The sequence below is a fragment of the Dendrobates tinctorius genome, unplaced genomic scaffold (genome assembly GCF_039654945.1).
Source record: "Dendrobates tinctorius isolate UK_male_01 unplaced genomic scaffold, ASM3965494v1 ptg000029l, whole genome shotgun sequence".
NCBI lineage: Eukaryota > Metazoa > Chordata > Amphibia > Anura > Dendrobatidae > Dendrobates > Dendrobates tinctorius.
This window is the reverse complement of record NW_027361697.1, coordinates 6,485,623-6,557,711: the sequence shown is the minus strand read 5'-3', so window position 1 is coordinate 6,557,711 and position 72,089 is coordinate 6,485,623. Positions and strand designations below refer to the sequence as shown.

Sequence of the window (72,089 nt, the reverse complement as noted above, 5' to 3'; positions counted from 1 at the left end):
GAGGCTGGCCAAGGAGGACGTTTGGAGCCGTTGGAAGTGGTCTGACCCAGGAACATGCAATGTGACAGGGAGAGGAGTCCAGGGAAAGATGAAGTAACATGAAACATAGAAGCTGTTGAAAATGTTGTAGGATCTGGATGTGGTGCGAAGTCATGAAAGTAAACTTTCCGCATTGAGTTGCACCTGGACTGTGTCTCTCTTTTTTCAGAAGCAGGCAGAGGTGACCATAAAGAATGGAGAACAAACCCTGATGACGCAGGGGACAGAGAGGCAAGTAAGCTGACAGTGGAGTGTGATTTTTATGTATTGGAAGGCTAGGGCACGCAAGGCCTGATGAACTCAGCCACGACTACGGCCCTCGCTGACCTCTACATTGTCATAGCAATTATCAACGTATTACTTCAGGATTATACCAGCAGTGGATATTTTGCTATGGCAGCAGAACATTATAAATGATGAATCTATATTCTTAGTTTCATATTAATGTGCTGATCAATAGAACTTCCAGGCCCATTCTTCACAAGGAATGTCTTTCCACTGATTCTTGAATGAAATATCTTCTGTGTAAAATAGGGAAATCTCTTAGAAGGGAAGGCATATATTCTCTTTGCAGACAATGCTGTGGCTAGATTATCATCTTTAGTCCACATTCACACGTTCAGTATTTGGTCAGTATTTTACATCAGTATTTGTAAGGCAAAACCATCAGTGGAACAATCAGTGGAAAAGTATAATAGAAACACGTCACCACTTCTGTATTTATCACCCACTCCTGGTTTTGACTTACAAATAGTGATATAAAATACTGACCAAATACTGAACGTGTGAACATGGGCTGGCTCATGCACAAGACCAATTATATCGGACGAGCGCTATCTGTGCTTTCACGGATAGCACTCATACCCATGATATTCTATGAGGATGTGGTCAAAATCTAAGGGTAGATGCACATGACCATATTCTCTCTATGGCTGGCGTCACACTAGACAGGAATACGGACGAGTGAGAGGCGTTAAAAAAAAAGCATTGCACACGGACCAAAGATTCTCTACGGGGTAGCTCCCATCAGCCGTATTTTTGTCGCGTATTTTATACGGTCCGTGCCAATCGCAGCATGCTGCGATTGTCAGCGTATTACGACCGTAGTACGCCAATGCAAGTCTATGGGTGCACAAAAAATGCGCATTACACACGGAACACACGTGTGACTTGCGAGAAATACGCAGGACTTCTCCTGGTGACAAGAAATGGGCCAATCCATCATCAGGAAGCTTAGACATGCTAATTAGCTCAAAAAGCGCTCCAGACATCCAGGACGTACGCCTCCACGGAGTACAGCATTATGGCACCCTACCTGAATCTGAATGTGGAGATGCTAATTGTTCTTGTGCAGGATCGCCCAGAATTATGGGACCAACGGGATGCACATTATGCCGACCAGACAAGAAAGGAGGCTGCACGGAGGCGCATATGTCGCCAAATGTTCTCTGATTTTGGTGATCGGCCACGTGAGGAGCAGCAGAATATAAGTTAGTGCCCATAAATTATGTATGTCAAATTACCTGCCATCAAAAAATTATTTTACAAGTAGGCCCCCCACATCCTGTGCTTCTGATATTGGGCTCTTGTGGCTTGTATATTATTTTGGGACCCACTGTTTGACCCTGAGAGGATTTTGCCCTGTCCCCAAGCTCCTCATAATGCCTAGCAAAAACAGTTTAAAGAGTTGCTACTTGCCACATGAGCTACTGTGACCCTGTGCATCTGGCCTGGTTGCACCAATGCTATTTGCCACTCTGGGTAGAACTCACACCCTAGTAGGCCACATGACTTTGATACTAGTTCAAAAACAAGTTTTAGGCAAATTGTTATTTTTCATTCTTTTATGTCACATTGCAGTCGAAGATGTGATGAGACGCTGGCGCAGCATCCGTGACCAGTATCGCCGTGAGCGCCAGCAGCGGGCAAGAAGTGGTTCTGCGGCCCCCGCAAAGCGGAAATATATTTATTTCGACCACCTCTCGTTCCTCGCTCCAATTATGGATCTCAGCTCCTAAGTATACCAAAAACACCACATGACACAAATGCTTTATAGGACTCGATCCAAATTTTCCTTTTTCTACATTTTATATTTAATCACAGAACTCAGTCTAACCTCACTGAAAGGGAGACAGGGTCTGATTTAGAGGCCATCCTTGATCCTGTAGGTGGAGGGGTTGAGGTGTCTGGCCCATCTTGTGACCTTCCAAGGAGCCAGGCCCAAGTGACTTCTCCTGCTCGACCTTATCCTGCCCTAGAACCTGGCCTGCCACCAGAAACACCACCACCAGGAACAGAGCCACTACAAGGACTGTCAGCTGCAGCCCCACCCAACATCCAGGATGAACAGGGCAACAGCAGCAACCCAATTGTTGGGCTAGAGGGCTCCCCCCAGCCTGCTGTGCCATACCGTCGAGGTAGACGAAGGCGCCATATACCTGCCACTGATACCAGGACCAATCTGGTTGGGGACGATATGGCCATTTTGGTGGTTTAGACTCACGGCCCTACCAGACCCAACAGGAGAGTCGTCTCCAATATTATAGTGCCCAGTATCTACCTCAAGCCCATGAGCCGGCCCACTACCTCCATCATGGGCAAGAGTATGCCCCCACACATGCCGAGGGACAAGTTGGCCAAACTAGCCATCAGGCAAAACAGGCTGAGCTGCTGCCTTCTCCCCCCCCTACATACTACAATTTATAAGTTTGTGTGGTTTTTTTTTGTTAATGCTGTATTGTTACATTTTACCTTTTTTTTTGTTCTAAGGCCAATTATGGCCATTTTGCTAAATACCATATCTCTCGAATATGGTTTCACAATGCCTTGAAAAAAAGGATACATAAAAAATTTTAACTTTCAATTGTTGTTGTCTTTGTCAATGATGCACTTACATCACGACATGCTGCCATATGCTTACACAGTTATTTAGAAACAGAGAAAAGACATAAGGGGTTGTAATATATATAGTTTCCCAAAGGCCAAAAAGAAAAATTTACAACATAGACACAGCATGCTCTTGCCAAGAAGTTTCCCCCTCAGATGACAAAGTAATTTGTGAAAATATCACGCACTTTGAGCCCAGAGAGCGGTCTACGTTGAGGGTTGATAGGTGGTCTCACCCTACGTACCCACGCACAACACCAGCAGAAGAGTAACAATCATGTATCCTGGTGAAGTTATGAAGAACGACACATGCTTTAATTACTTCATTTACATTTTGTTCACTCAGCTGAATGGCAGACTGTAGGACCCGCCATTTGGCCCAAAGAATGCCAAAGGAACACTCCACCAGTCGAAGAGCACGTGATAGGCGCAAGTTAAAATTTCTGCGCTGGTGGTCCAGGTTGCGCTGGGGATATGGCCTCATGACATTGCGCGTTAACTGAAATGCCTCATCTGCCACAAGGACATAAGGGACTGATTCTTGAGTGGAGCCTGGTAGCTGGCGTGGTGGTGGTAGATACAACAGGTTGGTGCGTGGCCGCCGACCCACAATGGAAGTATTGAAGACTCTAGAGTCTCCCGTCCTTCCATAGGCCCCAATGTCAACAATTATAAACTTGTATTGAGGGTCGGCCAGAGCCAACAATACAACAGAAAAGTATTGTTTATAATTGAAGAATTGGGAGCCAGAGTTCGGCAGCTTACGCACGCGGATATGTCTGCCATCAAGGGCCCCAATACAAATAGGAAACTGGCATTCCTCCTCAAAGTCCCTTGATATCCTCAACCAGTCTTACATCCTGGGCAGGGGCATGACGAATTGATGTAGTCTTGACCATATTTGACTACATGTCGACCTGACTATGCCAGAAATGGTAGTGTGGCGCCCCTGAGGGTTCAGTCGCCACAGAGGTACTGCACCTCCTCCTGACGTGTGGTGCCCCACCATCCAGGTAAGGTGGAGACACCTGACCACGCTCCAACACCTGCATCCCACACAACATAGCAGTGTAGCAAAGCACCCTTTGGTGGCTCCCTGCTTGGAACATGAAGCATGCTGGGAGGTGGGTGGAGTTTAGTTTTGCACCAAAAGAGCGGGAAGAGTTTAGGATTCAGTCAGTTTGTCACAGGAGTCTGACGAGGTCAGTCTGTGAGAGGAGATCCCCTGAGTGGGATGGATGAAGGGAGTGCTGCAGCCGACCACAGTAAACTGGGTACGCTGGCACAGGAAAGGAACTTTGATAGAAAGCCTGACTCTCCATAAGAAGGAAAGGATTAGTAAGGAACATGAGGAGAAGAAGAGAACTAAGGATTAGAGTTAGAGGAGAACCCTTCCCAAGTTCTAAGCGCAAGGCCGGGGTCCGGTCCCCGAGGTTGTTTGGATACTAATGGTCCTGCGACAGACACCGGAGGAATAGAAGTTGTCGTCACTTTATTCCCACACAAGACTTGGGGGCACAACAGCAACGATAGTGAGCCGGGACTTGGTAGCAAGGAGTCCCCGAAGCAGGCTACAGCTGTCTGCCGTAAAAGTAGAGTTCATAGGAACATCTAAAGGTGCTAAGAGGAAGACGTTCAGAAAAGGCACATATGTTGGCGGAGTGTTGGAAAGGAGTACTTCATCTTGCCTGGAAGTTGGCTGAGCTCCTGACCCGGAGGACACGGCATGGATGCGGGCTCTTGTGCCACAACAGACTGTGAGTAAAGCTTTGGAACTACATGCCCTGGTGTCCTCCACTTATTCCTGCGTCAACCTGCCCGGCACTGCTACCTCCCCTGCGCCCGACACTACACCATCTATGTGTCACTTCATCTCACTGCCCTGGGACTACAGCCTTGCCTGTGGAGGGCTACACCATCATTGCTGCACCACACCATCTGTCCCAGAGGATCTGTCTGCAGCGTCGGCTTAACATCTTCATTGCCGAATACCACAAGTGGCGTCACGACTCATTCATTCTAATCATTATAAGCACACTGAACATATCCCCCCCTTTTACAATGGGCGCCCAGGGCCACGGGCCGGGTCCCAGCTGCTGTGACATCTCCCATTGAGGCTCATAGGGCCCGGTACTGAGTACCCCACAGCCCTGGGAGGGCGACCCAGTAGATCTTCCAATGAGAAGCTCATGGTGGAGGGCGGCATAAGACAGGCCAGTGGACAGGAAGCTGAAGAACAACAGAAATGGAACATTTTATAATGCACAGATTAACAAAACACCAGGTACATACATACCAAACTTGTTAGTGATTTATATCTACTAACACACATATATTTGGTCGCACAATCACTACGTGATATTCAGTACATATTACACATAACATTCTGGTCTGTAAGTTTATATATAAAGTATCTGGAATAAGATGAGGGCATTAAACTTAGTAAAAAAAAAAACGTGGCGCCCCCAGGAGTATGGCCGCCAGAGTGGTTTTGCCTTCCTCCAGGGAGGGTAATGCTAGGCTTGGAAGCAGTGAAGGGTATCTCTCGCAGTTAACCTATACATGCAACACAGTTCCACTCCAGGCCAGCAGGGGAGACTTTGAACCGGAATTGAAGGGAGGAGTGCTCTCTGAGGGCCAAGAGGAAGGAGTGGTCAGTTAGCGTGAGGAGGGTGAAGTGTGCGGACGTGAGGAAGAAGCACGGAGATTGAGCGGGGAGGAAAGGCTCATCTCCATTGAGAGCGCATGAACAGGAGCCTGGTCTCCACGGTTGTATGGATACTAATGGTCCTGCAACAGACACCAGAGGAGTAGGAGGCTGTAAATGCCCTACCCCCATCTAAGGCTAGTTTCACATTTGCGCTTTATAGCTTCAGCGATGGCCTGCGCACAGCCGTCGCTAAGCCCTGCCCCCTCCCGGCTCCCTGCCCGCCCCATCCGATCATCACCTCCTACTAGCGCACACGGACGCTTGCAATCTGCGCAACCCTATCTTTAGCATAGGGTGCGCAGATCGTGTGCTGGCCGTGCGCTAGCAGGATTTTGCCGTGCGCTGCGCACTTTTGAAGGAGCGCTGTGCGAGCCGAAATGCAACATGCTGCGTTCGGCGCACACGGGCACACCTTCAAAAGTTCAAAAGGTTCTTCGGGGGCCGCGGCAGGGGTGGACGCGCCGCGCAGCCTGCCTCAGCGAGCGTTTCGGCCGCCGGCAGAGTGGCAGCCTGCCAGGTGGCAGGGCCGGGTCACGTCGAGTCCCTCAGCGGTGGGGGGGATCGGGTTGGAGCGGGGGGGTGCCCCCGCAGTGGCGCTTGCTTCTGACCCCTCGAGGATGTGTCACAGCCCTATGGCTGCAGCGGGACCGGAGTGCAGCCCGGCTGAGTCGGAGCCGGCTGCCAGAAGATTGGAGCGGAGGACACTGTCGGGCTCCCAGTTGCCGTGGGGGGCCCTGAGCGACCAGGTGCCTCACGATGGCTTGGCTGAAATGACTCTCGGCGGGGGGGCAGGGCCCTTCATATGTGGGGGTGCCGCTGCCCAGGTCCATCAGGGGGTTCAGGCCTCCCACCCCGGCTCAGGCTGCAGGGGTGTTCGGGCCGCAACAACGAGGCGGTGAGTTCGCCGCCGGGAGGCGTGAGGTCCACGAGGCGTCAGGGGATCCAGGATTTCCAGCTGGAGGGCACACAGCCCCCTCGCAGCCTGGTGAGTATGCGTCTATGTCCCCTGTTTGTCACCCGCTTTTGTCTTCGTCAGTGGTGGTAGGGGGCTCCTTAGCAGTGTCCAGGGGCGGTGGGGTTGAGGCTGGGTTGAGCAGTTCAGGGTTGGCCGGGGGAGTATGTGATATGTTGGCGGATGTGCGTAGCTTGCTTTTACGTTTGGAGCAGGGTTTTGTGGGGTCGTCACCGGTAGCAGCATGGGTTGGGCCACAGGGTGGCCGGTTGGCGGGTCAGGGCACGGCTGCGTCGGGCCCTTGTGTTGGCGAGCCGGTGTCAGTGTCGGTGCAAACCGACAGAGAAAAGGAGTGTCGTGTGCATCTGGATGATCGGGCGCATGGCGAGGTGTATGTGTGTTTCGAAGGTTCGTTGGGGGCCCATTTGAAAAAGGAGGTGAAAGAGCGGATTTGGAAGGACGAATATGTGGAAATATTTTCGCTATTGCCTCTTGAGAAGTTTAATTTGGATAAGAGTAAGAAGGAGGATAGCAAAAAGGAAGAGGAAGAAAAGCAGAGGTGGCGCTTGATTCCTCAGACATTTGTAAATTGGCAGCAGGCTTTTGCCATTTTGGCGAGTGTTATTGGGGAACAGGCCCCTGATAATTGCCCTGCGTTTTTTTGTTATTTGGATGGTATTGGGGAGGCTTATAGAGTATATGGCGGTCAGGCGTGGCTGCGGTATGATGAGCAATTTCGTCAGAGGAAAGCTGTGCGTCCGGCTATCCGCTGGGACCAAAAAGACATTGGTTTGTGGATGCGTGTGATAGCGCAAAATAAGTCTGGGAGTTCCTTTCATGGGGGGGCTGGAAGCACCAGCCAAAATAGCGGCACTTCCGGCTCTACGAGTGGCGGGGGCCAAGGGCAGTCGGGAACGCACAAGGCGGGGTGTGCTGGCAGTTTAATGACGGCCAGTGTAAGTTTGGGGCCAACTGTAAATTTAAACACCTCTGCTCAAACTGCAATGGTGCCTCACACGGGGCATCAAAGTGTTTCAAGAAAGGGAAGTCCAAATCGGGTGGGGGTAATTCGCAAGGGGGAGACTCCAGTGAATCTGGAAAGGATGGTCCCCTATCTAAATAGATACCCTGATAGGGTAAGAGCGGGGCTGTTGTATTCAGGTTTTAAGGAGGGTTTTCGCATTCCGTTTCCTCCGTTTGAAATCCCGTTTGTTTTAAAAAATTTGCGCTCTGCTTTGGAGCATTCGTCAGCTGTTTCGGAGAAGATCCGGAAAGAAGTTTCGTTGGGTCGCGTGGCGGGCCCTTTCGTATCCCCTCCGTTTCCGAATTTGGTCGTCTCCCCGTTGGGGGTGGTTCCGAAGAAGGAGCCCAATAAGTTTCGGCTTATTCAGCATTTGTCTTACCCACGTGGGAGGTCGGTTAACGACGGTATTGATCCGGAGATTTGTTCAGTGGTATACTCTTCATTTGATGAAACGGCAAGTTGGGTCCGAAAATGTGGTCGCGGTGCCCTTATGGCTAAGACTGATATTGAATCCGCTTTTCGTTTACTTCCGGTCCACCCAGAAAGCATGAGGTTGTTGGGCTGTTTTTGGGAAGGCAGGTTTTTTGTAGATAGGTGTTTACCTATGGGTTGTTCATTGTCTTGTGCGTATTTCGAGGCTTTTAGTTCTTTTCTTGAGTGGGTCGTGTGCGACGTCTCTGGTTGTGATTCGGTGGTTCATTATTTGGACGATTTCTTGTGCATTGGCCCGGCGGATTCTTCACGTTGTCTCAGGATTTTGAAAGCGATTGAGTGGGTGGCGGATCGGTTCGGGGTTCCGCTGGCGCCCGAAAAAACTGAGGGCCCCAGTACGTGTTTGCGTTTTCTGGGGATCGTCATCGATACTGTTGAATGGGAATTTCGGTTGCCGGAGGACAAGCTAGAAGACTTGAGGTCTGAGGTGGTTCGTGCACGTTGGTTGCGTAAAATATCGTTGCGGGACCTTCAGTCGCTGTTGGGAAAGCTTAACTTCGCTTGTCGGGTGATGCCGATGGGTCGAGTTTTTTCACGTAGGCTGGCTAGCGCTACTTCGGGGGTTCGGGCTCCTCATCATTTTGTGAGATTGTCGGCGGAGCTCAGGGCCGATTTGGTGGTCTGGGAGTCCTTTTTGGAGGAGTACAACGGTCGTTAGTTGGTAATGGCTGATGTGGTTTGTAATGATGCTTTGGATTTGTTTACGGATGCGGCAGGTGGATTCGGTTTTGGTGCCTATTTTGGAGGGCAATGGTGCGCCGCTCAATGGCCCGCTGCTTGGGTTTCGGCGGGGTTGGTGCGTAACATCACGTTGTTGGAGATTTTTCCGATTCTGGTGGCCGTACATTTGTGGGGTCAGGATTTTCGGAATCGGCGCGTTCGTTTCAATTGCGACAACATGGGGGTTGTGAGCGCGATTAATGGTCTTACTGCATTGTCCCCTCCAGTGGTCAGAGTTTTGCAGAAGTTGGTGCTATCATGTTTGTCTTTGATTGCGCATGTGACGGCGACGCATGTGCTGGGAGTGAAGAACGAGATAGCTCACTCTCTTTCTCGCTTGCAGTGGGATCGTTTTCGTTCCTTGGCCCCGGAGGCAGAGTTCGAGGGTCTGATTTGTCCGGAGGAATTGTGGAGGGTGGCTTACGAGCCGCGGAGTCACTGATCGTATCGTCTTTGGCACCAAAAACCTGGGAGGCCTACCGGAATGTGTGGTGTATGTGGGAAGAAGTCCTTATGGCTGGCCCCACCAGTGGGGTCAGGCTTGAGCAAGAGGGTCTGTTGTTGTCATGGTTGGGGCAGGGCGCAAGCGAAGGTTGGTCTCGTGCAAAGGTGACACGTTTGTTGGCTGGATTGTCCTTCGGTTTTCGGTTGCGCGGGTACAGGGATTTGACAAAAGCGTTTTTGGTTAGACAGGCGGTGAAAGGTTTTCACCGTTTCCGAGGGGGGGTGATTTAAGGCGGCCCGTGTCGTTTAATATGCTTGAGCAATTGGGACTGGTTCTGGGATCAGTATGCGCAGATGGTTATGAGGTTGCGTTGTTTCGTCTGGCTTTTTCCTTTGCATTTTTTGGGGCACTGCGGATTGGGGAACTTGTGTCTCACAATAAAGAGTCTGTGGGTGGGTTGTTAGCCAGGGATGTGGCTTTGACTTCTCAGGGCGTCGAGTTTTGGCTACGTAGGTCAAAAACGGACCAGTCTGGAAAAGGCCGTCGAGTTGTGTTGGGTGTTGTGTCTGGTTCCGGAATGTGCCCGGTTCAGTGTTTGCGTAGATTTTGGGACCTTCGTCCCAGTCTGGGCGGATCTTTGTTGTGTCACGCAGACGGTGGAAGTCTGTCTCGGTATCAGTTTGGCGCAGTGTTTAAGAAGTCAATTCGGTGTTTGGGGTTGGATGATTCTAGGTTTGCCTCTCATTCTTTTCGGATTGGTGCGGCGACTGAGGCAGCTGAGCGTGGTTTGGGTCCCTCTTTCATACAGCGCATCAGCGGGTGGAGGTCTAATCGTTATCGTAGTTATGTTCGACCTTCAGGTGTGCAGGAGGTGGGCCTGGTTGGTGGGGTTCATGGGGTTGATTAAATGTTTACAAAAGTTGGAGCGTTATCTTTTGCGATATGCTTTCTGTGAGTGTTATTTTGTGTTTTAGGTACGGAACCGCTGCTGGTCTGGATATTTGGTCACTCCTTTGTTTACTGGGGAGCGGTGAGAGCCGATGTCAGAAACGACGGCAGACAGTTGGGAATTTCCAGAACGGCGGCGGTGGTGCGGTGGATCGGTTTTAGGGGCCTGGTGTGGCGTCGGGTGTTGCCGGAAATTCATGAGTGTGTCCGGTTGGACCGGGCACCGGATGTTCTCGTTATTCATGCTGGGGGTAACGATCTGGCTGTTCTTCCCTTCCGGGAATTGATCAAGGACATTAAGCAAGATTGCTTGCGGTTGTGGGTAACCTATCGTGAAATCACGATTGTGTGGTCGGAAATTGTGCCACGGAGGCGTTGGCGGTCCATGAGATCGTTGGAAAAGGTCAACCAGGCCAGGATCAAGGTCAACAGAGCGGTGTCCGCTTTTATAGTTAAAAACCGGGAGTTGCCGTGCGACACTTTGATTTGGAAAAGGGTGAGGGCGATTACTGGTTGGCGGACGGGATTCACTTGAATGCAGTGGGTTCTGATATTTGGGCTCTTGCCCTTCAGGAGGGTATAGAGAAGGCTGTCGCTTAGCGGGTTGTGGGGGTCTCGGGTCATTGAGGCGTTCAAAGGCCCCTCGTTGTGGTGATTTTGGGGGAGGGGGAGTCCTTGAAGTCGGTGAAAATTGGTTTTGGAGACTCTTTGTATGGTAGGGTCTCCTTCATTTAAAGGTATGCTGGTCGTGATCTGGTGAAAGGTGGATGGGGAGTTTTCCGTCAGAAGAGGGCGGATCTCCAAGGAGTTTGTGGACAACATCTATTGGTGTGCTGGTGCTCCCGAGCCTGTGGGGTAATGGCTGGGAGCAAATGGTCGGGGATTGTTCACAATATTTTGGACTATTTCACCATGATTTTGTGGCTTCAAGGACTTCTCCTTCCAGGGTTAAATTCATTGTACTCATGTTATTTATGATACAGTGTTTATTGTTTGTTTATTGTTATAATAAAAGGCTGCTGTGGCCATAAAATTCCAAAAAGAAATACCGGTGTCTGTGTATTAGTTGGCGCCGAGGTGGGGGTGGTCATTTTATGGTCACGGTGGGGTTTTTGGGGGGTAAGGCAAGATGCTTGTTACCCCTGTACGAGGTAAATGCTTGACAATACCAACGTCAAGAAATGGCCGGAGTGAGCCTCCTGACCCCTGGAGGAGGCGTGGGCGGAGGCCATCATGACGGGGGGGTTGGAAGTTAGTGAGGAAAGGGGAAGGGTTAAAGGGGAGGGGGAGCTAAGGGGTATTTAAGACAGGATCTGGGGGTGCCCGCCCTCTGTTCCTGTTTTTCCCAGCTCCAGAACAGTCTCACCCTCCCTCCCTTTTTTCTTTTGGGGCTGTAGTGCGTGATTCTATTTTGGGTCATGGCGGTTTTGGGGGAGGGGGGAGTCTTGAAGATGCTTGTTACCCCTGTATGAGGTAAATGCTTGACAATACCAACATCATGGGAAACGCTCAAAATTCTCTGCAACATGTGAATATCCACTTATTGGTGCGAATTGGTGTGAATCGTTTTGCATGTCCCAGTGGTCGGTGACCACTGAACAGGAGCTGGAGAGCCACCTCTTACCTGATATCATCCACAGTTCTTCTTTCGATTTACTGGCACAATATCAACTTTGCAGCGTGATACACAAGCTACGCGCATGGTCAAAATTGTTGAATTACAGAAAAACACACAGTGGTCACAGAAATAACTTAAATCTAACAAAAATAATAATAAATCAAAAATCTAATTAGCATCACAGGTGTCTACAATCGTGGAATCAGTGCGTGGCCTGTATAGAGGGCTACAGATACTCACTGTGCTGTTTGGTGACATGGTGTGTATCACACTCAACATGGACCAGAGGAAGCGAAGGAAAGAGTTGTCTCAGGAGATTAGAAAGAAAATTATAGACAAACACGTTAAAGGTAAAAGTTATTGTAAGGGAGGGATGGGTTCCCATGGGTGTCTGTGTGATGTTATTCTGTTTAGATGACACAGGAACCCCAGATGTAGCGCACTAGCAAGGAAGGATTCATTCAATTTTATCAAAATAAAGTAAACTTTACTGATAGAACTCGTAAAACATATATAAAGTAGGTAGCAGGTACAAAACTTGGTTTTCACATCTACTGTTAAACACAGAATCACAGGCAGAGCAATCACATGTCGTGGAACAGCATTTGTTAGGCTGGTTTCACATTTGCGTTTTTTAGCGCTGGAAAAAAACGCATACCTGCGCATGCGTTTTTTCCCCTATATTTAACATGGGTGCGCATACCTGCGTGCTGGTAAGCGCACGTATGCGATTTTCATGCGCTGCGTTTTTTTGGGGTGTGCGTTTGTATTTTCCAGACGCAGTATGTTGCATTTTTTGGCCCTGCAAAAAAGCGCATGCGCACGTATGCGCACGTTTTGCGCTAAAATTGGCCATTATAGCCTATGGATGCGCATATGTGCGCACTGGCATGCTCATGTATGCGTTTTTTTGCACATGCGTTTTTTTTTTACCATTAGTTTAGACAATGGAATTTAGGGGTTTGGGTAAAGTTAGGGTTAGTTAAGGGGGTTTAGGGTTAGGGTCAGGGTTAGGGTTAGGGTCAGGGTTAGGGTTAAGTATGGTTTGGTTAAGGGTTAGGGTCAGGGTTAGGGTCAGGGTTAGGGTTAAGTATGGTTTGGTTAAGGGTTAGGGTTAGGGTTAGGGTCAGGGTTAGGGTTAGGGTCAGGGTTAGGGTTAGGGTTAGGGTTAGGGTTAGGGTCAGGGTTAGGGTTAAGTATGGTTTGGTTAAGGGTTAGGGTCAGGGTTAGGGTCAGGGTTAGGGTTAAGTATGGTTTGGTTAAGGGTTAGGGTTAGGGTTAGGGTCAGGGTTAGGGTTAGGGTTAGGGTCAGGGTTAGGGTTAGGGTTAGGGTCAGGGTTAGGGTCAGGGTTAGGGTTAAGTATGGTTTGGTTAAGGGTTAGGGTCAGGGTTAGGGTTAGGGTTAAGTATGGTTTGGTTAAGGGTTAGGGTCAGGGTTAGGGTTAGGGTTAGGGTTAGGGTCAGGGTTAGGGTTAAGTATGGTTTGGTTAAGGGTTAGGGTCAGGGTTAGGGTCAGGGTTAGGGTTAAGTATGGTTTGGTTAAGGGTTAGGGTTAGGGTTAGGGTTAGGGTCAGGGTTAGGGTTAAGGGTTAGGGTCAGGGTTAGGGTTAGTAAAGTCATGGTTTGGGTTAGTGTGAGGGGCCACCTAATGTTGGAAAAAAACGCAAACGCGGTAAAAACGCACTAAAAACGCATACAAACGCTTAAAAACGCTGCGTTTTTTTCATGCATGCTCATAAAATGCTTGAAAAAAACGCAGCAGTTGTATGCTTTTGTATGCGTTTTTTCAATGCGTTTTTTTGCGGGAAAAACGCGCTGCAAAAAAAAGCAAGTGTGAAACTAGCCTTAGCAACATTTCAGCAATACGGCATCCGTGACATGAATACTCCAATTCAACTGACTTTTGTTCCCTGACCACAGCAAATTCCATGCGGAATCCGTTACCTGGTCTGGCAAATTCATAATTTCTTCACTTAGACTCCAAGGTCTGGCCTACACGTTGCCCACTTTGCCTGTGCTGTCTCAGGGTTACTCACAACTCACAGATCTAGTCTACTTCCTTGGGCTCCCGGTCGTACCCAGTGCAGCTGCACTATCCTTCTGTCTGTTCCTCTTCCCAGGATCAAGGATGTTCTGGCCATATTAACATTTAGACTGCTACTTTATCCAGTGCAGTCACAGAGTTCAAAAAATCTCTTGCTTGCACACAGAGCATATGGCTTTGCCTGTCACCCTCTGTCTTCAATCTCTTCACTCTGCCACTAAAGGTACTGTCACACTTAGCGATGCACCAGCGATCCCGACCAGCGATATGACCCGGTCAGGATCGCTGGTGCATCGCTAAGTGGTCGCTAGTGAGCTGCCACACAGGCAGACCTCACCCGCGACATCGCTGGGGACGGGGGTCGCTACTTACCTGTCAGACGAGGCGATCCTGACGTCCTCCCACCCGCGTCCACGCGTCGCTCGTCTCCACAGCAGGAAGCTGACGACAAGAAACGGTCCAGGACGTTCTCGCGCGATCAGCGATGAGCAGTGGGGGAGCCGGTTGGAGGTAAGTATCAGACATAGTGATATCGCTATAACGTCACAAAAACCAGTGATGTTACGGCGATATTGCTAGCGATATCGCTTAGTGTGAAAGGCCCTTAACTCTCTATCTCCAACTGCCTGAAACCTACACACAACTTAATATTAGTATTAAGCAGAATAAATTTCAGTGTATTGGTTTGGCCCCCCACAACAGTCATGGTCTCATATATGAATTTCTCACCCCTGATCTATACTATTCCCTTCTCTGATGCCGTATTGCAATAACAAACATACATATATGCCACTGGCGGCTCTCCACTCTGGCAAGTGTATCCAAAATATACTGTATGGAGATCGTTTCTATCAAATGGATTTCTGTGCTGCAACATACAGTCATGGCCGAAAGTGTTGACGTCCTTGAAATTGTTCCAGAAAATTAAGCATTTTTCCCAGAAAATTTTGTAATTACATATGTTTTGTTATACACATGTTTATTTAATTGGTGTGTACTGGAACAACACAAAAACCCAAAAACAAAGAAAAAAAGGCATTTTGGATATCATTTCACACAAAACTCCAAAAATGGACCTGACAAAATTGTTGTCACTCCTAACATAATATTTGGTTTCACACCCTTTACAATAAATAACTGCAATCAATCACTTAGTATAACCATCAACAAGCTTCTTACACCTCTCACCTGGAATTTGACCACTCTTCTTTTAAAAACTGCTCCAGGTCTCTTATATTTGAAGGCGCCTTCTCCCAACAGCAATTTTAAGATCTCACCACAGGTGTTCAATGGGATTTCGATCTGGATTCATTGCTGGCCACTTCAAAATACTCCAGCGCTTTTTTCAATCCATTTCTGGGTACTTAATGAAGTATGTTTGGAGGTCACTACATTGTGACCCAAAATCCTTTGGTAATCGTTAGATTTCATGATGCCTTGCACACAGTCAAGGCACCTAGTGCCAGAGGCAGCAAAACAACCTCAAAACATCTTTTAACCTCCACCACATTTTACTGTAGGCACTGTGTTCTTTTCTTTGCAGGCCTCGTTCCGTTTCAGTTAACAGTGGCATAGTAGTATGATGTACTTTACCAAAAAGCTCTTTTTTGATCTCATCTGTCCGCAAGACACTTTCCCAGAAAGTTTTTGGCTTACACGCCTACATTTTGGCAAACTAAAGTCTAGATCTGTTTATGTCTCCATGTCAGCAGTGTGGTCCTCCAGTGTCTCCTGCCATAACGTTTCATTTTATTCAAATGATGAAGGATAGTTTGCGCTGACACTGACACACCCTGCGCCTGCAGGAGAGATTTAATTTGTTTGGAACTTGATTGAAGCAGCTTATTCACAATCCGAACTATCATGCATTGCAACCTTTCATCAATCTTTCTCTGCCATCCACTTCCAGGGATATTAGCTACAGTGCGACGAGTTGTTAACTTCTTGATTATGTTAGGCACCATGGACAAAGGATCATCAAGATCTCTGGAGTTGGGCTTGTAACCTTGAGATTGCTGATATTTTTCAACAATTTTGGTTCTCATGTCCTCTGCCAGATCCCTTCTCCTCTTTCTGCTCTCCATGATTAGTGTGGAACACACAAACACCAAACATAAAGACTGAGTCAATTTCTCCCCTAATTTTTGATCAGGTTTCAGGTGGGACTTTTATATTGCCCATACCTGTTACTTACCACGGATGAGTTTGAATGAGCATCACATGCTTGAAACAAAGTTGCTTACTCACAATTTTGGAATGATGCCATCAATTTTGTCCAGCCCGTATTGGGCTTTTTGAGTGAAATTGTGTCCATTTTGCCTTTTTCTCTGTTTTTTTTGTGTTAATCTAATACATGCAAAGGAAATAATCATGTGTATACAAAAACGTGTCATTAGAATAATTTTCGGCCATGAGTGTAAGCTTAAGGCTAGGTGCCGACGAACATATTTTTTCTTCATCTGAGAAAATTGGATCAATTATGTTAATCACACTCTGATCAGACTCTGATCAGAGATTGATCAGAGTGTGATCATACTGTGATCTGATTTTTTTCGAATGTGGAGAAGATAGAGAATTTTTTTTTCTCTATCTTCTCCATTGTGTCAGTCCGTGGAAATAAGAATGCACTCAAATGTCATCCGAGTGCAGTCCAAAGTTTTCCACGCAGTTACTGACTTGCTTGGCTGTGTGTGATTCAAATATCCACACTGTCCGAGGAAAAAATTGGACATGTGCACTGCCTCATTGAATAACATGGTTGATGAGTGCTATCCATCAAAATGATTATTATGGTCATCTGCACGAGACCTAAGGTTTACATGCCAGCATGTTTTCATGCCTGATGTGCTATGTCTTGGTTCTCCACCCTAACCTTCATTTATCACCCTTCCTTGCATGTAAAGGTTTATGAGAAATTAGGGAAAGTTCGACTTGGGACATTCTGTGCTCTGTAAAAGGATTTTTTTATATATATAATTAGTACAACACCATAAGCTTATTTCTTTTAGTAAACATAAGAATACACTTCATATATTTACATATCTGTCTCACAGGCATCGATGAGATGTGCTGACATGGCATGAATGAATGTCCATATGACATAGCATGGCATGGATGAATGTCCATATGACATAGCATGGCATGAATGATTGGTCCATATGACGTAGCATGGTTTGTATGATTGTCCATATGACGTAGCATGGCATGGATGAATGTCCATATGACATAGCATGGCATGAATGATTGGTCCATATGACGTAGCATGGCATGGATGAATGTCCATATGGCGTAGCATGGCATGGATGAATGTCCATATGACATAGCATGGCATGAATGAATGTCCATATGGCGTAGCATGGCATGGATGAATGTCCATATGACGTAGCATGGCATGGATGAATGTCCATATGACATAGCATGGCATGAATGATTGGTCCATATGACGTAGCATGGCATGGATGAATGTCCATATGGCGTAGCATGGCATGGATGAATGTCCATATGACATAGCATGGCATGAATGAATGTCCATATGGCGTAGCATGGCATGGATGAATGTCCATATGACATAGCATGGCATGGATGAATGTCCATATGACATAGCATGGCATGGATGAATGTCCATATGACGTAGCATGGCATGAATGAATGTCCATATGACGTAGCATGGCATGAATGAATGTCCATATGACGTAGCATGGCATGAATGAATGTCCATATGACGTAGCATGGCATGAATGACTTTCCATTTAATGCAGAATTACATGAATGGCTGTCAATATGACATAGCAGGGTATAAATGGCTGCCCATATAGTGCAGCACGGCATAAATGGCAGTCCATATCATGTCCATATGCATTAAAACGGAATATGGACATGGTTTGACTTCATGAGAAAACTATTTTAAAGGCAGACCATATAAATGGAGAAGTGCAACAAGATCATATACTAAATACACATCTTCAATAAATAGAAACAAGAAGCCGTCAGTTTGTACGCCATGAAGATGTTACTAATGGTCAAGCGAGGCTATCTAGTGTGAAGCTTTTTTGCAGTCTTCATGGATGACTGGACTTCCCTTCTTGAAGATCACACAAAGCTCAAACTTGGGTTGTTGATGGGATAATGTGTAAGTGGGTCGCCCTCCCAGGGCTGTGGGGTACTCGGTACCAGGTCCAATGAGCTTCAATAGGAGATGTCACGGCAGCTGTGACCTGGCCCGTGGCCCTGGGCGCCCATTGTAAAAGGGGTTGCTTCAGTGTGCTTGTGGTGATGAAAGTTTATAAGTGATTCGTGACGCCACCTGTGGTGTTCGGCAATGAAGATGTAAGCCGACGCTGCAGACAGATCCTCTGGGACAGATGGTGTGGTGCAGCAATGATGTGATAGCCCTCCACAGGCAGGGCTGTAGTCCCAGGGCAGAGTAAATGGAGTGGCATGTAGAAGGTGTAGTGTCAGGTACAAGGGATGTAGCAGTGCTGGGCAGGTTGGCGCAGGAATAAGTGGAGGACACCAGGGCATGTAGTTCCAAAGCTTTACTCACAGTCTGTTGTACAAACAGGTGCCTGCCTCCGTGCCGTGTACTCCGGGTCAGGGACTCAGTCAACCTCCAGGCCAGATGGAATACTCTTTTCCAACACTCCGCCAACATGTACCTTTCTGAACGTCTCCTCTTATAGCGCCTTTAGATGAAGTACTCCCAGTACTGAGTTACACAGGAGTTCCTCCTGTCAGATGTTCCTATGAACTCTACTTGTATGGCAGACAGCTGTAGCCTGCTTCAGGGACTCCTTGCTACTAAGTCCCGGCTCACTATCCAGTTGCTGTTGTGCCCCCAAGTCTTGTGTGGAAATAAAGTGGTCACTACTTCTATTCCTCCGGTGTCTGCTGCAGGACCATTAGTATCCGTACAACCTCGGGGACCGGGCCCCGGCCTTGCGCTTAGAACTTCTAGGAAGGGTTCTCTTCTAACCCACATCCTCTGTTCTCTTTTACTCCTCACGTTCCGCACTGATCTTTCTCTCTATGGAGAGTCAGGCTTCCAGTCTACATTGCTCTCTCTTCCTTCCCCGTGCCAGCAGACCCAGGTCACTGGGATCTGCTGCAGCACTTCCATCCATCTATCCCTCTCTCCGGGGATCTTCTCTCCAACTCTCTAACCAACTGACTGACTGACTAATCCTAAACTCTTCCCGCTCTTTGTAATGTCATCTAACTCCACCCACCTCCCAGCACATTTTGTGTTCCAAGCAGGGAGCCACCAAGGGGTGCTTTGCTATACTCCAAGCAGGGAGCTGCCGAAGGTGCTTTGCTACACTACTTTGTGGTGTGGGGTGCAGGTGTTGGAGCGTGGTCAGGAGTCTCCACCTTACCTGGATGGTGGGATACCACACCTCAGGAGGAGGTGCAGTACCTCTGTGGCGACTGAGCCTCAGGGGCGCCACATAAGTATCTGCCATATTTGAATGCATTGGGCCCTTAGAGCCTGAGGAATCATGGCTGCTTTTCCACATCAGTCCTGGAGAAACCTTTGTCACTGCATTTGGCACTGAATAGCACTTGTTCTATCTAACGTGTGCAGGGCCGTGGTTGCTGACGGAGCGGCAGCTGTGGCCCACGCACTTGTCTTGCTTGAGAAGGGAATACAGAGTTCATTGGATGTAACATCAGCGTGAGTCCTGAAATATTTCCTCCAGGTTAGTACGGGAACAGTTAGATCTGTATCCATGACAACAGTGGCAAAAGTCAAAAGAGAAAATCTCGATGACAATTTTGCAATTTCCTGGTTGTGTTGTTGGTAGCCGCAGTGTGCAGGGCTCTGTATTGAGTTACGGATTTTTCCAGCGGCTCCCTCTCGCTGATGGCAGCGTGTGATCTGTATTATGCTTCTGTGTTCCATGAGTCCAAAAGCACATTTAATAATACTGCTAGAGAAGAAGGGGACTAGCCGTAATGTTCCCGGTACAGAGATGTAACCATGGTAACCATGCCACTTACAGCGCCCAAAGACCTACTGTGAGAACGGCTTCAAGCTGACGACCTCTACAAGTGATTGGAGTGATATATGGGAATTGTGAAAATAAAAGAAAAGGCCAGAAATTTGACTTTTACATCATTCGAGTGTGTGCACTGTTTATCTCACATACAGGCCATACACATGCAATATATATATATTTTTTAGCTGGTCTTGTTGCTTGGACTTCTAGATCCCCGTGGTCTTGGCCTGCGCACAGTGTCTGTTCTTTCACTCTAACTGCGATGGCTCCTGATGAAAGCATCTGCCCTCTCAGCCGATCTCCTGCTGAGGTGGGTCATTGGTGAGACCAGTGATTGGCTGGATAAGCATTTTCGTGCCATTTTTGATGCTTCAAGATGGGGCCAGTGAATAGAGACCAGAAGGAACTGGGTAAGGAACAGAAATAGAGCTTTTGTGTATGATATATGTGTGAGTATTTCTATCCTTTTTTATTTATTTTTGCTGCAAATATTTTTTTATTTTTTTATTGGAGGGACAACCCCTCTAATACCGGGGTCCCCAACTCCAGCCCTCAAGGCCCACCAACAGGTCATATTTTCAGGATTTCCTTAGTATTGCTCAGGTGATAATTGCATCACCTGTGCAAAACAAAGGAAATCCTGAAAACATGATCTGTTGGTGGGCCTTGAGGGCTGGAGTTGGGGAACCCTGCTCTAATAGATGTCATAAATTAGAGTGCCCTCCAAGTCTATACCAAAACTAAGGAGGCAGACTGGCTTTGGTGAAGGACATGGTTCGCCAAAAGCTGTAAGCACGCCCTGGCCTTGATGCACTGCGGAGCCAGTTGTCAGTCAGTGCCGGTGGGCTACATACAGTGCAACACACACCTGCATGACTGAAAGCTGGCGGCTCCCAAGATAAATATAATTCATTTTCTCCTGGATGCCACAATTTCAGTACAGCATGCATTTACTATTCAAGAAGTACAGACAAGTGATTGAGGTATGCGATTAACATCGGGAATTTTTGTGACATTACTGTGTTCATTGGACGTATTCGGTGACATTATCCCTGTGCTGTATCTATGCTGTGTGTAGGATTCCCCTACTGTGACATCACTGTGTGTAGGATTCCCCTACTGTGACATCACTGTGTGTAGGTTTCTCCTACTGTGACATCACTGTGTGTTGGATTCCCCTACTGTGACATCACTGTGTGTAGGATTCCCCTACCGTGACATCACAGTGTGTAGGATTCCCCTACTGTGACATCACTGTGTGTAGGATTCCCCTACTGTGACATCACTGTGTGTAGGATTCCCCTACTGTGACATCACAGTGTGTAGGATTCCCCTACTGTGGCATCACTGTGTGTAGGATTCCCCTGTTGTGACATCACTGTGTGTAGGATTCTCCTACTGTGACATCACTGTGTGTAGGATTCCCCTACTGTGACATCACTGTGTGTAGGATTCCCCTACTGTGACATCACTGTTTGTAGGATTCCCCTACCGTGACATCATTATGAGTAGGATTCCCCTACCGTGACATCATTATGAGTAGGATTCCCCTACTGTGACATCACTGTGTGTAGGATTCCCCTACTGTGACATCACTGTGTGTAGGATTCCCCTACTGTGACATCACTGTGTGTAGGATTCCCCTACTGTGACATCATTGTGTGTAGGATTCCCCTACTGTGACATCACTGTGTGTAGGATTCCCCTACTGTGACATCACTGTTTGAAGGATTCCCCTACCGTGACATCATTATGAGTAGGATTCCCCTACTGTGACATCACTGTGTGTAGGATTCCCCTACTGTGACATAACTGTGTGTAGGATTCCCCTTCGTTACATCACACTATGCAGTATTCCCCTATTGTGAGATCACTATGTAAAGTAATCACCTAATATCACATCACTGTGTGCATTATTTCTCTACACATAGGCCTGTTTCACACTTGCTTTTTTTTGCAGCGCGTTTTTCCCGCAAAAAAACGCATTGAAAAACGCATACAAAAGCATACAACTGCTGCGTTTTTTTCAAGCATTTTTATGAGCATGCATGAAAAAAACGCAGCGTTTTTATGCGTTTGTATGCGTTTTTAGTGCGTTTTTACCGCGTTTGCGTTTTTTTCCAACATTAGGTGGCCCCTCACACTAACCCAAACCATGACTTTACTAACCCTAACCCTGACCCTAACCCTAACCCTGACCCTAACCCTTAACCAAACCATACTTAACCCTAACCCTGACCCTAACCCTTAACCAAACCATACTTAACCCTAACCCTGACCCTAACCCTGACCCTAACCCTAACCCTAACCCTGACCCTAACCCTAACCCTAACCCTGACCCTAACCCTTAACCAAACCATACTTAACCCTAACCCTGACCCTAACCCTAACCCTAACCCTAACCCTAACCCTGACCCTAACCCTAACCCTAACCCTTAACCAAACCATACTTAACCCTAACCCTGACCCTAACCCTGACCCTAACCCTAACCCTAACCCTAACCCTGACCCTAACCCTAACCCTAACCCTGACCCTAACCCTAACCCTAACCCTTAACCAAACCATACTTAACCCTAACCCTGACCCTAACCCTGACCCTAACCCTAACCCTAACCCTAACCCTAACCCTAACCCTGACCCTAACCCTAACCCTGACCCTAACCCTTAACCAAACCATACTTAACCCTAACCCTGACCCTAACCCTAACCCTAACCCTAACCCTGACCCTAACCTTTAACCAAACCATACTTAACCCTAACCCTGACCCTAACCCTAACCCTGACCCTAACCCTAACCCTAAACCCCCTTAACTAACCCTAACTTTACCCAAACCCCTAAATTCCATTGTCTAAACTAATGGTAAAAAAAAAAACGCATGTGCAAAAAAACGCATACATAAGCATGCCAATGCGCACATATGCTCACCATAGACTTATAATGGGTGTCTTGCTGTAAAAAAACGCATTGCGCGCGCATGCGTTTTTTTGAGGCAAATCGGACGCACAAGAAATGCAACAAGTTGCATTTTGTGCACCCGAGCGCATACCGCAAAAAAACGCATGCGCGGTAAAACGCGTACAAACGCATGTGTAAGCGCACATAAGCGCATCCCATGCAAAGTATAGGAAAAAAAAACGCATGCGCTATTTAGCGCTAAATTACCGCGAAAAAAAACGCAAATGTGAAACCAGCCTAACATCAGTGTGTGGTATCCCCCTAATCTGACATCATTGTGTGTAGCTTTCCCCCATTGTAATTACCCTGTTTGTCATATTTACCTTCTGTGACATTAAAGTGATAATCTGGGATTTTGTTTTGTTTTTTTTTGCTATGGGGCTAAAAACATAGTCAGGTAATTGTTAACTACCTGCCTGTTCTGCCATGTGAAGAGTTGTTCTGGCTCAAAGAGGTCATGCACCTCTCCTGTCGGCAACTCTCTTGTTTCTGGTGACGTCCCTTTGACAGTGCATCATCTTCTCTTCAACCAGTCCTCACAGTCGATGTCATGTTGATTGACAGGCAGCTCCTCGCTGGGTTAAGCTGCATGGCAGAAAAGGCAGGGAGTTAGCAACTCCATGCTGGTCATTTCTTAGCCCCATAACCCCAAAAATCAAAGTCCTGGATAACTTCTTTAATTAGTGTAGATTTCTCAACCAGACAGCCGTTTTAAAATAATCATAGACAACATAAAAATAAAAAGGTGTCCCACATTCTTTGGCCGTCATTGCTCCGAGGTTAGGTGATAGCACATCCTACAAAAGTAAGAAAAATATATTCTTTCTGTTTCCTTAGGCCTACCAGATATACTGTTAAGATGTACAGTAATGTAGATGCATCTGGTGTAAGCTTCCTAGCTGCATGATTTATAGGTGTAATAATTGGGATTTGCAATGAGTTAATTGTTCATATTTTATCACTCATGTAGATTCTGGTTAATATGTGATTTATTCAGTCTTCTGTTCCGGGTTTGCACTGGCCTGGACTGGCAAACTGTTTGGTTTATAAAATTTTACATGGGCTGAGCTTAACCTTCCTTCACACACATTTTTTCCCTGTATAAATATCTATGAAAAATGGTAAAGAGAAAAGAAAAAACATGCAAAAAACACAAAAATTGATTTTTTTTAAATTGTGCTTCATAGTTCCCCATTGCCTTACAGTTAATATCTGGGCAGAGTTTAGAGACAATATGAGAAAAGACTATGCGTATGTATAGGATCACCACGCAGGATCCAACTTGTTCAAAAAATATATATATATAAGTTTATTTTTTGAACAAGTTGTACCCTGCGTGGTGATCCTATACATACACATAGTCTTTTCTCATATTGTCTCTAGGTTCTTTCCACTTGCATGTAGTGATCCCCACGGTAATATTTTTCTAATAGTCGTTTGGATGGTGCCCACTCATTTTGTTTTTCAATATCTGGGCAGAGTTTTTTTGCAAGTAAAAAAGGGCAAAAAAAAGACAGAAAAAGTACAGGAAAAAGAGGCATTTATGTGAAAAGTGTTGTTTTTAAAAACATTCTAATATATATAACTGTATATAACTCCATAATTACAAGGTTATTGTGGGTACATATAGTTAAATCTGGTCTTACAGAAAGACGGTGATTTTTTTTTCCAGCTTTAGGGGTGACTTCGTTTCCATGTCACGATACTTCATTGCAGTGCCATGCTTATATCCCAGTAATTTCTGACTGTATCAGGAACAGGGTAAGCATAAAAAATGTGTCTAGGTATGCTAAGTTGGCAGAAAATCCTCAGTGGTATAATTGCCAATGGTCACAAGAAAAGCATTAAAATGGATCATATGCCCGGATGTGTCCTTTTAATTAATTTGTTCATCACTGATCATCCAGAGGACTGGGAATCAGCAAGGCATGCTTGGCAGAAAATCTCATTAGTTAATGCACATGTGACATTACTGACTCACATTTATTCATTTAACGAGAAAATGACTTTCTTTTCTAGCTCATTACTAGTTTGCTGATTTTGGTTGCGGAGAGGATGTATCATTTCCTTGAGAAGCGTAGGATATCATGGGTTAATGAGAGTATTGTGAGATGAAAGCTTACATAGAGCAGAAGGAGCACAACTTCTAGTTTGAGGAATTCACTATGCTTTTTGTTTCATTGAATTATAGTAATTATTTAATCAAATAAATAATAAGAACTTCATTATCTAAAAAAAAAATATATATAAAAATAATAAAACAAACAGTACTCATCTCTCCAATCTCCCACTGATCTTGCGCTGATGCTCTGGTGGTCACTGCCGGTCTTTATTGGTAAGTTGCAAGCATATGACCACTGCGTTAACATTATTTACTACATTTGCAAGTTTTTTGTTTTTTTTCAGAAACTGGAGAACATTAAAAATTTTGACGTTGGAGAATTTCGTTTTGCTACAAAAGGCACTTAAAGGGGATCTATCACCAGGTTTTTGCTATCGCATCTGAAAGCAGAATGATGTAGGAAAAGAGGTCCTGATTCCAATGATGGATCACTTAGTTTACTGAGTGCAGCAGTTGTGACACAATCAGAGTTTTTAGATGCAGCATGTTGCAGAGCTCAGAGAGCTAACTCCGCCCACACCACAGTTTTCTGTGTACATTGTTTATTGACAGTGAGCTAATTATCAGAAGAGGGGTGTGGTCCAACAAAGGTTCAAGTGCACTGTGGTCTGAAAGGTGATAATCTCCTGGTGATAAAACATTAATTGCATGGAAACAACAGCAAACAGCTTAATAAGTGATACATGACTGAAATTCTTGTCTAAGCCCCTACTTCACACTGTCGTCAGATTACATAGCAAATACTTGCTGGCAGATTCCCTTTAAGCTAATCATTTTGTGTTATGCTGCTCTAACCAGCCGTAACCTACTCTCTGAACTTGTTTATAAATGAGGGGTCCTATAATTGGGTAAGCTCAACTATTTACTTATAATTTTCAATTTTTATGACTCCCTTTATTCCTGTAAAGTCTGAACCTTATATATAGGGATGAGCAGACCCATAGAAGGTCGGGTTCTGGTACCCGACCCAAACTTTTTCCAACATTTGGTTCAGGTACCAGAACTGTACCTGAACTTGAACGAGAACCCAAACCCTATTGAAAACAATAGGACCCAAACTTTTGACCTGTATTCTCTCTCTGTCTCCTCCCAGACCTGCCCGGGAGCTCCAAACATTGCAACGGACTTCTGGGAGAAGTCCGTGTTCGGCATTTATCAACAGACACTAACTGCCCGTTGCAAACCTTGATCTTTTAAGTTTGGGTTCGCTAATTTCCCCTGATATACATCATATGGACAAAAGTATTGGGATACACACCTTAATTACTGAGTTCAGGTTTGCACTCAGTCCCATTGCCCACTCTGTATAACTTTCGTCCCCCTTGCCCCGGGTATATAACATCCAGCCTGTCATGTCCAACGACTTGGGAATTATGCAGCATTGTTATGCTATTACACTAGTAAGCAATCAGGTTTGCCTTTTGAAGTTTTTCCTATCTGTCGCCCTGTAATCCCTCCCTTCATCCTCTTCTTGGTCTGTAGTGAGTCAGCCATCATTGTCTAATATTCATCTCTTGCACATCTATAGTTAAGAATCATCTTTTCACCTTCTGTTGCAATGTGCATGATACAAGAATTCAGCTTGAGAATAAACTTCTTCTGGAATCTTCATACGTTCCTCTGCTGCAGCTGAGTTCACACTATATGATGAAGTTCTTGGTGTAAGTACTGGTTCAATACAGACATTCATAAAAACCCAAAGACATGAACTGGGATACAAGTTGGTGTACATGCGAATATGCATCTACATGCTGCATGCACACCATCTTCATATATTCCAGTTCATCTCTTTGTTTTTTGTTTCAGTTGTTTTTTGCGCTCTGTGCAAATAAGGATGTGGCCTCCCGTTTCCTTGAGCTGGACGTTACATTCATATAGTTTCCCCTTTCCTGGGTGTCCCTTTATCTAGGTCTCAGTCCTTCTCAGACTGTGCACCAGGAGCTTCATGGATGAGCCTTACATCACCAAGCACAATACTGAGTGCCGAATGTAGTAGTGTAAGGCTGCCACTACCAAACTCTGGATCAGAGAAAACATGTTCTGTGGAGTGACGGATCATACGCTTCGATCTGGCATATGATGCACGAATCTGGGTTTAAGATGAACTAGAACGGAGATTGTGAGCCCATCCAACATCACTGCTTGAACTCTAAGTGCTTTGGATGAATGGGGAAAAATTTCAACATCTTCTAAAAAGCCTTCCCGAAACAATGGGGCATGGGTACCTCCATATTAATGCCTATGAATTTATACTGAGATTTCATAAAATAAATGTAAGTGAAACTTGTCTGTGACTCTATTTTATTATAAGTCAATGTCTTTCTTCCCGTTTCTTCAGTCTCGTATCTGCAATGTCACAGTACAGTATCATAGTCATGAACTCCACTAACTTTTTATAACTCTAATCCTGATCCTGACTTTCTGCACCTGTCGGGCCGACAAGCATCATTATAATAGAATAATCCAAGTCATAAGTGTCACATCATCAGCCCTGAGAAAGAAACCCGCCAGCCCTGTTTCACTGCCCCCATTATTTATAGTGCTGGCTTAATATAGCAGCTCTATGTATCCCACGCACACCATGACCAGGGTATGTAAATCTGGGATACAAATGAGTACAGGGGCTTGAGTTTATGCTGTTTGTACCATCGCAGATCTCATCAGGGTTTTTCAGGACAATTGGGTATGATCTGACGACACATGTATCTTTCCAGCGAGGCACAATGACAATCTTTCCATGTGTGAATATGAGCAGCAGGTTAAAGTCGATTGCAAGTGGTAGGAAAAAGGTTTCCATATAATTCAATAAATCGTTATGACTTATCTCCCAGATGAAGATAAGTTCCATCGCTGAGTACTGCAAGCATCAGAATCATTAGCTATAAACAGCTGCGTTCAATGCAGCCATGACTGCCGCCTACCAAGGAGGTAGATGGGCTGTTTTTGGAAGAAAGCCGCCAGGTTTTTCCTATTATAGACAAACTCTTAAAACATTTCCCCCAATTTATGATCAGGCACATTTTCACTTTGTTTTTCTGTACATTCTGTTTTAAAGAGAATCTGTCACCTACTCTATCTGACAGCAGTATAATGCATTGGCAATGACCCTGATTCCAGTAATGTATCACTTACTGGGCTACTTGCTGCAGTTTGATAAAATCAGATTTTTCTACTGCAGAGCTACCAGTTCTCTGAATGCTGAGCTCCTTATAACCCCACCTACACCACTGATTGGCTGATTTCTGGGTACACTCTGCATAGGTAAAAAGCTGCCAATTAGTGGTGGAGAGGGGGTTATACAAAGCTCTTGAATATGGAGGATTACACCGCAGCTGGTTTACTAGTCCTCAAGTGAGAATTTCAGGCTGATAAAACTGTAATGTTATCAAAACTACAGAACGCAGCCTAGTAAGTGAACATATCACTGGAATCAGTGTCTACATTATGCTGATCTCAGATTAAGAGACAATAAATTGGGGACATATCCTCTTTAAAGGTCAAAAATGGCCAGTTTTTGGTCTTATTTCATTCTTGCTGCTCAGCTTAGTATTTATTTTGTTTTTAAGGGGATTTTTTGGTTTGTTTTTTTCAATCCACCTTACTGTTCAAGAGATATAGGCCTGTCTATTAGTACACACAATATATTAGCATTTATGTTCTTGCGCACAGGCTAATTATGAAGAGCAGCCTAAAGACCTGCTCCCCTGAGAATCCAGTAAGCACCACCCCTTTGGTGAAAATCATAAAAATAAGAACTAAATAAAAAGGTCCCTATGCACACGTCAGATTCCGCCTTGTACATCTGGTCTAGACAGTTAGAGCCTAAATAAATGTTTACTTCGGTATCTTCTTATGGGTGGAGGCGCCATTTAATTTTACTAACATGGGAGTTCTCTTCCTTAGCGTTGTAGTCGTCATCCTACATCACAGCTTCACTTTCCTGAAGACTTCATTTCACAACTTTGCAATGTTATGTAATGAATGGAGCTTGTACAATTTGTCTGTCTTTCTAAGTATGATTCAGGGAAATTTCTGGTTACAGATCCACAGCAGCTGCTACTTAGTCATCTGGAATAGTTTAAAAAAAAAGTTAAGTTTACAGATGTTCCCAGAACTGGATTCAAATGAAAAACATAAAACAAAAGGAAAAAAACAACATTACATAACTCTGCCTTGGAACTTTTATATATATATTATCTAATATTTGTATGTTAAAGTCAATACATATTACTGAGCAATTCCAAAATTGACTATGGAATTTGCAGCCCTTTTTTTGCATTTTTGCACTGTATAGGCTTGTTGTTGATTGACAACGTGTAGCAGTATTTTTTTTCTCTTCATGTTAGTGTTTATTACTGATGAGCGAACGTGCTCAGATAAGGTGTTATCTGAGCATGCTTATGTGCTGACATATTATCTTCGGCGTTCTGGAATACCATGCTCGAGTTGCCGCGGCTGCATGTCTCGTAGCTGTTCAACGGGCGCAACACATGCAGGGATTTCGACTGTCAATCAGTCGCGGGGACTTGAACATATTATTCGAGCACACCGAAGATACCCTGTTAGCACACGAGCATGCTCAGATAACACCTTCGTCCGCTCATCATTAGCATTTATATTAGGGGTAACCATACTTTCAATAATTTTTCATAATAAGCCGTTGTGTGTGCAAAAGGCATGATAGTATTCCGGGTCTATATATGACTTCTATCCTAAACTTTCACCAGAATTACTATCTGCGGGCTCTAAGTTGCAACCTACACTGTGCTATTGTGAAAAAGCGAACTGCTGTAATATATCCTATGCAAAGCACAGCACACAGAGAGGAATTCCTGTTCTTCTTTCCTGTTTTTGCATGCAGAAAGAAAAAAGCAGCAGCCTGCAGAAAATAACAGAGCAGTACTGAGCAGTATATCTATAGCAGTATATATGTGTATCCAGTGCAGGGTGGAGGTAAAATACTAGTTAGAAAGCTCAGCATGATCTTACTGATTCTACCTCTGCTTATTTCCTCACACTGCTCCTCTCGCCTACTCCCTCAACTCTCCATCAAGAATAATAGGCTGTGTAGCATGACATTACAGTAAGAGGGATGTACATAGTAATCATTATGTGCCGTAGCCGAAATCCTAATTTGGCCCACCACTCCCTTCAAAAAAAGAGTCGGAATAGGCAGGGTCGTGATGCATGGGGACAGTCACAGAAGAGTGTATCTCCTAACTTTTAAAGAAAAAGAGAGGGACTTACTGCAACACTTACAAAGTAATTTTACTCCTATTGAAGTCCATTAGCTTTCTTGTCCACTAAAATACCCTTTTCATGGAGCACATAAAGTATTATGACAGCAAACATGACCCCCAAACACAGTATGATAGTGATACCCCAACAGTGAATTCCTCCACAATATCCTCTGCATGAACTGTATGATAATCCCAGAGTGTCCGCCACACAGTGATGTCCCCACAGTCCCCCACACACATTACGAGTCACCCAGTGACACCAGCACAGTATGATGGTCCTCACAGTCCCACAGCATTGTATGATCGCCTGAACAGTCACAAAACAGTATGATCGCCTGAACAGTCACAAAACAGTATGATGGCTCCCCATAGCATCTACACAGTATGATGGCCCACATAAAGCCCTCCACACAGTAAATGGCCCATACATAGTATAATGGCCCCATAGCCCTTAGCACAGTAATGTGGCCCCCACACAGCCTTCTACACAGTATAATGGACGACACACAATAAATGGAGAGGGTTCAGATTTATCTGATGATGAAATAGTCATGGCCAAAAGTGTTGGCAGCATTGTGTCAGAAATACTTCATTTTCTGGAAGAATTTAAAGAAAAGAAAGAGTGACAACACTTTCATGCATGACTCCATCTATCTATCTATCTATCTATCTATCTATCTATCTATCTATCTATCCTGTGTATATATATATACATACAGTACGCTAATCAACATTAAAATTGCATCCCCTGTAGGGAAAAGTCATTATGTTCAAGAAAAGGGTGGGACTAAAAAGGATAGACCTCCATTCCAGCATCCATTGCCGTCTTAAGGTACTGTCACACTTAGCGATGTACCAGCGATCCCGACTAGCGATATGACGCGGTCAGGATCGCTCGTGCATCGCTAAGTGGTCGCTAGTGAGCTGCCACACAGGCAGATCTCACCAGCGACATCGCTGGGGACGGGGGTCGCTACTTACCTGTCAGACGAGGCGATCCTGGCGTCCTCCCGCCCGGCTCCGCGCTGATCTCTCCACAGGAAGCCCAGCAGGAAGCTGATGACAAGAAACAGTCCAGGATGTTCTCGCGCGATCAGCGATAACCAGCGGGGGAGCGGGTCGTAGGTAAGTATCAGACACAGCGATATCGCTTAGTGTGACAGTACCTTTACTCTGCACTATGATAGCCCTTGAGAGGAGACATGAGGTCAATTGACACCTGGACAATGGCCTCATAGCCCAATGTCCTGCAAGTGTCTTCTGATAGTTTGTGTAATCACTATCTGACACCTAAGGTTTGCTATATGACATCTAATTTTACTTGCTGTACGGAATAGATTAATCCTGTAACCAGTGCTGTGGACATTTCTCCAAAGTATCTCAGGAGCAATTTTTCACTTTGACCACGCCAGGCCGCATGTCGCTCGTGCCACTGTGCGCAGCTTGACTGACCTAAACAGGCTACCATGACCTGAAGTCTCTCCGAACTCACCTCCTTTACGGGACCTTGATGTTTCTACCCAAGCGCATTCAGGGCGGCAGAATATTCCTCAGACCGCCATTAATAACCTCATTGCTAGAAGCGAAGGTGTGTAAGTGCGTGGATTTCTGCATGTGGCTCATGCTCAATGCTAAATAATTCAAGATATTTAAAGGGTTGTTTCCATTTTTCATCAATTGCGGATGATTAAAACTTATATCCATCCTGCGATTTCCATAATGCCACGACTTTTCCTTCTTGACGATTTGGATGCTGAGGAGTGTATATGGAATTGGTATAATTGTATGAACATTATATCTAGTACTATTGCATTACAGATATATCTATGCCAATCCAGACTTTGTAGCAAAGTATTTATCTTTTGGTTTATAGATTAAATTGTAGTCATATAGTTTTCTTGATTATAACTTGTATAAACCTGACAATAGCACATTCATTTCCTAGGATTAATGCTTGCAGCCCTCGTTTCTTTCCAGGAAGAAGGTGTAATGCAGCCAAGAAATTTCTGTATGGGATACATTCCTACGTCCCTTGTTTGCATAACCATACCTTTTTACTTTAGTGGCTATATCACTGATTTCTCCTCAATCGTTATAGCACTGGTATTTTTTTAAGGATTACTGCCTTTAATCAAACCATGTAGTAGGGACTGCACATTAATCAAATATATCTAGGACTTGTCTTTCTTCTTGTGCTTCTTAGCTTACCATCCATTTTTTCTGAGTGGGAGTTTCTTCTTCATCAGCTTTCTACCGGAACTCTAGGTTCTTCATTCCTTTTGCTTCCCAGAATGTTTTGTGCCTGTCGTTGGCCAGTGACTTTTTGGCTTATTTGGGGATCAGTTGGTCACCACTTTGCAGTGACTTTTTGGGGCTAATACAACATCATCATCATTGCAAGAGCAGCTGTGGAGCTGGCCAGATCACTTTTCCGATGCTGCAGAGGTAGAGCTGCTTGTAAGATGGCACTGTTCAGACTAGCAGCGTGACTGTGCAGCTAGACCGAACTGTCAATCTTGAAGAAAGCATTGCCCCCTGGAAGGAGGAAGTGAGGATGCAGGGGAGCATAGTGCTTCTGTACACTAAAGATTTGTACACCCCTTTAAACATGATCAGAGTTAAGAAAGTCTTCTAGAAACATTTATTATTTACATCGTTTGCTATTTTTTTCTTTTTTTTTAAGGCTAATGAAACATTAGCCAAAGAGTTTACTAACTGGAGAATTCCTAAGTAAGTCATAGAAAAAATGTACTTTCATGTAGGAATAACAGGTCCCAAAGCTCCTGCAGAGGTCATCCTCGTTTGGGCCTAACTATTCAGGCTATTACTGTCTATGTCTTTTTAACCCATTCTTCTGAAAGGAGTTTTCTCATCCTGTATCTTCAAGAGCGCAACCCTCGTCTACCTCCAGATTTCATGGTTGCCGGAGGTGGTGCACTCCTGAAGATTAGCATTTCAGACCATTGGCATGGTAGCACCACTGGTCTTGAGTATTCTTCAAGGCCACTAGAGGTAGCAGCTTTACCTCTGCAACATGGGAGAAGCACAAGGGAAAGGAAGCTTCACAGCGGCATGAATAGGGCATAGAACCTGATTGGGAAGTGCTCTCCTTAAAACATTGTTAACATTGATGGCCTATCTTTAGGATGGGTCATTAATGTCTAATTGGTGGAAGTGAGACCCCGGGCATCCCTGCCGATCAGCTCTTCCTGATTTCAGTGACGGACAGAACTATCGGTAATGGAGCTGCACAGCACAGCTCCGTGAACAGAATAGTTGGCCGCGGCTGGAAACTACACATCCGCCCCCTATTGATTTGAATAGGAGACAGATGTGCAGTACCAACCCATGGCCATTATTCCATCCATGGAGCTGTACTGTGTGGCTACCCCACACGTGGTCTAAGCAGTGATCTGTGCACTACAAAATTAAAAATCCCTCCATTCTTGAAAACCTAGAGGATTATTAACAAAAGCTGAATTGTAGAGTCGCTTGATTTGACAAACAATTTTACTCTTTTAAGAACTTGTGAAAATCCCTTTAGTAATAATGTCCGGTGCATGCATTGGTAAAAAGCTTATACTGTAATTGACAGAGACGTTGTATAAATGAAGGTCTAGAGCTTAAAATTATTTGCTTCAACTGATCCCTAATACTTAAAAATTTTGGTCACAAACAAATAATGAAATGAAGAAACAGATGCCGTGGATCCAGATTTAGTTTTTTTTATTATAAAAAGAAAAACAAAATCTATTTTAAAAACAGGACTATGTCAGAATGAGATGCGAGTCAGAAGCAGTAAATCCTAACCTGCCATTAATACCCGAGACCCATTCACAAACACGGTGGAATTGGATTTCTTTACCACCCGAGCATAAAAATCATACAAATTTCATGGGAAAATAAAATTATTTTCTCTCTTTTTTGCTTTTGTCATTTAGCACTGAAAATGATCAAATGCTGGTACAGAGGTCTTCAGTGCATGTCAGGTAGTGGTACAGTACATGTAACCTAAGAGCGAAGATTAAATATTAGCCCAGCTCTTACCAAACCAAAACCCTTTGGAAGTGGATGTTAATACATCAAACATAAGTTTTCGCACAAGCTCAAAATAACCTACACATTTTACAGACGGCCAAGTGACCTTCCTTGGAGAAGGACGATGAAGATGATGAGATGCACGGAACACAATTGTAAACATCACAGGTTGACACTTATTTCCGATGTGATTGCCGTAGGGCGGGTAGTCTTGTGTCCTCTTAACGGTCTCCATTTTTGAAAAAGTTCTCCAAGAAGTTGCTCGCCCCAGGATGGATGAAGAGCTGATCTAACAAGGTCTGCTCATGTTTAGAGCTTTTCATACTCACTATCTGCCTTATGTATTGTATTAGTCAATCTGTATCACTCCCATACACTTTTTTTTTATTAGCACCAACCTAAACCTTGATTTTTTTTTTATACTATTTATTTTTTATTATTATTGAAAACACCTTGGTAGATATCATCCTGCCGTCCATACCTCACTGTAGACTTCATTTACACTTAAATAGAAAAATACTACAAATATGGACCCAAAAAGACGACATTACTACGATCAAGGACAGCCTCAGGGGGGTTCCCTCGGCACAAAAAAAAAAAATGACCCTTGGTTCACTTGAGAGATCTATCACTGCATCCTGCTCCAAGTCCTACAACTAGCTAGCAGGGTGAGCCAAGAACATGTCAAATGAATGAGTACCTGGCATAAGTTTAGGGGGTGATGAAAGACGCCCCGATTTATCTTATATTAGTGGTTATCATGGAGAGTATCAAGGAAGCATACAGATTGCTACTCCCCTGTAGACCCCCGTGCTATTCCCCTATATTTCTCTTTGTGCCATTTTTAGGGGCTAAGTGACATTTTTTTTTGACCTATAGCAATTTTTATTGATGTATTACGTTTCCGTAATTATGTTGTAGCATGAGGGGCTGGATTTCTAAAAAGTATTGAATATGGGGCACAGCCCCCGAAGTTATGAAGGGTTGACCTTTCCCTCTAGTGTTAGTCATACCATTACCAGCAATTTATGCTTGGTGTTTCATCACTGGAAGGAAAGATCATTGACCAGTTCTGTTTCTACCTTGGCTTAAAATGAAGTTATCATCAGAAAAAGACATTGTCACATTGAGTTACATGTATTTTTTTTTTATAATTGGCAATGTTTTTTTTTCTCTAACTTCATATCACAATCTTAATTAAAATCCAAATTAGCAATCTTACAATTTTCACATTGGCCACTAGGACTTTTTTGACCCATACATCTATTTTTTTTTTCAAGTAGGCGTTTTCAGCAGTTTTTTATCATCAGAGGCAGGATTATAATGATAGTTGATAAAATAGGATCCACAAATAACATGAGGTGATGTGACAGCTGTTCCCTTTCCTTCACAATGACTTTTTCCACATGCTCATTGGATGCTTCAATAGAAAAAATAGGATCAGAGTTTGTCCATTGCTGTTAATGTGCATGTATTATTTCCTTAAACAGGAATTTAGAGTCTAAAAAAGCCCCAGTGGTCAGTGTGAAAAGTGCAAGATATCTATTTTTTTATTTTTTAATACAGATTGTGATATGGAAAAAGCTAAAAAAAAATATTGCCAACATGTGAAAAAAAAATACATTGAACGCGAAAACCTGATTCAAGCAATAGGTCATTTTCTGATGATAATTTCCCTTTCATGGATATAAGATTTAAAGTAAGTAAATAATTCACTAGTTACTTCCTGGTTATTATTTAGGAATATAATGGCAATGTTACAGAATAGAACCAGACTAGTCTGAAATAATGAGAAACTTGTGCAATCTGCTCATTACTAACAATGCCCCTGTCTGGTGACTATGGAATAACACAGGACTGAGGTCTAGATGTAGAGGGTAAAAACAGAACTGCGTAAGGAACTCGGTAGCTATCGTTGTCTGTGGGGTTTTCTCTAGTTTTTGTATTGGACGGGTTCATTTCCGGTTTCGTTCAGCAGGCAGGTCCGGATCAAGGCTTCTGTCACAGCAAATGGATCACAATTGGCTGATGGACGTCGATCCTCGAAGTAGCCTTTCTTCTCAGATCCCACGTCTCGGGGAATGCGAATACTTGCTCCACGGTTTGCCACTCCAGCGGAAAACTCGTGGATGTTGGAGGTTTCATGGAAACCTGTTAAACGGCGTGCATTGTCTGATCCCCCCTTGGGGTCATAGGTTTGAATATGGTAGTCATGACGCTTAGAAAGGCGCTCAATGGCTTCTTCTATGTATCTGGAAGAATTAAGGATTAAATGTTACTTGTCTGTTCATTGCTCCTCTTTACAACATGTAATTGTGCCTCTTACACAATCAGTGAGTCAAGAGGCCCTCATTCACATTAGACTGTTAGGAAAACTCATCAACATCATCAGGTTTAACCAACGTTAATCTAACCTTAAGAAGGTCAAGCAAAAATCATCTAGAATCAAAATTGTGCAAAATCTATCCAATTCTTGAAAGGGTTGTGCGAGTTTAGAATAAAAAGGTCTGCTGTTTACCAAAAACCCTCACCACTCTAGAATATGGACCATGTCTAGTACTGTTGTTTGTCCCTATGTAAGTAAATGAGGCCGAGTCGAAAGACCAAACACAGACCATGACCATGAGTAGTGTGGTTTAGGACAGACTTTTTAGAAATTCGACAAACCCTTTTAAGACCCACACTAGAAAACATTTTTGGAAGACTGGGTTAGTTTCCCTCTTAAATTATGCCTATACTTACTTGAGGCCACCATCCTCTCGCATGCGTTTTGTACTGAAGTTTGTATGGCAGCCAGCTCCATTCCAGTTTCCAGTTATGGGTTTAGGATCAAATGAAACCACGATTCCAAAATCTTCACATACTCTGTGCAGGATAAAACGGGCAATCCAGAGATGGTCTCCCATATCAATCCCTTCACATGGACCCACCTGGAATTCCCACTGTAATAAAAGATAAATATCATGACTTAATTTTAAAAAACAATACACATTGGAACAAAATATTATTGTTGGAAAAGACTTTTGAGAAGATTTTTGATGGTAAGGAAGACAAACAATTATATTCCTAATTAAATCCACATTCATGTCCTATGTGAGGCATGGATGACGAGATTTTAGGTCTTACTTTTGGAGACAAGAACAGACCTAATTTATCTGAAAAAGATTATTATGTCTGAAAGAATTTGAGAGAACTATTGTAGGGCAAGCTTGTAGACATTATTGGGGCAAAGTGAGAAGACAAGACATTCTTCAAACAGCTATACACATGGAAACCATGGTGAGAGGTGTAAACTGAAAATCTCAGACCCCAACGAGACATCTCTAACAGGTCCTCCCACCTACCATGTGTTATTTATAATATTGGTTTCTTCTTCTAAGACATAAGGACTTTAAACCCTACAGAGAGAAAAACCCAAGTGCCATGAATACCTTGGTATCTCTGTTGCTTGATGTCCATGTTGACCCATTTTAGTTTGGGATTCATTAAAAAATGTATTTCTGCCTGACACAGATCATCTTACCTGAGCTGGCATAACTTCTGCATTGGTTCCGGCAATCTTCACACCGGCATATAGACATGCGCGATAATGAGCTTCCACAATATCTCGGCCATATGCTTTATCAGCTCCTACACCACAGTAATAAGGACCTAAGGGAAAACAAATCTCATTAGGCGAGGTGGTATATCACGGGCAGTGGATGACCCCATTATTTCATTAATGTGATGAAGACATGAATAATGATCACGGATCACTAGTGATGAGCCAGTAAACTCATTGCTCATGTTTTCGCGAGCATGCTCGGGTGTCCACTGAGTTTTTTGGTGTGCTCGGAGATTTAGTTTGTCAGCCTGAATACATGTGATGAATGCCTGTTTGTTATGGAATCTCCACATGTATTCAGGCTGTCCATCAGCCACAAATCATGCAGCTGCGTCGACAGAAACTAATTCTCTGAGCACATCCAAATACTCAGAGATCACCTGAGCATGCTCGGGAAAACTCGAGCAATGAGTATATTCGCTCATCAATACGGATCACTCATGATAGTTATGACAAGTAGGTGGAAGTATATGGTATGATAACAGTAAAAGGTATCTGCAGAAATCAAGAATTACATGGTTCAGATCATGAATTTTCATTGCTTATAGTGCAGGACCCTAAAACTAAAAACTGATATACCTACTAAGTGCCAACTACTTTGTTCTTTTCTGGATAGGCATAGCATTACATTACATATGTCAGTTGATGATGGTATATTGTTATCATCAATATAGGGTATAAAAAACTATGCCATGAAAAGAATGAAGTCAGTCAAACTGGACATACCTTGAGGTCCTGGAAAGCCATTTGAGGGCCAGCCAAATGGGTGTCCATCCATGCCAAGTAAGGTATATTCTTGTTCCATTCCAAACCAGGGGTGTTCATTAGCCACCATATCCATAATCTGCTTACAAGTGTGTCGTAGGTTTGTTTCTAAAAGTAAAGGTGTTACCTGTTACTGAGATGTATTTTGGTCTGAAGGCTCAGGTTATATTTCGGCCACCACTGGCTTATGTAGTCTTTTGTTTCATATGAGTCAAAATTATGACAATATAAACAAGCCATCACATCTCTTCCCAGTCAGGATAAAGGTCAATACAACTACTAAAAGTTATGTAAACCTTCTATGAGTATTTCCCTAAGGGGGCTTCAAAGCAGAAGTAGAAGCTGAACATGGGATAGCTATGTGGTTTTGAGATGATGAAATAAAGCTTTGAATACTCTGTTGCTATACCTTTTAGATTAACTTCATTGGACCATACCAAGTGCTTGTAGCCCTACAAGCTCTTCATGCACCATCGAAACCATACCTCAGTCACGTCGAGCTTCCTGCCCTTAGTCTCTTATTTGCTCCTTCCCATGTTCCAATGGCTGCCACCCTATCAGTGAATTATCCTTCATCTAGGGGTCACCTGACCCTCAAAGACATAAGTGACACTGTTGCCCTCAGGTCAAAAGATCAGCTCATGGTCTGAACAATGCACTCCATGCTTGGGTCGTGAATGTTGGATGTCTGAAATTCGACATTGACATTTTTGCAACTTTTCTCTTTTCTACCCTCAGCAATACATTTCAATATCTTAATGTTATAAGTATATAATCCTCCTGTGCAGCCATGTTTTAATAATGTAATGAATAAAGTAGTCCTTAATATATAACACATGGTCCCAGTACTAAAATTTACTCCTGCCCTGAAGGGGATTCTCTCCTCTGCCTGCCTGCCTGCTGCTCAGCTGCTCAGAGCAGTTTACGTTTCTTGGTCTTTCCTTTCCATGACATCAAAAAAGTACATTTTGTTCTAATGAAGGAAACATGGGCACCACAATCTCTTATTCAGAACACAGACACATCCAATTTTATATTTGCTTTTCCTAAATCACTAAATTAATTGCAGTGATAATAATCCTTCCTGAAGACTCTTCCCGCATTCTTACAACTCACTTTCAAGGTTTGCCTTGCCATCCAGCCAAACCCATAATTACTAAAATCTGATATTAATTAAATAAAATACCAAGGAGACAAAATTCCTGCTAAACGGGAGCTATATACTCATTTTTATACTTTTACAGCTGGGCAGTTTGCATAGTCCATCTGCTGAGTAGTCTAAGGACAACATTCAGCAGGGTTAGTGACACAGACGGCAATCTGGCCGGCCAGCTGTCCAATTGTAGTCAATAACCACAGTTGTCTCTATGTACCGTGTATTGTATTTATGGTGAGAGAAATAGTTTAATATATGCACGCTCTTGACTATAGTGATTGTCTCTTGCGAATCTCCAATATGCTAATGGTGGAAAAATACCAGAAATACAGTGGGCAAAAAAAGTATTTAGTCAGCCACCAATTGTGCAAGTTCTCCCACTTAAAAAGATGAGAGAGGCCTGTAATTGACATTATAGGTAGACCACAACTATGAGAGTCAAAATGAGAAAACAAATCCAGAAAATCACCTTGTCTCATTTGGCAAGATTTATTTTTCAAATTATGGTGGAAAATAAGTATTTGGTCACCTAAAAACATGCAAAATGGCTCTCACAGACCTGTAACTTCTTCTTTAAGAGGCTCCTCTGTAATCCACTCATTATCTGTAGTAATGGCACCTGTTTGAACTTGTTATCAGTATAAAAGACACCTGTCCACAACCTCAAACAGTCACACTCCAAACTCCACTATGGTGAAGACCAAAGGCTCCATGCAAGATCACGACACAGGGGGACCTAGTGAATTACCTGCATAGAGCTGGGACCACCGTAACAAAGGCTACCATCACTAGCACACTACGCCGCGAAGGACTCAGATCCTGCAGTGCCAGACGTGTCCCACTGCTTAAGCCAGTACATGTCCGGGCCCATCTGAAGTTTGATAAATAGCATTGGCATTATCCATAAGAGTACTGGGAGAACATCATATGGTCTGATGAAACCAAAGTACAACTGTTTGGTAGAAACAAAACTTGTTGTGTTTGGAGGAGACATAATGCTGAGTTCCATCAAAAGAACACCATACCTACTGTGAAACATAGGGGTGGCAACATCATGCTTTGGGGCTGTTTCTCTGCAAAGGGACCAGGACAACTGATCCTTGTACATGAAAGAATGAATGGAGCCATGTATCGTGAGATTTTGAGTGCAAACCTCCTTCCATCAACAAGGGCATTGAAGATGAAACCTGGATGGGTCTAACAAAATATTGAGATGAACTTTGTTAATGACCAAATACTTATTTTCCACCATAATTTGCAAAATAAATCTTGCCAAATCAGACAAGATGATTTTCTGGATTTGTTTTCTCATTTTGACTCTCATAGTTGTGGTATTTTTAAGTGGGAGAACTTGCACAATTGGTGGCTGACTAAATACTTTTTTTCCCACTATATCTGAACGAAAATACATACAACAGTGAACCCATCCATCAAGTACAGTCAAGCTTTTATCAGTCACTATGTCTATCCTTAGATTGAGTTTCCATTCTAAGAGATGTCCAGGTCCAGTTATTAAGAATCAGAAGTACTTTTATACATTTACTGTATGTCATTGGGTCAGTTCTCCAAAACCAGATAACCAATGAACAAGAGTGTCCAAAGTCCCATGTGCACAAGTCTTAGGAGGACTAACAAGTTGAATGTTTCATTTGATTACTAAATTTTGGTGTAGACCAAATTTGACACAAAAATTTGTGTTTTTTAATTTTTTTTTCTGCTTCTCTCATCACTTCTGAAACGTGGGTAGGGTTTGGCAGGAGGGCAAGTGGCCAACTTTAGCCAACACGATTGCTATGGTTTATGCCATAACTTGGTGTATATGATATCACATAACAATAGTTGCCCGTAGCTGCCTTACATTTTAAGCTCTGGCACATGACTAGTCAACAACCAGCCAAATTTACTATGGAGCATATGTCTCTCAATACAATTGCAGCATTCCCACTCTGCAATACATTGAGACCTTGAGGATACTGCAATTGCGTCAAGCAAGTTACGGAAAGTCCAAACTGAATCAGATTGTGGTTTTCGCAGTCGCAGTCTGCTTGTTGTTGCAGTGCAGCACTATTGGCTGGTATTGAACTGTGATGCAGTAGCACATAGCCAACTTTTGACCATGTGATAAGTGTCAGTGCCAAAGTTGCCTTGTAGCCCCAGCCTGAGATTGGCATAAACAAACACCACCCTTAGTAAACACCCCCATACACATGAGATTAAAGTGATCAGATATTGGTGGGATTAGCTTACAGTCTAATGTGTATGGGGTCCGGCTGTTGATTTCAGCAGCCGATCCTTTCGTCCGGAGATGAGATAAGCGACCACCAGGAGTCTCAGCCGAGCGTTCTTGTGCATAGAGGAGCCGGTAGATACTATCAGGGTCTAAAATCCCCCCATGGTGTTTTGGAGACAGTAGATAAATTCATCATCTGAGACATTCACGTTGACTTACAAGTTACAGTCAAACTTTTTTGGGCTTCCTTACCTGCTGTCGTTCTGTTGTATTTGAACACTTCACAGAATATAAGCTTGTTGGGGTCCCTCCTGAAGGGGTCTCTGAAAATGGCCACGGGTTTCAAATACATATCGCTATTCGATCCCTCTGACTGATATGTACTTGAGCCATCGAAATTCCACTCTGGGAGTTCTGCATTGGATTAGAGACATCACCGAGCAAAAGTTATGACGTTATTCCTTGTCATTTTTTTTATAATAAAGACCATTCATGATAAACCTTTGATATTGGGTGAAATAATGAAAAAGTTTGTGATATGGTTAAATTAAAGGAACAAGCTATGGAAAATAATTTCCAAAGGCTGCCTAAACAATATCGATGTGAGCATTACGTGCAAGTATTACTTTTTATGCACAGACTCGCTTTGTTTGTTTTAATTGATAAACTGTTGCACACCTTCAATCGACTTTGGTTCGGAATCAAGGGTACGGGTTTTGCAGCGCAGGCCTTCTCCCGTCCCATCAATCCATATGTACATAGCCTGGACCTTATCTGTCTGTGGGATGTCCATGTACATCTGCTTCATTGCCTTGCTTAGTTGGGAACTGGCTGAGGTCGACATGACTGCAGTAGGATGTTGTCCTACGGGGAAGAAAGAGCACAAATGGTTAAGATGAGTTTTTAGTATTCCGACTGGGAGGCAACTAAACACTGGAGCTCTGCAGGAACAATGCAAGGCTTTTCATAGAGGCTCATGGTGGGTACAAGCAGAAATCACAGCCAATGTGGTATTCATTACTGCACAACCTTTCCGTCATCAATTTCAAGCCAAACACTATATAAATGAAGCAAAAGACAAATAAAAAGACTTAAAGAGTTTGCATCATCTTATTAAAGGGAATCTGTCACCTCATTTTTGGCATATGAGATGCGATCACCGCCATCAGGGGCTTATCTACAGCATTCTGTAATGCTGTAGATAAGCCCACCGATGTAACCTGAAAGATAAGAAAAACAAGTTAGATTATACTCACCGGGGGCGGTCCGATGGCTGTCGTGGTCCAATCCGGTGCCTCCCAACTTCTAGCGATGACGTCCTCCTCCTTACTTCTGCCGCGGCTCCTGCGCAGGCATACTTACTCTGCCCTGTTGAGGGCAGAGCAGAGTACTGCAGTGCGCAGGCGCCGGACCTTTCTGACCTCTCCCGGCACCTGCGCACTGCTGTACTTTACACTGCCCTCAACAGGGCAGAGTAAGTACGCCTGTGCAGGAGCCGCGGCAGAAGTAAGAAGGAGGACGTCAACACTAAAAGATGGGAGGTGCCGGACTGGACCGCGACACCCACCGCACCGGACCACGCCCCCCGGTGAGTATAATCTAACTTGTTTTTCTTATCTTTCAGGTTACATCAGGGGCTTATCTACAGCATTACAGAATGCTGTAGATAAGCCCCTGATGGCGGTGGCCGCATCTCATATGCCAAAAATGAGGTGACAGATTCCCTTTAAATGGGTAAAATATGCGCAAACAACTTTTCAATTTACCTCTTACTAAAAATCCTCTTTGTTCTCAAGAATAGAAGGATTTTTAATTCTATAGTTTACAACTCATTGCCAAGGTTACCGGCCACTTCTGCAGCCTACTAAAAGGGAGTCAGTTTTCTAATAAAGGAACATGCTCTTGCCATCTGTTTGCTGTAAAACTTGCAAGTACTGCCCTGAATGTGGACGGATCACTTGCAAAAGCTGAGAGCGCACAGTTCAGGCCAGTGCCGGTGTGGTTCAACCGTGTTGTAATCATCTTTTGCGTTCTGGAGCGGCTTAAGATAGAAGATGAAAAAATCCCTAATGAGAATTATTGTAGGAAATATTTGATTTTAAATCACTTTATAGGTAATCAATAATTGTATCCCACTTATCTAATGCCCATAGCACTGTAATGTGCAGGGGGCCTTTAGGCCGGGGTCCATTTGCCAATTAAATGTATGATATTTATACAGAGTCTATTAGATAAGATGATAAAAACTTATTGCGTGTGACATCTAAATATGATCCCAATTATTAATACATAGGGCTCTGAGCTTCAATACAGGACAGGAAAATGGGTAATGGGAAAGATCAAATTAATTTACTCCATTAATTATACTTGCATTGCAATGGATGCATTGTGGGTGTACAATATTAAAAAAATAATAAGAATTGAAAAAATCCAGAACTAAATGCTATGTTCACTTTCCCACAGTACTTCTTGTATTGTTCATTTGTTTCATAAATGCAAAATGAAGCAACTTACTAAATAGCATGTATTAAAATTGTTCTTCAGCAGACACAGAGCGCTGTCCTTACAAATCAATCAGAGCCCCTGCTCTTGACAGCTCTCTGCTCCCCCCTTTCCTTCTCTCTGTGTGAAAGATAGCAGGAGCGAGATGGAGATAGTAGAAAATATCTCAGGGATGACAGAAAAAAAACAGACTACAGAGTAGGAAGAAAGCACCTGAAGAGGAAAAAAGTGCAGGATAGAAGCTGTGCAGATGTCACATCCAGCCTAAATTACTGGGAGAGACACTCCCACAAGGGAAAATTCTGAACCTTGTATCAGGCTACAAACTGCATATCAGGGGACCTGAAAATGAATGAATGAATGAATGAAGATTGCTGATTGAAACTTAGTGCAATTTAATTAAGTAAATGTAACCAGTAACATAAGTAAAAACATTTTTCTCTTGTTAAAAGTGTTGATAGCCTTTAACATTACCGTTTGTGGTGCCTCCATACCAAAATCACCCATCAACCATGTCAAAACGAAATGACATCCATAACCCCAGTTTTTAGAGGCACTGGAGATCCTCAATAATCATACATCCTTCTTATAAACTATTATCTTGGACCAAACTGAGTTAAAATGGTGACATTTCATACATATAACAATCTGTATCCCAACCACTTAAAAAAAAAAATTCAAACAAAAAAAAATTCTGAGAATTGTATGGAAAATAGCAGAGATGCAAGAAATGCTATATCCTGGAAATCACTTAACGTCGTTTTTGCATTGCAAATCTAGGTAAGAAAAGCCCCTCTCAAAATGGCTACCCCCACCATTGGCATACAAGGCAGGAATGAATGAGGCACGGACAGCTGAACCTTTCCATAGGGACCTACACTCCATAGTAACACAGGAACACAACAAGGGAGATGTGAAAAAAATAATAAAAGGTCGTGATATAATAGGAATACAATACAAGAGATAGACGTAGATTATAATACCTAAGCCAGACCCAAAATAACAATGTGCAGAATCACAAACAACTCACGCTCTCCCCATTGTATATGGGAAGCAGGATTTACTGTTACATTAGCCAGTGCTGCTGCTATATAATCTAAAGAAGCAGAGGGATCATTGGGAACATATAGAAACACATCCAAGCAGAAACTGAAGGTAAGAAAATAACAATAGTGATGGAAAGCAGAATACGATGTAACCGTGTTCCTTTAGGAATAGCGCTGGCGCATCGGCAGACAAGGGGTTAAACAACATACAATGCATTTCTTTGATATAATGCTATTTGCATGAAAATACAGCAGCGCTCACCATGAACTCATCATGCAACACTCCGATGATATTAATATTATGGCCAATAGTAAGATATCGCTAACTATGAGAAACGTCATTGAGATGTCGGAAAACCGAAAAAAAAAAACCGAGCAGAAAACATCGAAACAATAAGATGATGGCGAATGCTCTAGTATATGTAGGTGCCACAATAATAATGAAAATAATGATAGTAAAGCATATTGTGCTGATGTAGCAGAGCCTAGTGGGTCATATGGCGAATCTTACTATGAAATTCGATGGTCAAAGCAGCAGGTAAACCTTTCAAATTTCAATTCAAGCCCCCCAAAAAATTATTAATTGACAATTTCAGCTCTGCTACATCTAGACATGCAATTGCATGAAAAAAAAGATAATTCCTAATATTAATATTGGCAAAATAACCGCGGTGTTGTTTATGCTGCTGTGTGAATGTATCACATTCGTATTGTGGGAAATTGTGGGTCCATAATAACATTTGGAAATTTTGCAGAAAGGTAAAGGATTGACACATCTCACATAAAGGAATCCTTCTGCGGCGCTTACCTGTATCCGATGAAGATGGAGATGAGGATGCGGACAGTCCACAGGGCTGTGGGTGTTGCTGGTTTGGTTGCTGGGTGTTAGTTATATGCTCCCATTCTCAGGTTTGAGGTGAGCTTGTTCTCCCCGGTCATATATTGAGGAGCTCAGTGCCAGCCCCTAGCCTGGCGATTGGTTGGCTGCAAGCATGATCTCTACATGCCACCCTGGGACCTCCTTCATGCATTGTGCCATTGGCCATACTTGCAGAAAGTGCAGCCTACATCATCCTAAGGATCTCCCCAGTGCTGAGAAAAACAAGTCAGGGAGGGAGGAGCGAGGAAAAAAGGACACAGAAGAAAAAAAAATTACAAAAACTGAAAAAAAAAATGTGGACAAACATCTTGTTAATCTGAACACAGTGTGGAAGGAGATCTGTGTGATTGCAGAAGAGAAGGGCACTTGTAAATCTTACATTTATTGCTCAAGATTTAGCTGGAACAGAAACAAATGTCTCATCTGTGGGGAAACCCTCATCTCGTAAGAAAATCTACTGTCATGTTATCGGCCGCCGGACACAGAAACTTACACTCCTGACGTCGCAGATACTTTTTCAACATATGCGTAAACAAAAACATCCTCAGTACCAGGCAGTACGCCAGATGCTCTGGTTACAGAACGAACCTTACCGGGCAGGCTGAAAATAAATAGCTTACATATATGTCCGCCATTTCCACCTTACTGTACACATGCACCAGAACAGAGCGAGCTTAAAGGGGCTCTGCACTCCCACCGACTGAAATAAACAGCCTCGTCTCTCTTGTATCCAGCACATGTATATCTGCAGGGAAAATGTTCTGCATCTACCTAGGAGAGCACAGAAATGGTTAATTCAGTGACAGAGGCAGACGAAGGTGTCAAGATTTACCTCGAAAAGGTTCTATTACACCGTCCATACTCAGATCACAATGATCAAACCCAAACTAAAAAGCTTCAGGCTATGTTCCCACGATCAACTTTATTGCAATTTTGACGCTGCGTGTTTTCCTTGGTTCTAAAAGCGGATGTGATTTCTAGGAGTCTCGTGTCCACTGTTCCTTTTATTTACGCTGCGTAAGATGACCCGTGGTGCGTGTTTCAAATCCGCAGCATGTCAATTTCTCTTGTGGGCATGCAGAATTTTTCCCCATAGACTTACACTTGATGCGGAAAATCTGTAGTTAAAAAAAACGCACGTAATCCGCATCTACGTATGTCAATAATGTTCGGTGAACTAAAAAAACCTGAAAGTTTCAAAAACAAGCCAGCTTTATTTGAAGAATTTCAAATCATCCAGAGACAAAGATTTTCTCCATTCTATCAGTCCGTGGAAATCGTACCGCACTCAGATGTCATCCGAGTGCAGTCCGATGGTTTCCACGCACTCATTGACTTTCATGGCCAAGTGCAATCTGAGTATTGGAGCAAACAGTCACCACAGAGGTACTACACCTCCTCCTGAGGTGTGGTGCCCCACCATCCAGGGAAGGTGGAGACACCTGACCACACTCCACCACCTGCACCCCACACCACAAAGTAGTGTAGCAAAGCACCTTCGGCGGCTCCCTGCTTGGAGTACAGCAAAGCACCCCTTGGTGGCTCCCTGCTTGGAACACGAAACGTGTTGGGAGGTGGGTGGAGTTTAGTTCGCACCAAAAGAGCGGGAAGAGTTGAGTTAGTCAGTCAGTCTTTCACTCAGTCAGTGAGTGAGGATGTAGAAGGACAGTGCGTGAGACAGAGAAGCTCCCCAGGAGAGGGATGGAGGAAGGAAGTGCTGCAGCAGGCCACAGTGATCTGGGTCTGCTGGCACAGGAAATAGAGAAAGGAAGCTTGATTCTCCATTGGGAAGAAGGATTAGTACGGAACGTAAGGAGAATAAGAGAACAAGGACCAGGGTTAGAGGAGAACCCTTTCCAAGTTCTAAGCGCAAGGCTGGGGCCCGGTCCCCGAGGTTGTATGGATACTAATGGTCCTGCAGCAGACACCGGAGGAATAGAAGTAGTGACCGCTTCATTCCCACACAAGACTTGGGGGCACAACAGCAACATATTAGTGAGCCGGGACTTAGTAGCAAGGAGTCCCTGAAGCAGGCTACAGCTGTCTGCGGTACAAGTAGAGTTCATAGGAACATCTGACAGGAGGAACTCCAGTGTAACTCAGTACTAGGAGTACTTCACTCAAAGGCGCTATAACAGGAGACGTTCAGAAAAGGCACATATGTTGGCGGAGTGTTGGAAAGGAGTACTTCATCTTGCCTGGAAGTTGGCTGAGCTCCTGACCCGGAGGACAAGGCACGGATGCAGGCACCTGTACCTGCAACAGACTGTGAGTAAAGCTTTGGAACTGCACGCCCTGGTGTCCTCCACTTATTCCGGCGCCAACCTGCCCAGCACTGCTACATCCCTTGCGCCTGACACTACACCATCTAAGTGTCACTTCACCTACACTGCCCTGGGACTACAGCCCTGCCTGTGGAGGGCTATACCATCACTGCTGCACCATACCATCTGTCCCAGAGGATCTGTCTGCCGCGTCGGCTTACACCTCTATTGCCGAACACCACAGGTGGCGTCACAAATCGCTAATAAACTTTCACCACCATAAGCACACTGAAACATTGTCCTTTTACAATGGGCGCCCAGGGCCACGGGCCGGGTCCCAGCTGCCGTGACATCTCACGTTAAAGCTCATCGGGCCCGGTACCGAGTACCCCACAGCCCTGGGTGTGAGGGCATCCCAACGCTAAGGCTAATTGTTAATAGAAGTCTATTACAAACAAGGAGAACCTGAGTCATATACGTATTTCAAAATATAAACATTTTATTTAGGGTAAATGTACACCCCATATGAAATAATTTAATACATATAAATTATTTTTAGTCAAATATGGATACAAAATGTGATCCACAAGGAAAATGAGAGAAACTGTAGTCACGTAGGGGATCAGGACAGCAAAGCATGTCTGCATTGTGATTGCTATAAGTGTGTGCTAGAAGTGTGAAGATTAATTTAAGAATTAAAACCAGAAGGATGAATACAGACTGTGCCCTGCTACCTGCCACCATCGCACTCTAACAAGCATCTCTATTCTTCCGACAGGTATGTCCATCCACCCAGCTCTCCTGCTGTCTGTCTATGAAGGACACACAGTGCGTCACCCAGCTTTGCACATAGACTTGCCTCTGCACCTAGCATTCACATGGTATGTCCATCCACCCAGCTCTCCTGCTGTCTGTCTATGAAGGACACACAGTGCGTCACCCAGCTTTGCACATAGACTTGCCTCTGCACCTAGCATTCACATGGTATGTCCATCCACCCAGCTCTCCTGCTCTCCTGCTGTCTGTCTATGAAGGACACACAGTGCGTCACCCAGCTTTGCACATAGACTTGCCTCTGCACCTAGCATTCACATGGTATGTCCATCCACCCAGCTCTCCTGCTGTCTGTCTATGAAGGACACACAGTGCGTCACCCAGCTTTGCACATAGACTTGCCTCTGCACCTAGCATTCACATGGTATGTCCATCCACCCAGCTCTCCTGCTCTCCTGCTGTCTGTCTATGAAGGACACACAGTGCGTCACCCAGCTTTGCACATAGACTTGCCTCTGCACCTAGCATTCACATGGTATGTCCATCCACCCAGCTCTCCTGCTCTCCTGCTGTCTGTCTATGAAGGACACACAGTGCGTCACCCAGCTTTGCACATAGACTTGCCTCTGCACCTAGCATTCACATGGTATGTCCATCCACCCAGCTCTCCTGCTCTCCTGCTGTCTGTCTATGAAGGACACACAGTGCGTCACCCAGCTTTGCACATAGACTTGCCTCTGCACCTAGCATTCACATGGTATGTCCATCCACCCAGCTCTCCTGCTCTCCTGCTGTCTGTCTATGAAGGACACACAGTGCGTCACCCAGCTTTGCACATAGACTTGCCTCTGCACCTAGCATTCACATGGTATGTCCATCCACCCAGCTCTCCTGCTCTCCTGCTGTCTGTCTATGAAGGACACACAGTGCGTCACCCAGCTTTGCACATAGACTTGCCTCTGCACCTAGCATTCACATGGTATGTCCATCCACCCAGCTCTCCTGCTCTCCTGCTGTCTGTCTATGAAGGACACACAGTGCGTCACCCAGCTTTGCACATAGACTTGCCTCTGCACCTAGCATTCACATGGTATGTCCATCCACCCAGCTCTCCTGCTCTCCTGCTGTCTGTCTATGAAGGACACACAGTGCGTCACCCAGCTTTGCACATAGACTTGCCTCTGCACCTAGCATTCACATGGTATGTCCATCCACCCAGCTCTCCTGCTCTCCTGCTGTCTGTCTATGAAGGACACACAGTGCGTCACCCAGCTTTGCACATAGACTTGCCTCTGCACCTAGCATTCACATGGTATGCCTTTCAGCTAACCCCAGCTTACCCCAGTGTTATTTATGACCTTGTTTACTCTGGCTTGATCATATACATCTGGTCCACTCTTAATTGTCTGGCCAAGATGAGCAGAGACCACTCCTCTCTGCTTCACACCTGACTGCACTTAGTTGTACATATATTGCAGAGTACAAGTCTGCATAGACTTCAGTCTGCATTGTGATTGCTATAAGTGTGTGCTAGAAGTGTGAAGATTAATTTAAGAATTAAAACCAGAACTGAACCAGAAGGGAACTGAAGGTAACTGGACACAGTCACTGTAAACAATGTTTCTGTTTGTTTTCACTTTCACCCCAATAATCCTTCACTTTCTGCTAATTCCCCTAATCCCTACTCCTAGTAAGGAACTGTTCATCTCTTCTTCAATCCTCCCCATCCACCTCACCTCCGCCTCAAAACTGTTCCTTAACATACAATCCTCTGTCTCCAAACACAGACAGCCCCCTCATGCCCTCTCCTGCTCCCACCTGCTAACACTTTCTCTGCTCCTTCTCACTGCTGGTGATATCGCTCCAAATCCTGGTCCTCCTCACCACATTCCCACAGTCATTTCTACCTCCCATCCACGCTCTATCACAACCTTCCGTAACCTCTCCAACCTTATACCCATTCACCCAGCCCCCGCTTCCCCAGTCCCACTAACAGGAGCTCTGTGGAACGCTCGCTCTGTCTGCAACAAGCTTTCCTACATCCATGATCTTTTCGTTACTACCAAACTCTCCTTCCTCGCCATCACCGAAACCTGGCTCACCCCTTCTGACACAGCCTCTCCTGCTGCACTTTCGTATGGCGGCTTCCACCTTTCTCACACCCCCCGCCCCAGCAGCAAACATGGTGGAGGAGTTGGTTTTCTCCTGTCAGATACCTGCTCCTTCACCCCAATCCCACTGCCACCCTCTGTTACCCTCCCTTCCTTTGAGGTGCACTCTGTGCGCATCTACTCCCCCTCCAACCTCCAACTGGCTGTCATCTACCGCCCCCCAGGGCCAGCCACCACCTTCTTTGACCACTTCACCACCTGGTTACTTCATTTCCTTTCCGCGGACATCCCTACTATCATCATGGGCGACTTCAACATCCCCATTGACACTTCCCTCTCAGCTGCCACTAAACTTCTATCTCTCACTTCCTCCTTCGGCCTCACTCAATGGTCTTCTACAGCCACCCACAAAGATGGCCACACACTGGACCTCATCTTCACCCGCCTCTGCTCCCTAGCTAACCTCTCTAACTCACCTCTTCCTCTCTCTGACCACAACCTGCTCACATTCTCTTCCCTCTTCACTCCATGTCTACAATCCCCACCCCACAAACTTTCACACCCTCGCAGGAATCTTAAACACCTTGACCTACACTCATTCTCCGAATCCCTCCTCCCTCTTACAGATATAAGTTCCTTACACAATGCGGATGACGCTGCCGCTCTATATAACACCACAATAGCTGTAGCTTTGGAATCCGCTGCCCCACTTACACATACCAAAACTCGCAAAATCAACAGACAGCCCTGGCACACCAGCCTGACCAAAGAGCTGAGGCGAGCTTCCAGGGCTGCTGAGCGCAGATGGAAAAGATCCCACTCCAACGAGCATTTCATCGCATTCAAACAGTCCCTCACTACTTTCAAGACCACACTCGCCACAGCTAAACAAACCTACTTCTCATCTCTCATATCCTCCCTGTCTCACAACCCTAAACAGTTATTCAACACCTTCAATTCTCTCCTCCGCCCCCCAGCACCTCCTCCCTCCCCACTCATCTCAGCTGAAGACTTTGCCTCATTTTTCAAGCAGAAAATTGATAACATCAGGGACAGTTTTGGTCAACAACCCCCAGAGCCCTTCCTCCCGACTTCCCAGCCCTCCACCTTCAAAACCAACTTCTCCACCATTACAGAAGATCGACTCTCCTCTCAAGATCACATCTCACCACCTGTGCACTCGACCCGATCCCATCCCACTTCATCCCAAACCTCACCACAGTCTTCATCCCAACCCTAACCCATCTCTTCAACCTATCACTAACAACTGGTGTTTTCCCCTCAAGCTTTAAACATGCCTCCATCACACCTATCCTCAAAAAGCCCTCTCTTGACCCATCCTCTGTATCTAGCTATCGCCCTATATCACTTCTCCCATACGCCTCCAAGCTACTGGAACAACATGTCTACCTTGAACTGTCCTCCCATCTCTCTTCTTGCTCCCTCTTCGACCACTTACAATCTGGCTTCCGGTCACACCACTCCACTGAAACTGCCCTTACTAAGGTCACCAATGACCTCTTAACTGCCAAGAGCAAGCGACACTACTCTGTCCTCCTCCTCCTGGACCTGTCGGCTGCCTTTGACACAGTGGACCATTCCCTATTATTACAGACCCTCTCATCCCTCGGCATCACAGACTTGGCCCTCTCCTGGATCTCATCATACCTAACAGACCGGACATTCAGCGTCTCCCACTCACACACCACCTCCTCACCTCGCCCCCTATCTGTCGGAGTCCCACAAGGTTCAGTCCTAGGGCCCCTGCTGTTCTCTATTTACACCTTTGGCCTGGGACAGCTCATAGAATCTCATGGCTTTCAGTATCATCTTTATGCTGATGACACACAGATCTACATCTCTGGACCAGATATCACCTCCCTACTAACCAGAATCCCTCAATGTCTGTCCACTATTTCATCCTTCTTCTCCACTAGATATCTGAAACTCAACATGGACAAAACAGAATTCATCATCTTTCCCCCATCTCACGTGACCCCCCCTACGAACCTATCAATTACAGTAAATGACTGCCCACTCTCCCCAGTCCCACAAGCTCGCTGCCTCGGAGTAATCCTTGATGCTGATCTCTCCTTCAAACCACATATCCAAACCCTTTCCACTTCCTGCCGACTTCAACTCAAAAATATTTCACGCATCCGTTCATTCCTCACCCAAGAATCTGCAAAAACCCTAGTCCATGCCCTCATCATCTCTCGCCTTGACTACTGCAACCTCATGCTCTGCGGCCTCCCCTCAAACACTCTCGCACCCCTCCAATCTATTCTAAACTCTGCTGCCCGACTAATCCACCTGTCCCCCCGCTATTCCCCAGCTTCTCCCCTCTGTCAATCCCTTCACTGGCTCCCAATTGCCCAGAGACTCCATTACAAAACCCTAACCATGACATACAAAGCCATCCACAACTTGTCTCCTCCATACATCTGTGACCTCGTCTCCCGGTACTTTCCTGCACGCAACCTCCGATCCTCACAAGATCTCCTTCTCTACTCCCCTCTTATCTCCTCTTCCCACAATCGCATACAAGATTTCTCTCGCGCATCTCCCCTACTCTGGAACTCTCTACCACAACATATCAGACTCTCACCTACCATCGAAACCTTCAAAAAGAGCCTGAAGACCCACCTCTTCCGACAAGCCTATAACCTGCAGTAACCACCGATCGACCAAACCGCTGCACGACCAGCTCTACCCTCGCCTACTGTATTATCACCCATCCCTTGAAGATTGTGAGCCCTCGCGGGCAGGGTCCTCTCTCCTCCTGTACCAGTTATGACTTGTATTGTTTAAGACTATTGTACTTGTTTTTATGTATACCCCCCTCACATGTAAAGCGCCATGGAATAAATGGCGCTATAACAATAAATAATAATAATAATAATAATAATAATAATTACTGTATATATATAGGAAGCCACGCTGGCAATAAAAGTATCATAAAGTGAGGGGCAGAGCAAGCCATGAATCACCCACTATAATTGGGACTGCACCAATCCACCCCAAACCTCACACATATGCAAAGTGTTGCTGTATTCAAACTGGTATTCTGTGCAAAGACTATACAAAAATGTAAAAGATTAAAGGGTTAATTACCCATATGTGTAGAGTCTCCCATCCACCAGGTGACCGCAGACCCCGACGCGCGTTTCGCGAGCGTGACTGTCGCTTCCTCAAGTCTGTTGTATGCCGTTCGAACACAAACCACACACGCACAGCACATGGACCAATGTTAATCAATGTGGTAATTAACATGAACATTTTTCCACATGGATTAACGGTCTTTAATAATAATAATAATAATAAATTTTATTTCTATAGCGCCGACATATTCCGCAGCACTTTACATTTCAGAGGGGACTTGTACAGGCAATAGACATTACAGCATAACAATAATCACATAGATTATAACAAATACCAAGAGAAATGAGGGCCCTGCTCGCAAGCTTACAATCTATGAGGAAAAAAGGGGAGACACGAAAGGTGGGTGGTAACAGTTGCCCTGATTGTATGGACCAGCCATAATGTTAAGTGTGTAACAGTACAGACACAGAGGGCTAATGGATGCATAAAGCATGTGGGAACATGAGGTGGGGAACCTGGTTATGGTAAGACTTTTGACTGTGCCACACAGGGATAGATTAGGTTAATGTGTTGAGGTGATAGGCCAGTCTGAATAAATGCGTTTTCAGGGCACGCTTAAAATTGTGGGGATTGGGGACTACTCGTATTGACCTGGGAAGTGCATTCCAAAGAATTGGTGCAGCACATGTATAGTCTTGGAGACGGGAGTGGGAGGTTCTGATTTTTGAGGATGCTAACCTCAGGTCAACAGCAGAAGGTAGGGTGCGGGTAGGATGGTATACTGAAACAAGGGAGATGTAGTGTGGTGCTGAGCCATGAAGAGCTTTGTGGGTGAGGGTAATAAGTTTGTACTGGATTCTGGAGTGGATGGGTAGCCAGTGTAATGACTGGCACAAGGTAGAGGCATCAGTGTAACGATTGGAGAGGAATATGATCCTGGCAGCAGCATTCAAGACAGATTGGAGGGGGGAGAGTTTGGTAAGAGGGAGACCGATTAGAAGGGAGTTGCAATAGTCGAGACAAGAATGAATAAGAGAAACAGTCAGAGTTTTTCCTGAGTCAAAAGTAAGAAAAAGTCAAATTCTAGAAATGTTTTTGAGGTGCAGATAACAAGAGCGAGCCAGTGATCGTATGTGGGGGACAAAGGAAAGCTCGGAGTCAAGTATGACCCCAAGACAGCGGGCATGTTGCTGGGGAGTAATAGTGGAACCACACACGGAAATGGCAATGTCGGGTATAGGTACATTAGTAGCGGGAGGAAACACAAGGAGTTCAGTCTTTGACAGGTTCAGTTTCAGATATAGTGAGGACATGATATTAGACACAGCGTTTAGACAATCGCCGGTGTTTTCTAGAAAGGCTGGCGTGATGTCAGGAGAAGAAGCGTATAATTGGGTGTCGTCAGCATAGAGATGGTACTGGAAACCAAATCTACTGATTGTTTGACCAATAGGGGCAGTATACAAAGAGAAGAGGAGGGGGCCTAGGACTGATCCTTGAGGAACCCCAACAGTAAGGGGAAGGTGAGAGGAGGAGGAGCCAGCAAAAGATACAGTAAAGGAGCGGTCAGAGAGATAGGAGGAGAACCAGGAGAGAACGGTGTCCTTGAGGCCAATGGAATGGAGCATAGTGAGGAGGAGCTGATGATCCACAGTGTCGAATGCTGCAGAGAGAGCCAAGAGAAATAGCATGGAGTAATGACCATTTGATTTAGCTGTTAGTAGATCATTAGAGACATTAGTGAGGGCAGTTTCAGTAGAGTGTAAAGAGTGGAAACCGGATTGGAGAGGGTCGAGAAGAGAGTTATCAAAGAGATAGCTGATAGGACGGGAGTGGACCAGGCGTTCCAGGAGTTTAGAGATGAAGGGAAGATTAGAGACAGGTCTATAGTTAGCGGCACAGTTTTGGTCGAGGGATGTTTTTTTAAGTAGTGGATGTATGACGGCATGCTTAAATGAGGAGGGAAAGGTACCTATTTTTAGTTAGGTGAGGGGTGTCAGCAGGGGAAAGGGGCTGGAGTAGATGTGACGGAAATGGGTCACTGGTGCAAGTGGTTGGGCGAGAAGATGCAAGGAGCCTGCTTACTTCTGTGACTGGTTCAAAATCAGTGAGTGAGCTAGATGCATTGGGGGAGGGAGGACACTGCATGGTATGAGGTGATTGGGAGATAATTTCCTGTCGGATCTGGTCAATTTTTTCTTTGAAGTAATTGGCCAGATTGTCAGCTCGAAGCTCCGTGGTTGGGGCCTGTACTCTTGGGTTGAGTAGAGAATGAAAAGTGTTATGATTGAGTCACCGTAGGAGGCAAAAACAGAAATGCTAGCTAAGTCTAGAAAACCAGAGAAGTTGGCAGCTATCGGATTGCAGACCCCTGAACCTATCAACACAACTAGCAGTAGCCGTGGGGGGTTCCTGCGATGCCCTAGACCCCTCCATCACAGTCGGAGAAATAGCTAGGCCTAAAGAAAGAAAGGGGAAAACTAAACTGCCCCAGAGCAGACCCCAAAGCAATAGGCAGCCCCCAACATATAATGACGGTGAAGCAAGATGAAAACACTAACACGGGCAGAAAGATAGACTGAGCAAAGATGGGGCCCAATCTAGCTAGATAGAAAAGGATAGGAAGGCTGCTGTCTGCAATCCGTGAAAAACCCTATGAAAATAAGAGCCAACAGACTGACAGTGAAAAAGGCCCTGAAGACGCTAGGCTTCAAAAAAGCTATGTCAGTACTCAGGATTATTCTGAAGACAGAGCTACAGGCAAAAGGAGATTCAGCTCACCCCAGCAGGGAATGGCAGAATCCAGAAAAGCAAGGAAAACAAAAACAAAACACTAATGCAAACAGGCAAAGCAGAAAAACTTAGCTTAGAGGAGCAGGAATCAGACTGGTGTCCTAGAAGTCCACAGAGAAATCACCCGCAGGGCAGAAGGGCGTCGGCAGCCTTATATCCAGTCCGTGACTCCACTCAGCCAGTCATCCTCATCAGGTTCAGGTGCCTGATAATCAGGCTCATTACCTTCCTTCACCAGAATAGGGAGTTCACCAGACCTCAGTGACGAAGGGAAAAATGAACTCACAACACTACCTCCTCCTTGAGGAGGGGTCACCGAACCCTCAACCATGCCACCAGGGTGATCAGGGTGAGCCCGATGAAAGGCACGCACCAATCTTTTGGCATGAATATCAGAGGCAGAGACCCAGGAATTATCCTCCTGACCATAACCCTTCCACTTAACCAAATACTGGAGTCTCCGTCTAGCCAGACGGGAATCCAGTATTTTCTCTACCTCATATTCCATGTTACCTTCAACCAATACAGGGTCCGGAGGTGCCACCCCAGGAACAACTGGTTCAACAAACCTCTTCAACAAGGACTTATGGAACACATTATGGATTTTAAATGTGACAGGAAGAGCCAAACAGAAAGAGACCGGATTAATAATCTCCAAAATCTTGTAAGGTCCAATAAATCTATGCTTAAACTTAGGAGAAGCCACCTTCATAGCAATATTTTTTGATGATAACCACACCATATCACCAACCTTAAACTGGGGACCAATGGTCCTATGTCGATTGGAAAACCGCTGGGCCTTTTCCTGGGAGAGAGAGAACTTATCCACCACTTGGTCCCAGATCTGGTGCATTCTCTCCACCACAGTGTCAACACCTGGGCAGGCAGAAGGCTCCACCTGCCCTGAAGAAAATCGAGGATGAAACCCAAAGTTACAAAAAAAAGGTGACATCAAAGTGGCAGAACTAGCTCTATTATTTAAAGCAAATTCGGCCAAGGGCAAAAATGAAACCCAATCATCCTGATCAGCGGAAATAAAACATCTCAAATACGACTCCAAGGTCTGGTTTGTTCTCTCTGTCTGCCCATTGGTCTGAGGGTGAAAAGCAGAGGAGAAGGACAACTGAATTCCCAGCTTGGAACAGAAAGTCCTCCAAAATCTAGACACAAACTGAACTCCTCTGTCAGATACAATGTTCTCAGGAATCCCGTGTAAGCGAACCACCTGTTGCAAAAACAGGGGCACCAACTCAGAGGAAGATGGCAACTTAGGGAGTGGTACAAGATGAACTATCTTAGAGAACCTATCACAAATCACCCAAATAACAGTCATTCTTTGAGAGACCGGCATATCAGAGATGAAATCCATTGAAATATGGGTCCATGGCCTCCTGGGGACAGGCAAAGGCATCAACAACCCACTAGAACGAGAACAAGATTTAGACCGGGAGCAAGTCCCACAGGACTGCACAAATTTCCTGACATCATGAGACAAGGTGGGCCACCAAAAAGAGCGACTCACCAGATCTCTAGTACCAAAAATACCTGGATGACCAGCCAATGCAGAGCAATGAACTTCAGACATCACTCTCTTCTTCACTGGTCAGGAACATACAACTTTCCACTGGGACAACGCTCAGGTTTGTCCTCCTGAAACTCTTGCAGAGCAAGTCTCAAATCGGGCGAGATGGCAGAAAAAACTACCCCTTCGCCTAAGATGGTAGCAGGCTTGGTCGCCACAGGAGAATCAGCAAAGAAACTCCTAGAGAGGGCGTCTGCCTTGACATTCTTAGTTCCAGGAAGAAATCAAAACGTGTAAAAAACAAGGCCCACCTAGCTTGTCTAGGGTTCAAGCGTTTAGCCGACTCTAGATAAATCAAATTCTTGTGGTCAGTGAGGACCACAACTTGATGTTTAGCTCCCTCCAACCAATGTCTCCACTCTTCAAATGCCCATTTCATGGCCAACAGTTCCCGATTCCCCACATCATAGTTACGTTCAGATGGAGAGAACTTTCGGGAAAAGAAAGCACAGGGATTCATTTTAGCTGTTACAGGATCCTTTTGGGACAAAACAGCTCCTGCACCAATCTCAGAAGCATCCACCTCTACCTGGAACGGGAGTGAGACATCAGGTTGCCGCAAAACCGGGGCGGAGGTAAATCTTCGCTTCAGCTCCTGAAAGGAAGCAACAGCCTCCGGAGACCAATTCAACACATCAGCACCCTTCTTAGTCAGATCAGTCAATGGCTTGGCAATACTAGAAAATTTTGCTATAAATTTCCGATAAAAATTAGCAAAACCCAAAAACTTCTGCAGGGCCTTCAAAGAAGAGGGCTGAACCCAATCATAAATGGCCTGTACCTTGGCCGGGTCCATTTCAATAGTTGACAGAGACAAAATAAATCCCAAAAATGAAATCCTCTGTACTTCAAAAAGGCATTTCGATCCTTTGACATACAGGGAATTCTCCCTCAAGATCCGGAACACAGTCCGAATATGTTCCACATGAGAATCCCAATCCTTGGAGAAGATCAAAATATCATCCAGATAGATAATCAAAAATTTATCAACAAAGTCTCGGAAAATATCGTTCATGAAGCACTGGAAGACAGAAGGGGCATTAGTGAGCCCAAAAGGCATCACCAGGTACTCAAAATGTCCCTCCGGAGTATTAAACGGCGTCTTCCATTCATCCCCCTGCTTAATGCGGATAAGATTATACGCCCCCCCTGAGGTCAAGCTTGGTAAACCAGCAAGCACCTCTAACTCTAGAGAATAAATCCGAAATCAGGGGTAACGGATACTGATATTTAATAGTAATTTTATTGAGGGCACGATAATCAATACAAGGCCTTAAAGAACCATCCTTTTTGGCCACAAAAAAACCCGGCACCTAAGGGTGAAGAGGATGGTCTAATATGACCCTTCTCCAACGCCTACTTAATATAGGACCGCATAGCCTCGTGCTCGGGTACAGATAAATTGAAGAGCCGACCCTTGGGAAATTTACACCCTGGGCTTAGTTCAATTGCGCAGTCATAACTCCTATGAGGAGGCAAGGACGCAGACTCATTCTCACTAAATACATCATAAAAGTCCGCCAAATAGTCAGGAACATCATGCGACTGAGGAGAGGTGGAAAAAAATGGAGCCTCACTAAAGGTACACCGACAACCCCAACTCACCACAGACACAGATTTCCAATCCAAAACTGGATTATGAATTTGCAACCAGGGAAACCCCAGAACAACGGCATCATGCAGACCATGCAACACCAAAAATCTGCAATTTTCTTGATGGTCTGGGGCGACCCGCATGACCACCTGGGTCCAAAACTGAGGTTTATTTTTAGCCAAAGGAGTAGCATCAATCCCCCTCAAAGGGATAGGCGTCTGCAGAGGCGTCATCGGAAATCCACAACGTTTAGCAAAATCCAAGTCCATTAGGTTTAGCGCTGCTCCCGAATCCACAAAAGCCTTGGCGGAAAATGTGGACAGGGAGCAGATCAGAGTAATTGCCAGAAGAAACTTAGGTTGAACACCACCAACAGAAAACGTGTGTGCAAAGCGTTTCTCTCGTTTAGGACAAACAGAAATAATATGCGAGGCATCTCCACAGAAAAAACACAGCTTATTACGCCTTCTGAACTCCTGACGTTGCGCCTTAGGCAAAACTCTATCACATTGCATAGGTTCAGACGTCTGTTCAACCGGTAGCAACACCTCTCGTGCAATCCTGCATTCACGTAAACGCCGATCAACCTGAATGGCTAATGACATAGAATCGTCCAGACCAGAGGGAACAGGAAATCCCACCATAGTATCTTTTACGGCTCCTGACAAACCCTTCCGAAAGAGAGCAGCCAAAACATCATCATTCCAGGTAGTAAGGACAGCCCACTTTCGGAACTTTTGACAGTACAACTCTGCAGAATCTCGACCCTAGTTCAATGCCAACAGGGTCTTTTCAGCCTGATCAATAGCATTAGGTTCGTCATACAACAACCCCAAAGCTTGAAAGAATGCGTTCACATTAGTCAGAATAGGATCATCTGGTTTCAAAGAAAACGCCCAATCCTGGGGATCGCCACGCAGCAAAGAGATGACAATTTTAACCTGCTGCGCGGAGCTCCCTGATGAGTTAGGCTTCAAGGCAAAAAATAATTTACAATTATTTTTGAAACTCAAAAATTTAGATCGATCCCCAAAAAATACATCAGGTGTAGGGATCTTTGGTTCAACAGCATGCGAACGAGCAAGGTAGGCGGAAATTCCCCGCACTTCCGCAGCGAGCTGCTCCACATGATCAGGCAATTGCTTTATCTCCATTGAGAGAAAAAAAAATTCCCCCTACGGCCTCAGAGATATAGAGGAAAGAATATACGCACACCTTTTTTTTTTTTTTTTTTTAAACACAATTCTTTCCTGCTATTGAGTACCCTAGGATCTGCGGTATGGCGGGTGATTCTGTTATGATTGAGTCACCGTAGGAGGCAAAAACAGAAATGCTAGCTAAGTCCAGAAAACCAGAGAAGTTGGCAGCTATCGGATTGCAGACCCCTGAACCTATCAACACAACTAGCAGTAGCCGTGGGGGGTTCCTACGATGCCCTAGACCCCTCGATCACAGCCGGAGAAATAGCTAGGCCTAAAGAAAGAAAGGGGAAAACTAAACTGCCCCAGAGCAGACCCCAAAGCAATAGGCAGCCCCCAACATATAATGACGGTGAAGCAAGATGAAAACACTAACACAGGCAGAAAGATAGACTGAGCAAAGGCGGGGCCCAATCTAGCTAGATAGAAAAGGACAGGAAGGCTGCTGTCTGCAATCCGTGAAAAACCCTATGAAAATAAGAGCCAACAGACTGACAGTGAAAAAGGCCCTGAAGATGCTAGGCTTCAAAAAAGCTATGTCAGTACTCAGGAATATTCTGAAGACAGAGCTACAGGCAAAAGGAGATTCAGCTCACCCCAGCAGGGAATGGTAGAATCCAGAAAAGCAAGGAAAACAAAAACAAAACACTAATGCAAACAGGCAAAGCAGAAAAACTTAGCTTAGAGGAGCAGGAATCAGACTGGTGTCCTAGAAGTCCACAGTGAAATCACCCGCAGGGCAGAAGGGCGTCGGCAGCCTTATATCCAGTCTGTGACTCCACTCAGCCAGTCATCCTCATCAGGTTCAGGTGCCTGATAATCAGGCTCATTACCTTCCTTCACCAGAATAGGGAGTTCACCAGACCTCAGTGATGAAGGGGAAAATGAACTCACAACAGAAATGTGTCAAAGAGACATTTAGGGTTGTTGGACAGTGAAGTGATGAGGGTGTTGACATAGGTTTGTTTTAAGAGGTGAAGGGCAGTGTTGTATGTTCGAAGCATAAACTTATAATGGATGAAATCTTCGGGTAGGTTGGATTTTCTCCACAGACGTTCGGCGCACCTGGAGCACCGCTGCAGGAAACGAGTTTGCAGGGTGTGCCAGGGTTGTCGCTGTCTGTGTTGTGGTCTTCTATGCATAGGAGGTGCAAATTCATCCAGGGCACTTTGAAGTGTTTCATTGTAATGCTTCAATGCAGAATAAGGACATGAGAGGGAGGAGATAGGGGCCAATGAAGACTGCAAGTTCTTCATAAGTTTCTGGGTGTTAATGGCCTGTATGTTTCTATAAATATGGACAGTGGGGGTGACCTGAGCGGCCTGGCAGTTCTTGATAGAGAATGAAAGAAGGTTGTGGTCAGAGAGCGGGAGAGGGAAGTTTGCAAAATCATCCACTGCACAAAGCCGAGAGAAGACCAAGTCGAGGGAGTTTCCGTCTTCATGCGTTGGAGAATTAGTAAGCTGCGAAAGGCCAAATGAGGAGGTTAGAGATAAAAGGTGAGTAGCAGATGGGGAGAGGGGAAGAGCAATGGGGATGTTGAAATCGCCCATGATGAGGGTCGGGATGTCACAGGAGAGAAGTGGAAGAAATGTGGAAGCCAAGTGGCAAAATAATCCAGGAACTGATGGGAGGGGCCGGGAGGACGATTTACCACCGCCACTCGCATGGAGAAGGGGGTGTAGAGTCTGATGGCATGGACCTCAAAAGAAGGGAAGACAAGTGAGGGTACTTGAGGGATAATCTGAAAGGTACATTTTGATGATAGGAGCAGACCACGCTTCAGCCTCATGTGTTTTTTGGTTGAGGATCGCCCGTAGATCTCAATGGACATGCAGAAAAAACTGGATGTTACATAGGCAGGGTCAAGATCACAGCCATTTTTAATGGATCCATCGCAAAGCTAACATTTAGACTGCATTTGGCCATTCATTATTTTTTTAAATGTAGATGTAAAACGGGTGCCAAGAAACGATTTACCGATGACACGAACCACCGTACCGAAGGAAAAAACAGCATTTCATCCATATTCAATACTTAGGATTTTCCATACCTGAGTGAGAACTAACTCTTGAGAAACCTCCGCTGTGCGCTGCAATGAGTAGAATTCATTTTTCTCACTTTGCTGTATGATTTGCTGTGTAATCTGGTGGGATCATACGTCTCCCATGTTCAGCCTTGGTCTAACTGGGTCACACTTCTTGTTTTAAACATTTCAGATTTTCATAGGAAACAGCATAATCCAGAGGAGAAAGGTGAAAGGTGGAGGGATCCCTAAATAACCCACCATATCTCAGCTGTAGCATCATGTACTGGGAAAATAAGTACACCCCAATGTTTAGTGTATGTGTAAGGTGTAGTGTGCAGATTGTATCGCTACGTGAGAGGATTTGTATTTTCAAATGTACTTGACACAGTGAGAAAAATTGATTAATGACCCCTCAGGAGCAGCACTGCTGGTGGGAATAATAGTGCATTGTACGGCAGCCTAAATAAAGCTGGAATAATAGGGCTATTGCACCCAATAGAGGGGGCAATCCACCATTAACGGGACCATTGTACACCAAATAGTTGCCCACATAACTGCACCATGTAAAGAGCAAATAATACCACCACCAAGACAAAATACAGCACAAGAATATACAGCCAAAAAAAAATATTTAGTAGCCAAAGGGCCTGACCATATAGTGCCCAAATAATATGTCTATCATAAACATAGTTATCTGTTTTTCTGTACTGTTACCTTAGCGTTGGAAAATTCTGACCTCAGGGAATTTGCACTTATAATTCTGCCTTAGATGTGAGAATAATGTATTGGTTGATCATTATTATTATGTTTTGCGTAAATAGCGCCATCATATTCTGCAGCACTTTACAGACATCATCATCACTGTCCCCACTGGGGCTCACAATCTAGATTCCCTATCAGTATGTCTTTGGAGTGTGTGAGGAAACTGGAGAACCCGGAGGAAACCCACGCAAACACGGGGAGAACCCACAAACTCCTTGTAGATGTTTTCCTTACTTGGATTTGAACCCAGGACCCCAGCACTGCAAAGCAACAGTGCTAGCCACTGAGCCATCATACAGTGCTAACCACTGAGCCACCATACAGTGCTAACCACTGAGCCACCATACAATGCTTACCACTGAGCCACCATATACTGTAGTACTAACTACTGAGCCACCATGCAGTGCTAACCACTGAGCCACCAAACAGTGCTAACCACTGAGCCACCATACAGCTGTAACCACTGAGCCACCATACAGTGCTATCCATTGAGCCACCATACAGTGCTAACCACGGAGCCACCATAGAGTGCTAACCACTGAGCCACCATACAGTGCTAACCATGGAGCCACCATACAGTGCTAACCACTGAGCCACCATACAGTGCTAACCACTGAGCCACCATACAGCCATAACCACTGAGCCACCATACAGTGCTATCCATTGAGCCACCATACAGTGCTAACCACGGAGCCACCATAGAGTGCTAACCACTGAGCCACCATACAGTGCTAACCATGGAGCCACCATGCAGTGCTAACCACTGAGCCACCATAGAGTGCTAACCACTGAGCCACCATACAGCCATAACCACTGAGCCACCATACAGTGCTATCCATTGAGCCACCATACAGTGCTAACCACGGAGCCACCATAGAGTGCTAACCACTGAGCCACCATACAGTGCTAACCATGGAGCCACCATACAGTGCTAACCACGGAGCCACCATAGAGTGCTAACCACTGAGCCACCATACAGTGCTAACCATGGAGCCACCATACAGTGCTAACCACTGAGCCGCCACCATACATGATTTACAAACCCCCACAATGACAAAATTACTAATGAAATAATATAGCCTAAATAATAGTGCTCAAACACAGCTCTCATATAACACCGCCTTAGAGTGCCAACATAACAGTACTGTACACTGTCCAATGAACTTCATTCAGCTTTATCTTAAGACATAAATCACAATTTTTATTTGCAAATTTGAAACATGTTTGCATTTTACATGCCTGTAGCCTGAAATGCTTTGTTTGCATAAAGAAGTGATTTGCCTAAAAGTAAAATGCCGGATGAGGAGAATAAATGCTCTGCTGCTCCATGTGTAGCCATCAGAAGAATGGAGGCAATGTGATGACCATCGCAGACAGGTAGTTCTTCCCTCTTCTGATGGGCTCCAGGTACTGATTATCGGTTGATCATGCTCCGTAGAACAGTCATGGGGATCTTTCTGCTGTGTCTACGTGAATTGATCCTTAGTGTAAAAGGAGTGATCCAGATATATATGTATATATTCCACAATGGCTGCACAATGGAATGACGGACGCTCGGTGTAGAGCGTGCCAGGTTTTATTGCTAGCTGGAACCCACCATATATTGTAGTAGACAGTTTCCAGCTCGTATAATGCACAGTATCAATCCTACCCTATTAAAGTACTTGTCATCTCAGAACAGTTTAATACTGATAGTAGTAACACGTGATGAGCAGGAATTTTCCATTATTGGTCTACCCAGTCTAGAACCCTTTCTCATGAAGGGTTTAGCACCCTGGCACAACCACTGATCAGCAACATAAGGGAGCGTCTCTATTACTATAGTGCAAAATACGGTCCCATCAATATAAAAATGGCAGTACCCAATACTAAAGCATTGTCCATTCAAGTGAATGACCTTAGTGGGGCTCAGCTGCCATCTTTATGCAACCACATGCACATGGCTGTCAGATACTGAAGGGAAGGCTCTACCGTAGATGAAGATTTACGCACCTGCTCCCTGCCCAATCATACAAGGATGGCCTATATTAAAGACGACCTATCATCAACCCAAAATGAGCCAGTTTCCGCTATCATTTCTTTCCCGCTGCTCCCCATAGTTTTGGGCATTTTGTTTTCAGTTAATCGGCCATTTGGTTCCAGAGATATGGGCTAATTGTAATGGGCTTCACTAAGGGGGCAAGGGTCACAGGGTGATCTGGGGGTGTGTCTTTAGGCTCCTTTGCATAATTACCATGTGAACCCCGCCCACTTGTAAACACCATAAAAGGCAGCACTAAATAAAAAAGCCTATTTGTCTATTATAGAAACCGAAAAGCAGAATATTATATCCCTCTATGAAAATGACACCTTTTTTGAAGAGATCTAAACTGTCAGTCACAAGAAATCTAGGATAGAAGCCATATGCAAACCAGGCTAGGGGCATGTCAATGAACTTGGAAGAGGCAATACAAGCAAATTAACACACCTCCAGCGTATTTGTAGCCTAACGTCATTTCGTGTTGCTGTGCAGCCTCCCTATAATGCCCTGCAGCTATAACATCTTACAAATTATCACACCTTGTACAATGGTGGTCAGTACCTGGGCCATCACAGATCAGCGGCTCCCAGGGGAGCACAACTTGTATGGCAGAGTCGTTTTCCATCTCCAGAGTCACTAGGTAAGTCTCTCTCCTGTAGAGTGTAAGCTCTTATGGTCAGTGGGGTCCTCTCTCTTCTATAGAGTGTAAGCTCTTATGGTCAGTGGGGTCCTCTGTCTCCTGTAGGGTATAAGCTCTTATGGTCACCGGGGTCCTCTCTCTCCTGTAGAGTGTAAGCTCTTATGGTCAGTGGGGTCCTCTCTCTCCTGTAGAGTGTAAGCTCTTATGGTCAGTGGGGTTCTTAATCTCTTGTAGAGTGTAAGCTCTTATGGTCACCAAGGGCCTCTCTCTCCTGTAGAGTGTAAGCTCTTATGGTCAGCGGGGTCCTCTCACTCCTGTAGAGTGTAAGCTCTTATGGTCACCAAGGTCCTCTCTCTCCTGTAGAGTGTAAGCTCTTATGATCAGCGGGGTCCTCTCCAGTAGGGTCAAAGTTTTTATGGTCAGCAGGGTCCTCTCTCTCTCCTGTAGAGTGTAAGCTTTTATGGTCAGCGGGGTCCTCTCTCTCCTGTAGAGTGTAAGCTCTTATGGTCAGTGGGGTCCTCTCTCTCTCTCCTGTAGAGTGTAAGCTGTTTTGGTCAGTGGGGTCCTCTCTCTCCTGTAGAGTGTAAGCTCTTTTGGTCAGTGGGGTCCTCTCTCTCCTGTAGAGTGTAAGCTCGTATGGTCAGTGGGGTTCTTAATCTCTTGTAGAATGTAAGCTCTTATGGTCAGTGGGGTTCTTAATCTCTTGTAGAGTGTAAGCTCTTATGGTCTGTGGGGTCCTCTCTCTCTCTCGTGTAGGGTGTAAGCTCTTTTGGTCAGTGGGGTCCTCTCTCCCCTGTAGAGTGTAAGCTCTTTTGGTCAGTGAGGTCCTCTCTCTCGTATAGAGTGTAAGCTCTTTTGGTCAGTGGGGTCCTCTCTCTCCTGTAGAGTGTAAGTGGGTCGCCCTCCTAGGGCTGTGGGGTACTCGGTACCGGGACGGTCTCTCAGATGGGAATGTCACAGCTGCAGTGACTCAGTCCGTGGTACTGGGCGCCAAAGTAAAAGGGAGATTGAATGGTGAAATGTAGTGGAAATAAATAGTTTGTGACGCCACCTGTGGTGTTCGGCAAGGGAGGTGTTAAGCCGACGCTGCATGAAGATTATCTGGGAATGATGGTATGGCGCAGCAAAGATGTTATAGCTCCCCACAGGTAGAGCTGTAGTTCCAGGGCAGTGTAGATGTAGAGGCCAAGGGAAGGCATAGGTGAGGCAAAGTCGAGCACCAAGATGTAGCAGTGCCGGGTGTGTTGGCGCAGGAATAAGTGGAGGACACCAGAGCATGCAGTTCCAAAGCTTTACTCGCAGTCTGTTGTACAAACAGGTGCCTGCCTCCGTGCCGTGTCCTCCGGGTCAGGGACTCAGTCAACCTCCAGGCCAGATGGAATACTCCTTTCCAACACTCCGCCAACATGTGCCTTTCTGAACGTCTCCTCTATAGCGCCTTTAGATGAAGTACTCCTAGTACTGAGTTACACTGGAGTTCCTCCTGTCCGATGTTCCTATGAACTCTACTTGTACGGCAGACAGCTGTAGCCTGCTTCGGGGACTCCTTGCTACTAAGTCCCGGCTCACTATCCAGTTGCTGTTGTGCCCCCAAGTCTTGTGTGGGAATAAAGTGGTCACTACTTCTATTCCTCCAGTGTCGGCTGCAGGACCATTAGTATCCATACAACCTCGGGGACCGGGCCCCGGCCTTGCGCTTAGAACTTCTAGGAAGGGTTCTCCTCTAACCCACGTCCTCTGTTCTCTTTTACTCCTCACGTTCTGTACTAATCCTTTCTTTCTATAGAGAATCAGGCTTTCAGTCTATGTTGCTCTCTCTCTTCCTTTCCCGTGCCAGCAGACCCAGGTCACTGGGATCTGCTGCAGCACTTCCATCCATCCCTCTCTCCGGGGATCTTCTCTCCATCTCTCTAATCAACTGACCTCCATTCCTAAACTCTTCCCGCTCCTTGTAATGTAAACTAACTCCATCCACTTCCCAGCACGTTTCGTGTTCCAAGCAAGGAGCCACCAATGGGTGCTTTGCTACACTCCAAGCAGGGAGCCGTCGAAGGTGCTTTGCTGCACTACTTTGTGGTGTGGGGTGCAGGTGTTGGAGTGTGGTTGGGAGTCTCCACCTTATCTGGATGGTGGGATACCACACCTCAGGAGGAGGTGCAGTACCTCTGTGGCGACTGAGCCTCAGGGGCACCACATACCCCCCGTTAAACACAGCATGTCCGCGGGCAGCAAGGAAAACAAAGTTGACAATACAGGAACTTGCAAAATTTTGTAATGCAAAATAAACAGTTCTTATCTAATCTTCTCAATATGAGAGGCACTGTTTCTTGAACGTTACAAACAAGTTAACTGTCTATCTATATTTAAAGTTATGCTACCTAATTCAAAGTGCTATAGCAACAGATTCATTATCACTCTAGCAACACATTTGCTAGTGAAACATTTCTTCTCTGTTTATCTTTCACATTTTTATTTAACTCTCACATCTTTATTCAAACTCTGTAACACAGTCACTGTATTTCTTTCTCAATTACACCCTATAAAATCTGTCATTAATACTTTCACTACACACTATCATTGTCTAGCTTCTTATTCAAAAAATATTAAGCATTATCAATAAGTGCAAAGAGTAGACACTGGTCCGTCAATTATGTCTTGAAATGTCGTTATTCCGAGGTAGTCCTTGTTCAAGGGAAGTTTCCTATGTAAAACCAAGAGAGAACACCTAAAGAGGTGCAAACTATTTACATTTACAGTTCCGGATCACTCAGCGTCCATGATTTCCACAGTTCAAGTGCAAAGGCTGCCAATGGAACTAGGCAACAACTGGATCAACAAATAACATAATCAAAAATAGGAAGATATTAGAGAAGAAACTGAAAAAACAGGCACAATGGTGCAAATACCCTCCTGGGCAACAAAGCTAGTTTACTGTAAATTACTAGTGGTGATCCCCTCCTGGGGTGAAAAACGAGTTGGCAGACCGCAGGTACTTTTCTTTCCAAAGGGTGAAATTGGTGACCTCCTCTACTTTCGGCTGCGGGACTGGTGCTGATGCAGCTTGGCTTATGGGGGCGGATACTCTCACAGCTTTGGTGATGGCTGTAGGTGGAGGAGTAGCAGGTTGCTTCTGCCTGTAACTCTCGATGAAATCCTCAGGGATACAGTGGATATTTAGGGCATACCACCCCCTTAGCCCCTCATGCCGGGTGAAAGTCACGTAATCCCCTGGGTGTAAGTTCCGGGCAGTGTGTCCCTTTTTCAGGTGGGACTCCACATCTCTCCGATTAAAGAACAGGTCGGATATCCATTTGGGGTCAGAGATAAAACTGAACCCCCGCTCATGGTTTACATTGAGAACCTGGCTCCATCCTGCCAAATCCCGGGGACCATAGTGACCAGCACGGGTTTTTTCTTTGCGGTCTAGGTCAGGGCCCAGCACAGACAACCTTCTCTGTTCCCTCTCCCGCTGCTTGGCTGCCAGTTGTCGGATGGTCTCCCAGCAGCAGACCTTCGTCACTTCCTCATCTTCCTGGGACTGATCTCTGCCAAACCTAGCCCGTGGTACTATGGTTAAGGGTTCCGGTGTTCCCCCCGGGGGACTGGTATCCCGGTCCCAGACAAAATCTAGCACGACCTGGTCAGCCGCTGTGACCTCGGTACACCCCAAGGACTTCCCAGGTGCAGGGACGCCAGACGTACCTGGAGCCTCCTGGAGGCACTCCGGTGCAGGTCGGAGATAGCCGACGGCAGCGGGGATATCCACCGGGATGGGCCGGTGAGGCTGGAGAGGTGCCGGCGGCGCAGATGGCGGACTGGGTCCGCAGGGGTCTCCTGTGGGATCTGCGCAGCTGCATCAGGTCCAGGCGGGAGCTCCTCTTCCTCTGCTTCGGCTCCCTTGGCAGCATGCAGCGGCAGGGAGATGCCCACAGACGCTGCCAGGGTCATTGCAGCCCTCTCAGGTGCTAAAGGGTCTTCCTGGGGACGATCCGGTACAGCGGTGACAGGTACCGGTGTTGCGGGTACCGCAGGTGCAGGCCCCTCCTGGGCGCGCTGCCGGTTCAATGTCCATAACGCTTCCTACCTCAGTCGCAGATGGCACATCAGCTGGGCTATCTCGTCTTCCAGCTGTTGGCGGTTCATCCTGGAAGCCGGGTCAGAGCCTTCAGCCATGGCGCCGGGGAGATTCAGTTCAACCTCCTCGTGCTCCGCAGGCCTCTTCCCTTCTCCTTCCAATATGGTGTTCTGGCGTTCTTCCTCCTGCCTGAGCTCTTTTCCCGCCACTAGCCCCTGCTCCTCCTTCTGGGGGTGGAGTCTTCTTCCAACTCCTCCATACCAGGCCAGTATACGAACCCCTCGGGGGGTGGGCCATGTTGCTGTTGCATAGCAGTTCAGTCAGGGGAGGCCCAGGACAGTTTGCAGTCTTTTCTTAGGACCACCCATGTTGTCACGCCCATCTTCACATTCATCTCACAGTCTATTAAATTGGGTCTTCTGCACATTCTCAAAAACTTTGAGTCTTAGGCACACAGAACCCGATGACATCGGGTCTCGTCATCCTGTTCGTGACGCCAAAATGGGTCGCCCTCCCAGGGCTTTGGGGTACTTGGTACCGGGACGGTCTCTCAGATGGGAATGTCACAGCAGTGGTGACCCCGTTCGTGGCCCTGGACACCCAAGTAAAAGGGAGATTGAATGGTGAAATGTAGTGGAAATGAATAGTTTGTGACGCCACCTGTGTGTAACGTCCGTCTGCGGTTCTGGGCTGCAGCCAGGCAACACCCCGAGAAACACTGATACCCTTT

At 45.2% G+C, this 72,089-nt stretch overlaps 1 protein-coding gene and 1 long non-coding RNA gene across 2 annotated transcripts; both read right to left on the bottom strand.

The window, feature by feature from the left end:
• Nucleotides 1-33,902: 33,902 nt before the first annotated feature.
• On the bottom strand, nucleotides 33,903-46,478 carry GLUL (glutamate-ammonia ligase). The gene is made up of 7 exons (XM_073571344.1): nucleotides 46,343-46,478; nucleotides 42,665-42,850; nucleotides 42,239-42,400; nucleotides 38,562-38,708; nucleotides 37,755-37,882; nucleotides 36,974-37,173; nucleotides 33,903-36,483 (listed from the first exon to the last, which is right to left on the bottom strand). Exons 2-7 carry the CDS (start codon nucleotides 42,828-42,830, stop codon nucleotides 36,165-36,167), a joined length of 1,122 nt encoding a protein of 373 aa, XP_073427445.1. The 5' UTR covers nucleotides 42,831-42,850; nucleotides 46,343-46,478; the 3' UTR covers nucleotides 33,903-36,164.
• Nucleotides 40,505-42,232, bottom strand: LOC141085779 (uncharacterized). The gene is made up of 2 exons (XR_012231405.1): nucleotides 40,782-42,232; nucleotides 40,505-40,627 (listed from the first exon to the last, which is right to left on the bottom strand). It is a non-coding gene; the product is annotated as an uncharacterized lncRNA (long non-coding RNA).
• Nucleotides 46,479-72,089: the final 25,611 nt, after the last annotated feature.

Coding starts and splice junctions, on each gene's coding strand:
- GLUL (XM_073571344.1), bottom strand. CDS start 42,830: ATGTCGACCTCAGCCAGTTCCCAACTAAGCAAGGCAATGAAGCAGATG. Junction 37,174..37,754: donor CAGAAGTTATGCCAGCTCAG/GTAAGATGATCT, acceptor CTTTTATTACAG/TGGGAATTCCAGGTGGGTCC. Junction 36,484..36,973: donor CGAGAGGATGGTGGCCTCAA/GTAAGTATAGGC, acceptor TAATTCTTCCAG/ATACATAGAAGAAGCCATTG.